A 72,089-nucleotide genomic window follows, 5' to 3' on the forward strand; every position below is an offset into this window, starting at 1 on the left:
CCTTAATGCTTGGCTTGCCACTCCTTAGCGCTGCCACAGAGGCGGGAAGAGGCTCCTGCCACCACCTCGCTGCACTTGCCAGCTGTGAGCCCAGCTTCTGGCTGAGCGGTACTCCAACTGTGGGAGCGCACTGATCATCAGGGGGCAGCTCCTGCGTTGAGCATCTGCCCCCTGGTGGTCAGTGCGCATCTTAGCAACCGGTCATGCTGGTCATTTCGCCATAACAGTTGCTGGGCTTTTATTATATAGATTAAGGTCATAAGCTGAGATTATGTTAGAGATAATAATTGAAATAAAAACTAAAAAGAGGGGGGAAAGTCTATTTGAGCTTTCCAGAATCTTTAATGACCATGAGACCGTGATTTAAAATAGAGTATTTATTTATATTTAACTCTTAGACCTGCTCAATTTATTTTTCCATATATCTTTCTAATTGAATATTAAAATAGCAATATAGCATTTCAGGGCCCCAGGAGAATCTCTCTCTGGTTCAACTCTATTATCGTTGATGAGAGAAAGCGGAGGCCCAAGAGGTGCAGTGGTTTACTCAAGGGGTCATTGTTGAAAAGAAATCATGTTGAAAGGTCCCAAAGTTTCATTGTTTTTTTCAAGAATCCTCTTCACAACCTCCCATAATACAGTGAGGAAGCAGGACCCTTTCATCAAAAGGGCCCAAGGCCTGGTTCCCTTCAACATCCAGCCAGATTGCCTACTTAGGCTTGCTGTGTTCTTCTGGAGAGATTTATTCCTGCCTCCTCCTGGGTATGTGGTATCCTGAAGCCTCAGGCATGAAGAATGAGACAAATAAAACCAATTTCCAGAGGCCATAATGTAGAAAATACTGCTCCTTTTTCTGGTACATTAAACAATTGAGCCCACTTTCCTGACAAATTCTCTCCCTTTGTTGTGGCATTGCAGCATCCATTTGACAAATACTTACTGGAGGCCTACCTTGTGTCAGGCAGAAATGCAGGCAGTGGCCGGCAGTGCTATCATCAGTGCTTTAGGATTAATTTTCAGAGCACGGAAGCTTGCTGCTATGGAGACAACCATGGCTAGGTTTTTCTGCCACATTTTAAAGACGTTATTAGAATGAATAAATAGCCTTTGGAAAATATGTTCTGATTCTTAAAAACACCTTAAGGAACAGAATAGAACATTTTAAGGAGGACATAATGGAGAAAATAAAATAAATAAATTAATTAGCTAATCAATGTAACTAAAGTCAGCCAGGTGCATTCTGTATCTATATAAGCATCACCACTGACTGATGGGAGAGGAGGACTAAGAGGATAGCAGCAAGAGCCGGGTCATCCAAAGAACAAGCAAAAATCTTGTTGGTACTTTGTTTATACAGTAACAATTGCCACAGCTCAAACTACATTTTATGTCAATGTAACCAAATGCTAGGGGTTGGGATAAAATAGTCAAAAAGGAAAGTAGGTGAAGAGTCAAGGCCCGTGATCAAGTCCCAGTGGCTCCAATAAAGATATCTGTGATCTTGACAAGTCACTAAATCAGCTTAAGCCCCAACATCTTAAAAACAGACAAAAAAAAAAAAAAGAGTGAGGAAAAAAGGCAAACCATGAAAAGGGAGAAAATAATTGCAAATCATGTATGTGATTATGGTTAATGCCCCTAAAGAACTTCTACAACTCAACAACAACAAAAACACACCTGATTTAAAAAATGATCAAAGGACTTCAATAGTAATGCAAATTGCCAACAAGCATAAGAAAAAATGTTCAGCATTACTAATCATTAGGGACATGCAAATCAAAACCACAATGAAATATCAAGGACATCAATTAGAGGTAAACAGTGCCAGTGGGAAGATGGTGAAATTGGAACCCTGGTGCACTCTTGGTGGGAATGTAAAATAGCATAGCCACTATAGAAAGTGGTAAGGCGGTTCCTTACAAAATTAAGATAGAATTACTATATGATTCCACTCTGGGTGTATACACAAAAGGATTGAAAGCAGGGATTCAAAAGGATTTCTTTAAACCCATGTCTATAGCAGCATTATTCACAGTAATCAAAAAATAGAAGTGACCCAAGCTTAAATCAACAAGTGGATGGATAAACAAAAGAAAATGTGGTAGACGCATACAATGGAATATTGTGCAGCTTTTAGAAGGAAGGACATTTTGACACATGTTATGAACCTTGAAGACACCATGCTAAGTAAAATAAGCCAGTCACAAAAGGGCAAATACTGTATGATTCCACTTGTATCGAGTACCTAGGGTAGTCAAATTCAGGGGCAAAAAATAGAATGGTGGTTGTCAGCAAATAAGTACATGGCAAGTGATTGTTTAATGGGCACTAAGTGTCGGTTTGGGAAGATAAAAAAAAGTTCTAAAAAACGAATGGTGGTGATGGTTACACAAAAGTGTGAGTGTCTTTAATGCCACTGAACTGCACATATGAAAATGGTTAAAATCAAATTGTGAGTCATGTATATCTTATCATAAAGAAAAAAAAAAGAGTCAGGAGAAAGATATCTCACAGACTTGTTATGCAATACAATTTGGGGCCTTGTGCAAATAAGTTACTAGTTCTAAGCACCCAGAATGAGTTCCCTATTTGACACTGTAGGGAACTCCAGACCAGAATTTCAAGCCACAGCAGTGCCTGTCATTTTTTTTTTAAAAAAAGAAGGTTTTTATTGATTTCAGAGAGGAAGGGAGAGGGAAAGAGAGACAGAAACATCAATGATGAGAGAGACTCATTGACAGACTCTCTCCTGCATGCCCCACCATGGGGATTAGGCCCGAAATCTGGGCGTGTGCCCTGACCAAGAATTGAACTGTGACCTCCTGGTTCATAGGTCGACGCTCAACCACTGAGTCATGCTGGCTGGGCATGCCTGCCATTTTGTACACTCAATTCATCACATAACTAGAGCAGACGGGACCAGTGCCCTGTCCCATTCCCTCCACAACTCTGACTGAATCTCAACTGCAGCTGCGGGGGCCAGTTCCCTGTGGCTCAGACTCACCTGGCACCTACAGTGTCTTCCTAGAGCAGTGGTTCTCAACTTCTGGCCCTTTAAATACAGTTCCTCATGTTATGACCCAACCATAAAATTATTTTCGTTGCTACTTCATAACTGTAATGTTGCTGCTGTTATGAATCATAATATAAATATTTGATATGCAGGATGGTCTTAGGCGACCCCTGTGAAAGGGTCGTTGGACCGCCATAGGGGTAGCGACCCACAGGTTGAGAACTGCTGTCCTAGAGTCATCCCACCTAATGACCCAGGGCCCTCTCCTGTGTGGCTGCAGACCCCTCTTCCCACTGGCAAACAGCCAAAAGTGTGAGGGAGCTAATGTCCTCAGGACAACCTTCAATCACTGGGGCAAGGATTCAGTGGATTAATGCTCCATCATCCTGACCTTCCAAGTAGATAATTGAATACATTAAACTTATTTTTATTTTTCAAAATGGCCTACAGCTAGCAACTGCCACAGGCAGCACATATAGACTCTACCCATCTTCCCTGCCTTACTTTTCCCACCTTTTCACTCTGGCTTCCCAGAGTCGAGTCCCAGATAAACTACATGAAACCAAACATGTATCTCAGGAATCCCAATTTAAAACATTCTGCTCTTTAATTTTATATTGATTTCTTTAATATTTTATAGCTAAAACTTTGTAGGTATAAGCAGTTCTTAGCTGTGTTCTTAAGTATGTTTACACATTTATAGATATCTTGAGACTTGAAATACATTTTCCTACTTGGGACGGAGATTGGGTTCCCTAGTCCACACAAAGTTCCTGCTCTGGGGTGAAATTGGGAAAGGGTGGGCAGGGAAGGATTTCCCAAAGAAAACTTTGACCTGAATCTTAAAGAACCAAGAGTAAAACAGGAGAAAGCAAATGAATGCCTGATAATACAAAGTTAACTAGTCTTCCATATTTGCCAGACAGATATTTATTCAAATGTATGAAATGATGTATGTGGGAAGCTATTTATTTCAGCTTTATTTGAAGTGGCAAAGCATGGTCTAATGTTACTGTCCATCAGTAGGGACAGGCTACTAGTAAATAAGTCCTGATATATTACATAATAAAATATTATGCTATTAAAAAGAGGCAGCACTTTGTCTATTAATATGAAATAATTGTGAAGATATACTGTTAAGTATAAAAAGCCAGGTGGAGACAGTGTCTGTGGTGCACCAGTGCCTGGTTAAATGGGGGGCACAAATGTTTAAGCATGTTTGTTGCATGTGCATAAAGTATTTCTGAATGGACACAAAGTAACTGGAACATTGATTGATTGGGTGGGGGGAACTGAGTACACAAGGGAAAGGATACCCTTTTTAAAATTTAAAATTTTGAACCAAGTGAATGTCTTACCTATTTTAATTAACTAATTAATTAAAATTAAAGTAATTAACTTTAAAAAATACATCTTCTACACATTATGCAATGCTAACCTATAGTCATTTAAAAATAAAATGAAACTGACACCCTGAAATAGTGTTTTAATTTTTCCTTTTTATTGTTTATTCTAGATCATGATTGTATAGTTAATCTCATTAACAATTAATAACCTTTTGAATTTTGGGTACTTTATGCATATATTAAATACCAAGTTTACTTTTATTTTTCAAAATGGATTACTTTTATAACAAGGAAACTATTAGAGTTAATACCATGTGCCTAAATCATTCCCTACCATCAGTGAAATGACTGTATTCAAAATCTAGACTGGCTTATTCTAGTTTTTTTAGTTTAATGGGCCTTTTGTGGGATCTACAAAAGGCCAAGTTGCTGTTTTGTGTTGTTTTTATTTTTATTTTTCATTTTCTATTGGAGTATAAGATACATACCCCCCAAAAACACATATGTTGTAAATGTATAGCTTGGTGAATGTTCATAAACTGAACACCCTCATGTACACAGCATTAAATCAAGAAATAGAACAGTGCCAGCACTTCAGAATCACCCCATTCCTTCCTTTCACGTCCCCTGCTCCTAGAGTAATCAGTGTGACTTCTAAGAGCGTAGTTTAGTTTTGTCTGTTTTTTGTGTGTTTTTTTCACTAAATAAACTAATCTTATAGTATTGTCTTTTGTGTCTGGCTTCTTTTACTCAATACTATCTGTAAGACTCATCCATATTGTTGCATGTAGTTATAAGTGAATCATTCACATAGCATTGCATTGTGTAAATATGGCACAATTCATTAATATATTCTATTATTGATGGATGTTTGGATAGCTTCCACTTTGGGCTATTTATGAGTGGGCTGCTATAAACATTTTTGTATATGTCTTTTGAGGAAAATTTACACAAGCTTCCACCCAGGTATTAAAACAGTTGTGTACAGACTGATAAGGAAACAATGAATGAGAAATTATCAAGTTTTTTATGAGAAAAGAAGGGGGAGGAGGAATCTTTGGTTCCAACCTAGTAGTGATTTTCCCATCTCTCTATATAAAAGCCTAAGCGACCAAACGGCCGAATGACCAGTTGACCGGTCGCTATGACGCACACTGGCCACCAGAGGGTAGATGCTCAATGCAGGAGCTGCCCCCTGGTGCTCAGTGCACTCCCACAGCAGGAGCGCCACTCAGCTGATGGGTACCAGAAGCCAGGCTCACAGCTAGCAAGTGCAGCTGTGGTGGTGTGAGCCTCTCCCGCCTCTGCAGCAGTGCTACGGAGCAGTGGCAGGTGCAACGGCGGCGGGCCTGGGCTCAGGCTCCTCCCTGGCAGCCTGCCGCTTCGCACACTACTCCATCCCTCGAAGATGTCGGACTGCCAGTTTTGGCCAGCCTGCAGGGACCGGGCCAAAACCGGCAGTCCAACATCCCCTGAGGGGTCCTGGATTGCGAGAGGGAGCAGGCCAGGCTGAGGGATCCCACTGGTGCCTCTAGTCAAATATAAGCTCCTCAGCGCAGTGCTCATTTCTAACCTTGCTCCGACTGGACACCACATCTCACCCCACCAGACCAGATTTTCCTCCATCTTTTCTTTATGCATCCACCTCTCCCTTTTTCCTTCTCACACCACACGCCCACCAACCTGGTGTGTTTTCCCCTGAAGGTTCTAGACCAGGGCATGGGGTGTAACTCCCCAGATCAGGAGCTACGTGCTGGAGCCAATAGACCACATAGACATCACGGGGCAGCCCCATGGGAAAGCGGGGGTCTATAGCTTCTACTCCATCTTTTTCCACTCAAAGAGGCAATAGATGCCTTAGTTTATCTCTCAGCAGCTCACAAAGATTAAGGAAACCAAGGATTGATTGCTTATCCCAGGAAATTATGGCTTTTCTTTTCTAATATCCATTTTAAACAATAACAAAGTTTCAGAATGACTGGACAACCAAGGGGTTACACACTGTCCCAAAGTCCTGGTGCATTTGTGAGTGATGGCCTTGACAGGGCAGACTATTTCCTTTTGGTAACTAATTGTATGACCCCAGTTGTTTTGTCTTGTTTTATAAAAGAAGCAAAATGACACATGACCACAGAAAACAGGCCAATTAGCTGTTAGAAAACATGAAAGGAAAGGAGGAAGAGACGAGAGACATTTCCAGAGCTAGAAGGAGAATGTGGGATGCAACTGCCATGCTGGGAGGACAGTTTAAGAACTTGGGGGTGACCAGAACTCACTGGAAAATTACTTAAGGACTCCCCTGTGGAACCCAGGAGACTGTACAAGCTGCCAGATCTGTCGGCTCTGAGAGAAGCACTTTTAAAAATATATATATTTTTATTGATTTCAGAGAGGAAAGGAGAGGGAGAGAGAGAGATAGAAACATCAATGATGAGAGAGAATCATTGATTGGCTGCCCCCTGCACGCCAGCAACTCGGGCATGTGTCCTTGACCGGAATTGAACCTGGGACCCTTCAGTCTGCAGGCCGACACTCTATCCACTGAGCCAAACCAGCCAGGGCTGAGAGAAGCACTTTTACCTACAGGGGAAGGAAGTCCTGAACAGTTCAGCAAACAAAACAAACTAAACAAACAGAAAAACTCTGTTCTTTCTCTAGGAACTAGGAATGAGCAGAAGTTGGAGGCACAAACTGAGGCACCCTGGGAGCCAGCCTAAGGAAGACTTGTTAACTGCCAGGGGAAAGCAAAGAGAGTGCCCGGGGAAAAGGCTATTTATCTTATGCTCTAGTCTATGTCAAGCCAACTTCATGTGAAGCCACTTACCAAAAAAATCTGGAAAGTCACTTAGCTTCAACTTGAATTTTACATATGAAGAAACCAAGGCCCTAAAAAGGGAGTAATTGTGTAAGGTGGTTGTATACACCTGATGTGCTGGGTGGGATAACTGGTGAGTGTGGCCATGGCAATGGACAGGGGGAATAAAGTACCATCAGAAAAGAAAAAGTGAGAAAAGGCTGTGCACCCAGGAAGAGGATTTTAGATGAAAAGCCCATGTTCACCACCTCTTTATTATGACCCTGGGCAATAGCAACCAGGGGTAGAGCAAGAGGAAAATATAAGGAAAGTAACACCTTCAATTTGGGGGCTATTTGGTAGAATTCCGACCAAAGGACATCTCACATGTATTTGATAACCCCAAATACATTTACAGCAGTTGAAAAATCAAAATGCCTTTAAGTTAAGGTGACTATGTGAACGAGAGTGTAGGACAACTGGGTCTGGTCAGACTGGCAAAGGGAAGGCTCCACATAAAAGAATTCACATGCAATTTTTAAAAATCACTGGCCTTGCCAAAGGAAACACAGAGGTGGGCCCATTTCCATGTCAACAGTTTGCAAACACTGTTTTACATGGTGTTAAAACATAAACCCTCTTCAGAGATTTTAAAGGCTAAAAGAAATATTTTTAATCTGAAGAGACCTATGAAAAGCCACTTTCAGTTTAAAAGATGATTCCAACTTTTAAATGAAAAACAAAAAGTCCTGATATTTTCCCCATCTGCATATTGAAACAGGGGGCATTTTATTTTATTTTATTTTATTAATCTTTAAATTCTTTATTAGTTAAGGAATTACCAATGTGACAAGGGACATTTTAACTTGTATGAGATGGTGTGTATCCCCCGCCCCCATCCCTTGGAAAAAAGGAGGAGATATCCTTTACCTCCAATAATACATGGTGTTTGAAACATTGTAGAAATGCTACTTAAATGTTTGTTGAGTGAATAAATGGGGTTATAAGTAAAGCAAAGCACTAGTGAAAGACCTTACTCTGGAGGTTATAAAACAGAGGGGGTTGATCCCCAGCTCTAGCCCTCCCCTTTCCATTCAGGATTTATCTCCCACCTCAAACATCTGTGTAGGAGGCCAAAGACTTCAGTGTTGTGACCTTCCTCATCTCATTGCTCTCAAAGAGCACAAAGAACATGGGCAGCCTCCCAAGAACAGTTATGACAGAACTCGCTCCCAGCGGGTATCCAAGCGGACTTGGTCCTTTGGGAATGAGGCAAAGGAACTTCGGAGCTCACACTGATAACTATTCCAACTCTCTGAGTTCATGGTTTGGAGTACAAAGAGGGGGTGCCCACCTCACAGATTTGTTAGGAGTAAGTAATACTGTGTATGTAAAAGGCTTAATGTAGTGCCAGACACATAGTAAGTGAAACTGTGAACTCAGTGAGCTGTAGATATTATTATTATTTATTATTGAAATAGTAGGTGAAATTTCTTTAAATGGCCCTCACTATGGTGGGTATGGGCAATTAGGATAAACTGATAGGCTGAGAAAAAACAAAAATATTTCAATAGCTGTCTATAAAATCATTTTGGAAAAGTTAGGGGTAAATAAGTGCTTAAATAACTAAAATTCCTTTCATTTACATATAAATCCTTATTTATGCATGTACACACTTATATATGCATAGAGTTCCCCTGGAGGAATAGTTCGTAGGCAAGAGTGGTTACCTTCAAGGAAGACTTGTACTGGGAACAGCAGCCAGGGAAAGACTTAAAAATTTTGCCATGTGTGTCTACATCAGGAGTCCTCAAACTACGGCCCGTGGGCCACATGCAAATACAAATATTGTATTTATTTTTTTACTTCAAAATAAGGTATGTGCAGTGTGCATAGGAATTTGTTCATGGTTTTTTTTTCAAACTATAGTCCAGCCCTCCAACAGTCTGAGGGACAGTGAACTGGCCCCCTGTTTAAAAAGTTTGAGGGCCCCTGGTCTACATTATCTATTAAAAATTCATAATTTATTTTTAAATTAAATGCTGTTCATCTAAAATCTCTTCTAAGTTTTGCCGAGTTTGGATGAATTGTGAAATCGAGAATTTCTGCTTTCAGCTTTCCTTGTCAGAGCCCCGATACCGCCCCCTAGCGCCTGATACCCACCACTGTAGCTGCTTCTTGCAGCCTGAGTTGGGCTCACCGTTCATCTCACCAATATTCACCAGGTTACTCCTATATGTAATTAATGCATTAACCAACTAAACTAGTACCTACTGGGATACTCCAATGCTTTAATGGTCAAAAATCTAGTTACTATGAAGGATGGCATTACCTCATTCCTCACTCTTGCTGGGCAGGTGAAATATTCGATTATTTATATTACATATACTTGTCCATCATCCTTCCTTTTTTTTCCATTTTAAACTTGACCATTATCAGAAACAAAAGGCCTTTTCTACTTTCTCAGTTATATATCAAGTACACATTATTTAAACAATTAAATGTGTATTGATTCATCATTTGCTACAGTAATGTTCTTCTTTGCATATGTTGAAAAGGAGACTATTGTCCCAGATACAAAATTTACTCCTGTGCTTTTATTTTGGGTAAGAGTGTGAACTTGGCTTCAGGCTTTTTAGTTGTTCTCTAGGCTATTTACTGTCCTGGAGTACATTTTAAAAAGTAATGTTCTAATTACTTTTAAAACAATGTGTTCTTATTATAAAGACATTTTGGAAAGTACAGTAAAACATAATGAATAAAATAAAAGCAAGCCTTAATTCCACATGAACAGATAACTACTGTTACCAGTCTATATGTTTTTATACATAGTATTTTCTCTGAATTTTGAAGTCTCTAAAGTACATATCCACTATCATGGGTAAATGTTAAAAGTCTGCCGTGTCTAAACATTGAAAAGATATTTTTATTAAAAACGCCTGTATTAGAAACTGCAAGGCATGTTTTGGATATAAGGGGAGAAGGAAGTTTTAAACATACCCACTAATTCAGGGTTGTATGGGTACTTTCGGCAAATGCTGTATCTGTGTTCCGTTATGTAACCTCTGGACGTATATCACACATGACACTCAGGCTGACTTCCAGGCCAAAGCCTCCTCACCCAGTAATCTTGTACCCTGGCCTTGGACAAATATTTGGGCATTAATGGAATTTGTAGGGTCCTTGACAGGTGGCTTACGTAAATAATGGTGCATGATCCCAGGCAAGGGAGAAGTGAATCAGAATCAGGGACCCACGAAGGGCAAAGAGGGACTGTGAGCAGGTCATTTGAAGCCTGAGTAGTGACCTCATTATTATTGTTTATTTTTTCTTATTTTATTTCTCATTGTTTCCACCCATTTGGGAGAACAATCTCGATCACCTCCTCCCGTCATCTTAGCAAAAGGCAGCTTTCCAAGCAAAAGGCAGGCCTCAATAAAAGGTTGGTGGGCGTGTTCCCCGCCCGAGGCCAGCAGTTGGACCGCGAGGAGGCTGGGGAAACCATCCCACACTGGAGCAGCGAGTATAAAGAGCCCGGCTGCAGCCTCGGGCAGCTCTGAGCTTCGCAGGGGGGCACACAGGCCTCGTAGGTCCACATCCGAGCCGAGTTTCAGTCCGGACACCACGAAGATGGCACCCATTGGGGGCAAAAAGGCCAAAAAGGTGAGTCTTGGGGAACCCAGGGCGCTCTCCGTCCCAGTCAAGAGTCCCGGTGGCGCTCCACCAAAGCCGAATCTCCCACCCTCGGGAGTGCAAGAGGCGTCCTCGAGCCGGGCTGTGAGAAGGTGTTCCCAGAACGTCTCCTGCAAGACCCAGGGAGCCTCTGAGCCCCCCATTCCTGCCCACGTCCACGTCACTCCCTAGATCTCTTTACTCCCCACTCGAGGGCGCCCCCAGAGCTCTGAGACTCCCAACATTTCCTGAGTTCTGCATGCACTCTCCCAGAAGGGCAGCTCCAGACTCAGAGGCGGAACTTCCCTCCCCGGGTTCCAATGTGTCTGCCCTCTCGCAGCCGCAGCCGCTGCCACCAACGCTGCACGTGCGCCCCTCTGCACCCTGGACCAGCCCCACAGGCTGGCGCGGGCTCGGGCTCTGACAGTTTCCAGCACGCGCCTCCCCACTGTGGGGTCTCCGGGTACCTCCCTCCTTCAGGGTCATATTTGTAGCTTGGTTGGACAATGGTACGTTTTCTCCTACAGTTTGGTTTCAGCGATGAAGACAAAGTGCACCAGGAGGGCCTCAAAAATGTGCACAGAGGTCGTAAGATACTGTGGAAGGGCTGTTATTAAGATTTTTAAAACAGCATCTCCAGCACCTGATTAATAACAAGCACATATCTTCCCTTGTTGGACCAGTGTTCTGGTTCAGGCTGTCCGCCATCCTCTAGTTTGGTGGAAGATGGATGGAGACTGACCTCAAGACTATGGCTGGGTGTATGGGAAGAAAAGGACACAGGGAGAGGGAATATATTTGACCTTTAGTTGTCAAAGCACTCGGCCAGAGGCTGGAGGGCGGGGAGGGGGCGGGGCAGAGGCCCCCAGGGGATTGTGAATAGGCAGACCCGGCCAGGCCAACTGTACCTGCTTAGCTGTGAGGACCATGAGGTCAGGTCCACCTCTCATCCTCTCATTGCCAGCCATCCCCCCAAATTAAAAAGACCTCCACAAAAGAAAAAGGCTAACTCGCTTAAAATTTTTAAATGCCATGCAGCATTAATAGATGCTGAAGAAGATGTTGAGAGGCAAATGATTAGAGGCTATCACCAGTTCAATTGGGTTGAGAATCTTTGCCAATCCATAAATCTACTAAATGAATAGTTGATGTATACTGGAAAGAATGATTCCTACAGAGATTTAAAAAATGTTTTTTTGGTTTGGCTCCATTCTCATAGCCATAGATTCTAACCAACTGCAAACTCAGAAAATGAAACATTTTAAAGGATTATATAAGCAAAAGATAGACATAAAATGGAAAAAAAGTTTCTTTGGTGACCTTATTTCCATGCATATGCCAGTGTTAAAACATAGACAATAATATGCCTATACTTTTGAGTTTAAAATTATAATGTAAGTTACAAAGCTAACATATGTTCATTGTAAACAGCTTGGAAAAGACTTATGAACACCATCTGCTACATTTTAGTGTATATTCTGCTAGCTTGTTGTCTAGGCAAATATGTACTTATATACAAAAATGGTCTGATATTGCAGATACTGTTTTTGCAGTATTGCAAAATATTGCAATATTGCAGATATTGCAGGTACTGTAAGACATTTTCACAAAACAATATCGTGAGAATTTTATAAATTTTTAAAATGTATCTTTATTGTTGAAAGTATTACAAATGTTCCCTTTGTTTTATTTCCCATTTGACCCCCCTCCTCCCTGCACCCACCCCTCCCAGGCCTTCACCACTCTTTTGTCTATATCCATGACTATGCATATAATTTCCCTGGTTAATCTCTCCTCCCCCACCCCTACCTTCCCTCTGAAGTTCCTCAGTCTGTTCTATGCTTCTATGTCTCTAGATCTATTTTGTTCTTCACTTTATTTTGTTCATTAGATTCCACATTCGAGTGAGATCATGTAACACTTATCTTCTCTGATGGGCTTATTTTGCTTAGCATAACACTCTCTAGGTCAGCCGTGGGCAAACTACGGCCCGCGGGCTGGATCCGGCCCATTTGAAATGAATAAAACTAAAAAAAAAAAAAAAAAAAAGACCATACCCTTTTATGTAATGATGTTTACTTTGAATTTATATTAGTTCACACAAACACTCCATCCATGCTTTTGTCCCGGCCCTCCGGTCCAGTTAAAGAACCCATTGTGGCCCTCGAGTCAAAAAGTTTGCCCACCCCTACTCTAGGTCCATCCATGCTGTTGCAAATGGTAAAAGTCATATATGACAAACCTACAGCCAACATCATATTCAATGGGCAAAAACTAAAAACATTTCCCCTAAGAATAAGAACAAGACAGAGATATCTGCTTTCACCACTCTTATTCAACATAGTACTGGAAGTCCTAGCCACAGCGGTCAGACAAGAAGAAGAAATAAAAGGTATCCAAATTGGAAAGGAGGAAATAAAACTGTTATATTTCACAAATGACATAATATTGTATATAGAAAACCCTAAATACTCCACCAAAAAAACTACTCGATTTAATAAATGAATTCGGCAATGTAGCAGTGTACAAAATTAACACCCAGAAATTGATCGCATTTTTATACACCAATAATGAACTCTCAGAAAGAGAAATGAAAAAAACAATCCCATTTACCATTGCAACAAAAAATTTAAGATACTTAGGAATAAACTTAACCAAAGAGGTAAAAGACCTGTACTTGAAAAACTCCAGGATGTTGAAAAAAGAGATAAAAGAAGATATAAACCATATAGAAGAATGTACCATGTTCATGGATTGGTAGAATCAATGTCATTAAAATGTCCATATCTTGAGAATTTTTTTCATAGCACATTCCACTTTTTTAAAAAAGCTGTTTAGCTTTGGAACAAAAATGTCTGAAGTTCAGGTAATTAACAAATGCATTAGAATCTAAGACATTGTTTTTCCAGATGTAATTGTTCAACCAATTTATGAACAATATGGTAATGGGATCACCACTAACCACTCCACCAGCAAATATTAAATTCTTAGCTATGCTTTGTATTTAAATGTTTGTGGTACTAGAGTTTGAACACACACACATGTTCAATGAAAGTTGCTAAGTGACTGAACAGAAATATCATGAATTATTTCAATCAAATGAAAGTTAGTAGCAAGTCATATCTCATTTATTTGATTTTTGTTTGTGTTTTTATATAATTGCACTGACTAACAATGTGTGTGTGTGTGTATTTCTTGTTAATTGGGTCATAAAGTTGTGTTAAGATGTGGCATTTAGGTACTCATGACTTACTTGGATTTCAAAATTACATTTGATCAATTCTGTATTGTTGTAGTGGTTTTGTTATCTCATGGATTTTTATGCTTGAAAATTTTTCTAGCTGGAAGGGATATTAGGGAACATATAGCATGACCCTTCTATTTTATTGCTTTAAAGTGAAAATGTTAGCTGTGTCTTCTCTCTGAGCACTAGCTGACCAGATGGCACTGGAAAGGGCAGTGGAGGGAAAGAGGATTAAAATGAGGGAGGCTCCAAGAAGGTGGATGCAAAATCTTATGAACGGCTACACCAAATTTATGTAACCCTTGTTATTACATCAGCATTTGTTTTACCCACTGTTATTGATAATAAATGGAACACAATAGGTAGGTACATTCCAAGTTATTCCTCTCATAGTCTTTTCAGGCTATCTCTCCTATTTAAAATCGAATCTAGATACCACCTATGAATAAGAATCAGGAGGCCCTATACTCCCCACCTGGCAGATTTTGTGTAAATTTTTAGATTCTGGGCCTTAATACTTCATTTATAAAGTCTGGGAAAATGACCAAATTGAATGCAGGTATTTTTTATTGTTAAAGTCTATGATTCCTTTAAATTAAAAAGAAATGGTTACACTAGAAAATTACTTTCTAATTTACAAAGCCCTTTAAAAATATTCAGGTCAGCCCAGCTGGTGTAGCTCAGTGGTTGAGTGTTGACCTATGAACCAAGAGGGCACAGTTCAATTTCGGTCAGAGCACATGCCCAGGTTGTGGGCTCAATCCTCACTAGAAGGTGTTCAGGAGGCAGCCGATAGATGATTCTCTCTCATCATTGATGTTTCTATCACTTTCTCCTTCTCCCTTTTCTGAAATCAATAAAAATATATTTTAAAAAATAAAGAAAAATATTCAGTTCAAAATATATCTATTAAATAATAATGTCTGGTGAATTATTGCACAGTACTGTAAATGATTGGAATAGTATGGAGATTGGGCTGGAAATCAGTTTACAAATACTTTATTTACTTGTCTTTCTCCTGTCCTTATCATGTCACACTTGTCGAGTTCAACACGCACACTCATAACCTCTTGGACAGCACAACATAGCTGCTGTTGCAGAAACTGAGTATTAACACCAAAGATAGAAGACTTTAAGGGATTTGACCACCTTTGAGGTTGTATCCTTTCCTTCTGTCTTTATCAAGCGTCTTCTGACTTTTCAGTCTTCAAAATGCCTTACTAGTATTATATGCCACTTCAACTTTGTCAATTTTAATCATCTCCTTAGTTTATCTATAGAAGAAGAAAGACTAGCCTTCATCATTTTAAGAATGTGTGCTTAAGTTTTCATTTGAGGATTTAGAACAAAACCTGTTCATTTAATCCTTCTTCAGGTATTTCTTCAAACATAACATCTTCCCACATTCTTCAAAACTCTTTAATGTGTCCTGAAAGACCACCCCCTCCCCGACACATACATACACAAATTTTCATTATATGAGCATGTTGGCTGTTTGCCTTATAGATAGTACCATGAATTTATAAACTATACATTGTACTTTCTTAGAATTCTATAGAAATAACATTTCTCAAGAATATGATAGCAAAAGTTAAAGATAAATTGTCTATAAGTTAAAGATAGAAAATTGTCTAAAAAACTCAAGTAGCTCCTTTCTCCCCCCTCATCTGTAATTTCAGGGCATCCTCGAACGTTTAAACTCTGGAGAGGTTGTGATTGGAGATGGAGGGTTTGTCTTTTCACTGGAGAAGAGGGGCTATGTGAAGGCAGGCCCCTGGACCCCGGAAGCTGCTGTGGAGCACCCAGAAGCAGGTTGGTGCCTTGCTCTATTTCAGGGGTGGGAACGTCCAGCCCGCGGGCCATATAAGGCCTGCAAAATCATTTGGTCTGGCCCTTCCAAGGCATTAGGGGTGAGTTAATTAAGTGTCTGACCAAATATAGCAGGCTAATTTTTAAGTTGATAATTTTGTATGCTATAAATATCCAAATGGCCCTTGTCAGAAAAAAGGTTCCCACCCTTGCTCTATTCGAACTTTTCATAAAAGAGCACCATATTGACTCAAGTCTAGGTGCATACCATCAAACAGATACATTCATGCCACATTTTCCAAATATTTATTAATGCCTGCTGGGCACTGTGCTACATATGTAAGTATGGATCCACGTGTTGGATAAGCACAACAGACCTCTTTGTTACTGTCACCTGTGTGTACCACTTGGTCCTGACCCTCACTGTAGGTCAGTCTAGTTCCTGGCTCTCTGCCTTCCTCTGCCCCTCTCTCCCTCACCTCTCTAGGTGACTTCAGTGCAGCACTCTTTCCGCTAGTGCCTTGGTCTCCTCCTCATCTCCAACTGAACTCTTCCTCCACCCACCCCCTCAGCAGCCCACTCCTAGACCTTGCCATCATCAATAGCTGTCTGTCCATCTCTGAAATCTCAATTACCAGCACTCACTCTTTGACCACCACCTCCTATCTTTTCTGCTCACTCTAACACTGCCACTCCCCAATCTCATCAAAACCCTCAGTCCTTCTTCCCTCCCACTCTAGTGCTTCTTCCCCATTCTCCTGCATATGTCCACCTTCTCTCCTTAACCACTTTAAGTTAAATGGTACATGGTACAATACCAGTCATGGCCTTGCAGATAGGCCCTCCTCCACTGTATAGATGCCAGCTAGTTAACTGCATTTTATACTAGCCCACCCTATTTAAATTTGACTATCTCTCTATCCTGCACCTGTACCCATACACCTATTCTCACTTACTTTTTTGACCACAATTCTTTTATGGCTAGGAGGGAGGTGGGATGGAACCTGAGGGAGTTTATATGTACATAGGTAATATCTCCCAGTTATATATGCATAGAGCATAGTTAGATATTACCCTTGTAAATTTACTTGAGGAATGCAAGTCTTTGGGATTCCACAGCAAACTCTAAAAGGTCAAATAAAATTTTGCAGTATTTCTTCAGTGGGATAATAAATTTGCAGCAAAATCATTTGGGGGCAAAATGTGACCTAATATTTATAACAGTATTCCCTTTAATGTGGTTACTCATATATTTTGGTGTAAAATAAGTATTAATGTGTTTGATGGGGGGGGGGAGCTAATGAGAGTGTTAGATAATATATAGCATATATACTGTAATCGCTTTCTAAAATTCCCCAAAATTCTGAATTCCAAGGTGTATTTAGTCCCAGAATGTCTTGGATAAGGGATTATAGACCTATAGCATAACTTCCCTTCCTTGCCGTTTCCAGCACTAAAAAGTGAAGCCCAGGTACCAGTCCTACAAAAATATTTCCGGTGTAGTCCAATTTTCTGGGAAGTTTTTCAGGGTCTACCTCAATTCTAGCTTTCACCCAGCTTAATTTAGAAAAGCACCTGCAGGTACACACATTCATTTACATAAAATAGCATGAAAACTGACCACCGCTCTCTTTCAGAGCATGAGTTCTTTAAACACCTTTAATTTCCCCAGAATGCTAAATACATCTGATGTCCTGTGAGGCGCATAGAAGACTACCTAGCAAATAGTGATGATGATTTGCCTTTATGGTTAAAAAGAATACAATTTAATTAAAGTGACTACAGAATTCATGTCTTTCTGTATTTTCTCAATTAACAGATAAATGTATCACAAGAAAGGTCTTTTCTAATGATTTAGACATTAAAAATGGACATTTGTCCTCAAGAAACCCCAGTCCTGTAGGGCACACAGACTCATGGAATTTTGAAACTCCCTTTGCCTTGTAGAGATGAAGAAATTACTGCCTTGATGGGGTAGGTAAAGAGCTTGCCCAACATCACACAGTTCACTGTAGCTGTGTCAGGAAGATTCCAGTTCACTGACCTCTTGTGCCTATGCTCTTTCCCCCTACACACAGTGCCACATTAAAAAATGGTGAGGATGTAAGAATTTGTAAGGATACCCACTCAGCAACTTAGTCAAGAGACTGGGTAACATTTAGCTTCTATGATGCTAAGGTAAAACTAATGTAACAAAGAGTTTAAAACCTTAGCATGAATATAATTAATTAGTACAGGTTGTGTCCTTGTCCTAGAGACCAGTCACACCCTATTATTTGTTAGAGAAGGAAGACTCAGGAGTCTTATGATGATAGAAAACAGAAAATAGAAAATAGAAATTGAAAGGATACCCCAAAATTACCAGACTAATTCTCCTATTGAAGTTCATGTCAGAAGTTGTAGTTCTTGTACCCAGTGGAATCAGCATTGAATTCAGCAAGCAATTGGGGTTTGCTGGGTCTGGAGGGGCTTGGGGCATCTCGATTCATAAAAATTGACCCCCAGTGAGTCTCTGTGTAGGTACGTTTTGAAAAGCACTTCAATTTTAAGAAACATGGTGGGACAATCAAATCAACTAAGAATAAGGAGCTGGGTCACTGCCCTCTGGAAAAATCTGATAAAAGTGTGTGGGCCCTCTGCACTGTGAATGCACAGCTACACAAACAATTTGCATACCATTCCAGGATTTTTTTGCAGAGCCTCTGGAATACATCCAAGGACAAGCTGGGTGGGCTTCCTGTTTATAAGCCGTGTGGCTCTAGTGTATAGGCACCTGGTCTACAGGCTCTGCACCCCTGCTCCAGCCGCAACAGCTCATCTGATTCATACATGGGGCCTTGGTTCTGTTGCTAATTAAAATAAGTGCAAACCCCTTAATTTAGGCATCCTTTTAAATTCCCACTGAGAACTAAAGTTTCCATGATTTAAAAACAAAGATTTGGCTTCAAGCTTAGAAACCCATTTTCTGAAATTCAAAAGCTTTTTTTGCCTCACTTATTTGTTCTTTTTTTTAAAAAAACAACAACACTGAGCTTCCTATGTTCTCTGGTCTAGTAGGCACCTGGAATGCAAAGATGCCAGACTCATCTCCGGTCTTAGCCCCTGAGGGCTAAGAACTCCAGTGTCCTACTAACTTCCTGGCTCCCAGGATAGTCGCTTCCAGACCTTCGGATTATATAGGCCTCTGGAATTTCAAAATAAATGTCAGGGGCTGGTACTGGATTGCTGATTTCTTACTTTGCCCAGTTAAGTCCCCTGACAATGCAAATACCAGCTAAGTCTACCATTTTATAAAATGAGCATTTTCCCCACTCTCTAGGAATGGTGGTTCTCAACAAGGCTAAAAATAAGAATTAGTTGGGAAACATTTAAAAAAAAAAAAAAAAGTCTGTGCCTGGTCCCAAACCAATTAAATCAGAGTATCTGTGGGATTACCCTCATATTCATAACTTTTTAAAAGCTTACAGTGTATCTAGTGGGCTACCAGGGGTTAGGATCACTATTTTAGAGCAAAGGATATATAATTCCTTAACTTGAATACACTCTGTTACATGGAAACAATTTCTATCATGTTTCCTCTAACCTGGGAAAGCTTTGCTTTTTGGCATTCATTATGGACATGTTTGAACCTTGCTCCAATTCTTATCCCACTCATTTTTCAGAAACGCTGAGCTAATCACATCACTCCATTGCTTACAAACTGTGGGCAACACTTGTGGTCTGGAGCCTAGACTCCTTGGGATGATGTGCTATGCCATTCATACTGTCTGCCAGTCTACCTTTCCAACTGCATCTACCGCCACTTCTCCAACACATCCTCAACTCCAGCGGCTCAGAATACCTGCTGTTCCCCCAAAGGCCACGCTTGTTTCCATATCCTTGTCTTTGCTCAGGCTGTACCCTCTGTAGAGAATGCCCTTCCGTACCTCCTCACCTGGCAAAAATGCTGAAATGATTCCCCCTCTCTGGGACCTCCCTCTTTTCTTCTCCCCATTCCATGGTAGAAATCTCTTCTTCCTGGCAAGAGACCCCAGATCCACCTCTCAGTTATCCCACGGGAGGCATGAATGCCAAGCAACCAGGAATTTTAGGGGATGTTTTCATATTTATCCTAGAACTTGGGTTAATAAACTGATAGCAATTGGTGCCTTTCTTATTGAATCTCCCAGTTCGCCAGCTTCACCGAGAATTCCTCAGAGCTGGATCCAATGTCATGCAGACCTTCACCTTTTATGCGAGTGAAGACAAGCTGGAGAACAGGGGGAACTATGTGGCAGAGAAAATATCCGTGAGTAAACCATACACGGCATTCTCAAAAGAGCGCAGAAGACACATCATCAGCAAAGTTCTGACAGAGAAAAACGTTGAGCCTCTGCAGAGTTTTGTCTTATTTTAAATAATACAATAATGAGATATGTGTGAATAATACTTGGGTTTGATCTGGAGTCTCCCAAAGTGGCAGAAAGATATTTAATGATTAATGATTCTTCCAGGCTCCTACGTGGGTATCCTTATAAATTCTTTCATTGTCGGTTTTTTTTAATGTGGTATAGTAGGTGAAAAGTCATAGGTACAAGAGGTCAGTGAACCTGGAATCTTCCTGACTCAGCTACAGTGAACTGTGTGATGCTGAGTAAGGCCTCTACCTACCCTATCAAGGGGGCAATTTCTTCATCTCTACAATGAAAAGACATTTTCAAAACTCCATGGGTCTCTGTGACCTACAGCACTGGGGTTTCTTGAGGATGTGTTCATTTTTAACGTCTAAGTAATTAGAAAAGACCTTACTTGTGTTACATTTATCTGTTAATTGAAAACATAAAAAAAGACATGAATTCTGTAGTCACTTTAATTGAATTTTAGTTTTATTTGTCTTAAAGACAAATGATCATCATTATCACCACTATTCTTCTAAGTGCAACTTTGGCACTGGAAGATACCAGATCTTTTTATGTAAAGACTTTTACCCTCATAGATTTTTGGTATAATATGATGTCCTAGATACCACCATTAGATTTATTTTGTTTTCAACACTATTTTTGATGTTACTGTCATTGCAAATTGCTCAGCTTGGTAATGCATTGAACCATTCCATCACTGTCATTCTCTGGAATCAAATCACTATTATAACATACAACTGAGATGAGGACATCTGAATAATAATTTTGTTTCAGTTTCACATAAAAATGTAGATGTATCATATACTCACCATTTTAGGGGCAGAAAGTCAATGAAGCAGCTTGTGACATCGCCCGGCAAGTGGCTGACGAGGGAGACGCTTTGGTGGCAGGAGGCGTGAGTCAGACACCTTCGTACCTCAGCTGCAAGAGTGAAACCGAAGTTAAAAAAGTATTTCAGCAGCAGTTAGAGGTCTTCATGAAGAAGAATGTGGACTTCCTGATTGCAGAGGTAAACAAAGGCATGATCAAAGATGGGGCAAGTGCACTTAGTCCATTTCCTCTGCCTTCTGCTTTCATGAGGACCATGTGAGATTAGGTGCTAGTCAGGACTAGTAATAGTAATATTTAGTTTTGAAATCTTTTTCCAATTTAGGGCTTTTACTAAATTTGATTCAGTTAATCTACTGCAGTGTTTTTCAAACCTTTTCCCTGCAATTCACAGTGAGAAATCACCATTCTATTCTGTTTTTAAAAATGCTAATAGTTCTCAATTTCAAATTCTCAGTATTCAAAACATTTCAAACTCAGAGTTTGAAAATCACTCATCTAATTTAATTATTGAGCAACAGAATGCATTTTCAAATTGTTCTGGAGAAACAAGATGAAAAGTACTTGTTGTGTTTCAGTATTTTGAACACGTTGAAGAGGCCGTGTGGGCGGTTGAAGCCTTGAAAGCCTCTGGAAAGCCAGTGGCAGCGACCATGTGCATCGGCCCCGAGGGAGACCTGCACGGCGTGACCCCCGGCGAGTGTGCAGTGCGCCTGGTCAAAGCAGGTGAGGATGGATTGTGATCAGTTTGCAATTAGTGAGACTTTTAAAATAACATACAATTTATTAACAGGAAAAACCATTAATTTCCCTTTTTTAGGACTACTGATATATTATTGAGTCTTAAAGAGAAAAATGTAAAGTTAAAAAAGATACACACACACACACACACACACACACACACACACACCAGTCTTTTGAAAGAAGGAGCAAGTAGGCCTATGCTGAAGGTTTAACAACTAGGAATGGGAAAGAATTTAGGCAACTCAAAAGGAGCATTCAGAAAATTTGTGTTTTATTTTAAACTTATCTCCAGTTGAGGTCTTTAAACATTAATAACTGTTAGAGCAGCTGCCCTCTTTGCCAGTTTTTCCACTCTTGTAAATTACTGGTATGCTTTGCTTTTTTTTTGTAACTGACATAATAAATTTTAAAAATCCTTTGATATGAAATATTGACCACCTCATTTATCTTATATAATTTTCATTCCTAATATCAGATTTCATTTCAATTTGGGAAAATACCGATTGTTTTTAAATCTGCCTCATTTTAAACCCAAGGAATAGCTCAGTGTCAGTGGAAGAGCCAACTCACTCTGCAAAAAGACTTTGGCTATTTCTTTAATTTCTGATTTTTATCCAGCTCCTGATATTTCATGGAAGTCACTTCATACTTGTCATTGACAGTAACAATTATTTAGGAATAAAGTTTTATAATACTAATTTTTGATCGGTATAAAAATGGGGGGGGGGGAATTAACTTATTTCAGAAAGATCAGAGGAGGCCTTAATCATCACCATTGTTAACTAGCAAGGATTCCTGGCTTGAGTCTCATCATTCTGTTCAGAGTAGGTGGTCACAGTGTTTGAAATCACTGTACCCTATTTATATTCTTTGTAGCACTTCCTACTTATCTCATTTGTTTATCGCTTTAATGTGTGACTCTCTCACTAGACTGCAAAATTTAAGAGGGCAGACACTCTCTTGTCTCAGCATTGTCTCTCTGCCTAGCATAGTGCCTATTACACAATAGGTCCTGAATAAATATCTGCCTAATAAATCTATCTGATATCCACCTAATAAGTCTATCTTCCAATGTTAGTTCAAATTCTACCTCCATGTACCCTAAAATAATCATCCCTACCCCAAGTATCACTCCATCTTCTTGGGAACTATAACACTTTCTATTTATACCCCTCCTTTGGAATATCCTCAGTCAACATTTTCTAATCTATGGGGTGTTACAGGGTCATGTAGTCAAATGCATTTAGAAAATGCTGTGTTAAACCAAGTTAAGCAGGTCTCTTTACTACAGAACTTCTCAGAGCCTTCTATATGTTCAGGCATATTGGCAATGTCCAAGAAGGGGATATAGTGAACAGCTACTATCTAACTTAATGGATCACAGAACTTATTTTCATGGAGCAAGCCTGAAAGCCCTGTGCTAAGTTATAAAATTCTTGGTGTCAGGGACTATGTCCTACGTTTATATTTCTCTAGAATCCCTTACAAGGGCCCTTTTACCTAATAGACATCCAATAAATAGCCAACATATGATTAATTAATGAGCATAATAAAGTCAGGCAAGGAAAGAAAAATTCTGGCAGCACATCATCCAAAAGGAAAAAAAAAGAGAGAGGAAGAGAGGTAGTCAAGATCCAAGTGAAGATATTAAGTAAGCTTTTGAATATACAAATCTAGAACCTGATGGAAAGGTCAGGTTAGAGAGAGAAATTTAGGGGAGTTCTAGATATAGATGGTATTGAAGGCCCTGGTGCTGAAAAGAAGGTGTAGGTGAAGAGCAGAAGATGGGATCCTGGGTCACTCAGGGTTGAACAGTCCAGCCTTGGGGAGGAGTGGGCATGTAACACCCCCAAAAAGCAGCCAGGGCAATAGGAGCAACACTTAGGGAGTGTGGGAAGTTCTCAGAAGGGGAGAACTATGATTGAACATTATGTTAAGAGAAGGGGAGTGTTGATGAAAGAGGCGGGGATCCAATAGACTGAATGCCGCTGAGAGGTAGAGTAAATGAGAACAGAGAAGTGATTACTGGATTTGGTAAGATTGAGGTCACAGGTGTCCCTTCAAAAGCTGATTCAAAGGAATGGCCATGAGGGCGGCCGATAGAATAAGAATAAAGAGCAAACTGCAGACCCAGGCCAGTGAGGACCTCTGAGGTACCTGCCACTGAACACTGGATACCACAGCTTGTGGCATCAGCTCTGCTGCTCCTGGACTCTGGATTAGTGATATCACTACATTGGCCTGATGAAAGGGAACATTGATTTATTCCTCAGATAGTGGTATGGTAACCACGGGTGCAATCTAGCAGCTGGGAGTGCTAAAAAAAATTATTGTGCTTGCAATATTAATGTCAAAAATTGAAAAATTGACTACTAAAATTTGAAGTTAAGAAAAACTCTAATAATGATTAAAAAAAAAAAAAAAAGATGGACAGCCAAGTGTGCATAAATGACACTTCAATTATACCAGACTCTTCAAAGCACTTTTCACAGAAAGTGCTTGCTGCCTGTTAGCAATCATTCTTGCACAAAGGTAAGATAGATTTGCAGAGAGCAGGGATCAAATGCTATACTTCCAAATTCACCTGATTAAGAGAGGAGAGTTGGGCCTCCTGGTATTCTGGTGAATCCCTAAAGCTAAAATGTTTTTCCCACTTGCAGGAGCTTCCATCGTTGGTGTGAACTGCCATTTTGACCCCACAATTAGTTTGCAAACAGTGAAGCTCATGAAAGAAGGCCTGCAGGCTGCCGGGTTGAAAGCCCACCTGATGAGTCAGCCCTTGGCCTACCACACTCCTGACTGTGGCAAACAGGGATTTATTGATCTTCCAGAATTCCCCTTTGGTAAGACAGACATTCTATACACTGTCTCTGATGTCTTTATGTTTAACACATTCCAAATAAATCTATAGCTCATAGAGCTGTATCATAGTAAAGAAATGTATGCCTATCTCCTCAACTCTAGCTCCCAGCTTTTCTTCCTGCAGCCACAAATCCCTTGATATTAGATAGTCATAAAAGGAAAAGAAGGTATCAGCAAACAAAGATGATAGGTGGGATCAGCAAAGATTTTCATTCTGGTTCCAGCTCTGTTGCTAAGTTGTGTAACCTTAGCAAAATTCCTTAGTTCCTCTAGATCAGCGGTTCTCAACCTGTGGGTTTGCGACCCCTTTGGCGGTCGAACGACCCTTTCACAGGGGTCGCCTAAGACCATCGGAAAACACATATATAATTACATGTTGTTTTGTGATTAATCACTATGCTTTAATTATGTTCAATTTGTAACAATGAAATGGGGGGTCACCACAACATGAGGAACTGGAAGGTTGAGAACCACTGCTCTAGATCTTAATTTTCTCATCAGAAAAATAAGACGGTTAGAACCAGGTAACCTCCAAGATCCTTTCCTCCTATTTTGAATGTTGCTCAGATATTCCTACTCCAGGGTTTGGGGATAGAGGAAAGATATCACTGGGTTACTCTATGAAAAATTTGAATGAAGAGACCAAGCAGTGAATTGAGGGTACTCTTGCAGTCTAGGCAGAAGGATAAAGTCTTTTAGTGTGTTTTGGGAGTGGGGGTGAGTCTACCTTGAAAATCAACCCCAGAGATATCAGCATGGCCTGAGCATGGCCAACCTCCTGTTCCATTCTAAGGTCTTTATACCATATTCTGTATCCTATAGGGACCCTCAGAGAAGTAAGATATTATAAAATAATCACTCTAGGACAACCATGGAAGAAGAATGGCAAGACATTTGTGTTACTTATTGCTGTATAACAAATTACTGTAAAACTTTGTATCTACAATCTCATAGTTCCTGTGCATTATGAATTCAGGAACAGCTTAGTTGGGTGGTTTTTGCTCAGAGTCTTTTAAGAGGTTGGGGTCCAGACATTGGCCAGAGCTATAGTCATCTAAAGGCCTGATGGGAGCTGGGGGATCTACTTCTAAGCACTCTAGTTGACTCTTAGGAGCCTGTGTCAGTTTCTTGCTGTCTTTACTGGAGGCCTGAGTTCCTCAGTGCCTGGGTCTTTCCACGGTGATGTTTGCGTGTTCTCACAACATGGCATCTGGCTTTCCCTAGTGTAAGGGTTCCAAGAGCACAAGGCAGAGACTATGCAAGGATGAAAGTATCAGAGGACAGGGTTCATCTTGAAAGCTGACTACCACAACATTTAAAACTGGATGGAGATATATATATATATATATATATATATATATATATATATATAGACACAAAGTAGCTAACAGTTTTGAAAAGTTAAGAATTAAATATTGACCACTTATTTAACTCATTTATTGAAGATTACATACTTATTATCGTTGTTCATTTAAACTATTTTTTAAGAAAGAATTTGGTCATAATGTCATTTATTGCAGGACTGGAGCCCAGAGTCGCAACCAGGTGGGACATTCAAAAATACGCCAGAGAGGCCTACAACCTGGGGGTCAGGTTCATCGGCGGGTGCTGTGGATTCGAGCCCTACCACATCAGGGCGATTGCAGAGGAGCTGGCCCCAGAAAGGGGCTTTTTGCCACCAGCTTCAGAAAAACATGGCAGCTGGGGAAGTGGTTTGGACATGCACACCAAACCCTGGATTAGAGCCAGGTAAGAACCTTTAAACTATATCTGCCAAACCAAACTCATGTAGATTAATTATGAATATGTCCAAGTGAGGTCATCATAAAGAGTATAACTAATTTGATGTGTGATGATAAAGAGTCAGTTATTCTCTGTAAATTATCTCACAGAGATGTCTATAAAACATCTTGATGGAGCAATTTCTAGAGAAGGCTTTAGGAATTATAGAATGTGAGTAATGTCAGTTGCAGTGAAGTATGGTTTCATGCTCTAGGAAAGCACCATCCATGTGGTGGGCCCTAACATGGATTCTTTAAAACTTAAGTATAACAAATACTTATTAAGTGCCTGCTCTATGCCAAGCACAATTCTCAGAGCTTGGAGTAGAGTGATGAATAAGGTAGAAAAAGTATTTGCCCTCAAAGCTTACAGTCCAGTGGAGAAGATGAATAATAAACAGATTTTATGTCAGGCAGTGTGCAGAGCACTAGGAGTAGAGAAATGAACAGCTGTGGTAGAAAGAAAAGGGAAGGGAAGGGAAGGGAAGGGAAGGGAAGGGAAGGGAAGGGAAGGGAAGGGAAGGGAAGGGAAGGGAAGGGAAGGGAAGGGAAGGGAAGGGAAGGGAAGGGAAGGGAAGGGAAGGGAAGGGGAAGGGGAAGGGAGAATGAAAGACTGTGGAATGGATAAGAAAACCAATGTATTATACTGTGGTAACCGCTTTAATAATAGAAGCATGGAAAAAAATAACAATGAAGAGAAGTACTATGTTTGCCTTAAAAGAAAGATATTTTAGCAGAAGGGATGAGCTAGAGAAGGGGGTGGAGGGTGAGCACCCCAAGCAGAGGGAGCAGGTCTGCTCTGTTCAGCTGACATTAATTGAGCACAGCTATGCACTAATGGCCCTTGGGGGCAAAAGGCAGAGAAGGGCTAATGAAGGATTTTTAAGAGAGCTGCTGCCCAAGCTAAATTTTGAAGGGTTAGGGCAGTGGTCGGCAAACTCATTAGTCAACAGAGCCAAATATCAACAGTACAACGACTGAAATTTCTTTTGAGAGCCAAATTTTTTAAACTTAAACTATATAGGTAGGTACATTGTTATTAACTTAATTAGGGTACTCCTAAGGCTTAGGAAGAGCCACACTCAAGGGGCCAAAGAGCCACATGTGGCTCACGAGCCGCAGTTTGCCGACCACTGGGTTAGGGAAACAGCCTACAGAAATGCACTCAGGTGGAAAAAGAATGGCATATTGAAAAACTATAAGTTTGAGAGTATCAGAGACAGAATTTGGTAGGAGATACAAGGCAGGAAGAGGGGGCAGCCTTTTACTCATGCTCAGAAGCTAAGTATGACCTCATCCCAATGGCAGTGAGGAGCCTGGAGGGTGGCAAGTGGTCCAGGACAAGATTTGCAAGTTAGCAAGTTTTAATAGCCTTAAAACGGAAACCTGTGAGGAAGCCTTTGCTAGAATACCAGACGTGATGAGGCCTGAGCTAGAGGAGACAATGGAGAAAGAAGAAGGAGGCAGGTCCACGGAGTGAGAGTGTAGAAGCGATGCCGGTGTGAGAAGAGCAGCAAATGGGGGCTCAGCTGGTCATGAGGAAATGATTGGGGAGGTAGGGTAAGTCGGAGAGAAAATGTCCCTATTTTGATTCTTAGCTTTTGATCCCTGTACATATGTTAAAAGAGGAAATTCAAAATAATTTTAGACATATAGATTCTGAGGGGAGAAAAGTTTGAGTGCAAATTAATACGTGTGTTTTAATGGATATAGAGTCTCAAGAGTGCAAAGAGGGTGCTGTGGAGGTATTCTACTTCAGGGAGGAGTCTAATATGTGTTTTGTTCACCCAGGGCCAGGAAGGAATACTGGGAGAACCTTCGGATAGCCTCAGGCAGGCCGTACAACCCTTCCATGTCAAAGCCGGATGCCTGGGGAGTAACCAAAGGAACCTCCATGCTGATGCAGCAGAAAGAAGCCACGACTGAGCAGCAGCTGAGAGAGCTCTTTGAAAAACAGAAATACAAATCTGCGTAGTCGCCTCAGTGGAACCCAATTTTGTGAATTCTTCTATGTTTGGGCCACAGTTCTTAGAAATAAGGAAAAGATGGTTAAAATACAATGCTCCTATTAACGCCAGCCTTTACATAAAATTGGTATGAGCTGAACAAAATAGAATTACAGACAGCACTTGACAATTTTAAAAGTATGTTTTAGAAGTTTCCTTAGAAGCAAAATAAGTACAAAGCAAATCTTAAGCAGGTTTACTAAGAGCCCACTGTGTAGAAGGCATTAAGGAAATCGCTGTGGCCAAGGAAGAGTAATTCTGACGTTAATCCCCACTTCAAGAAGCTTGCAGGCTAGTGAGGAGGATTAGACATGAACTGTCATAAATGGCTCCGTGACCAGATTGGGACAGATAAAGTGATATAGGGAAGTGACTTCCAAACTCCTTCGAACATGACCCTTAGCAAGAAATACAATTTCATATAATGACCCAGTAAGGCACATACCATTACAACCACTGAAATAAAATATGTGGTCTATTCTGGTATTTTGTGTCCTATTTCTTTCCATCTTATTTTATTAATAAAACATGCTGGTCAAGATCCTTCAAATTGATTTCATGACCCATTTACAGGTTTTGGCCCATAGTTTGAAAACCACTGCTATGGGACACTTCAGCTATGGGAACTTTGCTATTTAAGTTTACTCTTAGATCACTGGTCAATAAGTATCCAAAGCCCAGAGTCCTGCTCTCAGAGTTCCAGAGTTGTTTTCTTTTTGCTGATCCATTTGTACCGCTAAGAAACGTACCAGCCAATAGGGAGGGGGTGAGAAGGGATTGGTGTCTAGGCCCCCTCCATTCTACCCCAAACTGAATCCACCTAGATGCCTCCAATAGTCAAGCCTGAAGAGCAACAAGCATGTGTTACTTTGGTAGCTTAAAAAAAGGATAATTTAGAGAAAAACAAAAAAGAAATTCTCCAAACTCTATCCAGGTTTCCTAGATGGATAAATATGTGTTTACCTGATAATATCTATGCTCTTATGAGAGCCCAAGCTGGAAGATGCAAGACTATTAGAATAACCAGGGCTACCCTTCATGTATTAGGGAAGAGTCCATGCTGATTTATAAACATCCTTGGATTGGATAGCTGTTTAAAAATTGTAATTTCTTCAACTATCTACACTAATAAAAGAGAAAAATGGTAATTGGCGTACGACGATACCCTTTTCATTGGCTAATCAGGGCTATATGCAAATTAACTGCCAACTAAGATTGGCAGTTAACTGCCAACAAGATGGCGGTTAATTTGCATATGTAGGCACATTGCAGGGAGGCGAAAGGGAAAGCAGGAAGAAGCCCCCTGCCACTGACAGTGATGTGAAACCCAGGGGGGAGCTAAGAGCTGGGGGGAATAAGGAAAAGATGGTTAAAATACATGCCCCCCAGCCATGATCAGAGAATCAGGTGCCTTTTCCGCCCTGGCCAGTGATAGCAGGAAGTAGAGGTGGAGCCAGCGATGGGAGCTGGGCACGGTCAAAGCTGGCAGTCCCAGGAGCTAGGGGCCCCTTGCCTGGGCCTAAAGCGAAGCCCACGATTGCGGGGCCGCTGCAGCTGTGGGTCCACGCTGCCCAGGCCAGACGCCTCAGCCAGAGGCATCCTGCAGAGGCAGGGGCGGAGCCCACGCGATCGCAGTCCGCCCCCCCCCCCCCCCCCCCCCCCCCGCTGCCACTGCAGGACACCGCTGCCCGGGCCGGACGCCTAGGCCAGAGGCATCAGGCCTGGGCAAGGGGCCGATCCTGTGATTGGAGGGTGATGGGGGTCAACGCCTGAGGGCTCCCAGTATGTGAGAGGGGGCAGGCTGGGCTGAAGGACACTCCCCCCCCCCCACCCAGTGCACGAATTTCATGCACTGGGCCCCTAGTTAAAAATATAAGAGCAATGAGACTATCTTGGTGACATTAGGTTCTTATTTTCATTTTATAATTTGCTAAGTCCTATGTGAAATCTCTATACCTCAATTTATCCATCAATTTAAAAAGTAATAATACTGCCCTTCTTCACAAGTGTGCTGGAGTTTTAAAAGAGAAGGCAGCAGTATTAAAAAGAAAAAAGAAGTTTCTAGAATGTTCTTACAAAGATAATTAGCAATTCATCCCTCGCCCCCAAATGCACAGAAATGGAACCAAAGCAATATAACTCTCAGAGGCTGCATATGACTGAGGTAAAATTAGAGAATAAAATGCCACTTTTTTTGTTAATACTCACCAGAAAATATTTTTTTCATTGACTTTTAAAATATATATTATGATTAATTTCAGAGAAGGAGAGGGAGAGAGGTAGAAACACCAATGATGAGTGAGAATCATTGATCGGCTGCCTCCCATACACCCTCTACTTGGGACTGAGCCCACAACCCAGTTATGTGCCTTGACTGGGAATCAAATCATGACCTCCTGGTTCATAGGTCGATGTTCAACCACTGAGCCACACCAGCCAGGCTTTCCATTGGTTTTTAGAGACAATGGAAGGGTAGGGAAGAGACACAGAGAGAGAAACATAGATGTGAGAGAGACACATCAATTGGTTGCCTCCTGCACAGCCCTGACTGGAGCCAGGGGCTGAGCCTGCAATTGAGGTACATGCCCTTGACCAGAATCGAACCCAGGACTCTTCAGTCCACGGGCTGATGCTCTGCCCACTGAGCTAAACCAACTAGGGCAAAATGTCACTTTTTCTTTTTTTTTTTTACAAAGTTGCTATCTACCATTTCTTACTCTCAAATCAGGTTCAATATGTAATGCTTTAATTCATAGATGATAGAAACTTTGATTTATTGTGCTAGTACTGTGTAAGATGCTTGCCCCTTTGATATGCTTTTCAAAACTTTATTGCCACACAAAACATTGTAACCTCTAATCATTCTTTTTTTAAAAAAATATATATTTTATTGATTTTTTTACAGACAGGAAGGGAGAGGGATAGACAGTTAGAAACATCGATGAGAGAGAAACATCAATCAGCTGCCTCCTGCACACCTCCCACTGGGGATGTGCCCACAACCAAGGTACATGCCCTTGACCAGAATCGAACCCAGGACCCTTCAGTCCGCAGGCTGACGCTCCATCCACTGAGCCAAACCAGTTAGGGCTCTAATCATTCTTATTTCCTTGGATTTGAAAAACATTCCCTCAAAAGGAATTAATTCTATTGAAGAGGTGCTTGAATAAACTATATGTCAACACTGCCTCCTAGTGGCCTATTTCATATTTTGAAATTTCTTTGAAATTCAGCCTATCCACCAAGTGCATTCATTTTATTTCCAAAAATATTGTTCATTAAAAGGGAAGGCTCATCTAATAACTCATAGTTTACTTATGTTAAATAAACATTTCTCACTGGTAAATATATTTTTATGGAATCAGAGCCAAAGGTACCTTAGAGATCATGAGTCTAAACTCTCTCTTTTAAGGATAAGATTACTAAGTGAGGCAGGGTACCAAGTCAGGAAGAACTCCTAGTCCAAGGCTGCTTTAGCTTGGATTCTGGGTAGGAGTGGAACCAAGGACAGATGGATCAAAACACTGAGTTCATCCTCCAGCCAGGAAATAAAGATCCTTGCATTACTCAGAGTCAGTGCAAGCTCACTGAACAAACTGTTTGCAATTTATGACCTGACACTTCATTACATTGTAGCAAAGCGCCTTCTGGTAAGAGAACAATGCCAATGCAGACCTACAGTGAGACAGATCCACACAGGAAGGGATTAAAAGCTTCAGTTCCCAACTTCTCCAGAGGGGGGCAGCAAGTCACCAGCAGGGAATTCCTGTGGAGATTTATTTTGCTTTGAACCTAAGCTATTTCCTCAAAATGAACTGTAACATAAAATGGCAAAAATATCTGTAGTCCTACCTTTTTGTTCTGGTCAGTCTTTTTCCTACGACATGTGGACCTTTGAATCATATCCATGGCAATTCACCCCTCAAGAAAAACCTTATATGTCTCCAACCAGATTCCCATTTTCCCCAAGCTTGCTTCATTCTTCCCAGCTTTGACCACATTGGTTAGCTGTGAGCATTACACAGACTATTTTCCCCAATTGCTTCTCTGTTAGTCAATAACATAACTTTGGCCAGTCTGGAACCTTCCATGTGTTACCTAACAGGTAGACAACTCTGATTCTTACACAATAAAGGGTGGACAAATTAATTCAAAGAGAGAAAAACAGAGGAGCCCCATAAACTGCTTCAGGAGTAGAATGTCTGAAAGTGAGTGTGTTAAAGAACATGGGTAAGAGATAACAAGACCCAATATTTCTAAACATCTCCAGGAACAAATGAATGTTTAGTATTTGAACAGAAAACGAATGAAAGGCAGCCAAATACTGCAAAGACTTCTCACAGATGGTGGTAGGAAGGACAGGGTCATTTAGCGAAAATTGGTGGGAGTGTGGTGAGGGAAAAGGAAGAGCTAGAAAATGCTTCTAGTTCTCAAGCAGCTGGAGGCATTCTGTTAGCCTGGGATAGATGAAAACTGAAGGGATGAAAAGTGAGAGAGATGGATGTCAGCATTTGTGCTGCTTTGAGCATAGAAATTATGCCAAACAATTTGAGTACAGCAAAACAGGTTCATTTATATGCCACTAAACCAAATGCACAATAATTTTAACACATGGTTTGACTGACATATCTGTGAAAGTTCCCTATGTAAATTCCTACATAAAGTCAGTTTTCAAGGGGAACATTTAGCTTAATAAAATGTTTTGGCATGAATAAAAAGTGTATTTCCCCAAATACCTAAAATATTTTTGCGGTCATCACTTATATGCAAATCATTAATGTACAATTTATAAATTACTCCTGTTCGTTCCTTCAAGCAGGTTCAGCGAGACCTCTGCTTGGCCCCATGTTGTGGTTATTTGTTCCAATTTACTACATAGCCTTGAAAGGAAAAAGTTGAATATCTTAGAAAATATTTCAAACTACCCACCCCCCACCCTCCCAGTTCAGTCTGGCCATTCTTCCAATTATTTTGACTTAATGAGATCTTACTGTTCTTTGGGAAGGTTAATGTCTCACCATATGATTTGGCTTAGTGGAATTCAGCCACTTCCCCAAAACACTAGTGCAATGTAGTAGAAAAGGTAATGAATAAATTTATTATTTTTTGCAATGAACACCTTTAGAATCAGGAATTCGGGGTGTAAATTCTAGCTTTGCCCCTCTCTCACACTGCGACCTCTAACACCTTGCAGAAACCTCCAGTTTAAGTTTCTAATTTCAAGGTATAATAAGCAATAGCCTCATCATTGTCAACAAATATTTACTGAGTGCCACGTGGTGATATGTTTCCAGCAGACTTAATTGTTAATTAATTGTTCCCTTGGTTAAATAGATGGCACACTAAAACAAATAGCACTGTGCAGAGGGCAAGGGAAACGTTATTGGCCTCCACTCGGCCTGGCACCAGGAATGAAAATGTCATTCTCCCCACAGGGGCTGCTTTCTAAGGACGTTTGGGTCTGTGGTTTTTCATATTATGAACTGTTTCTATTTTCAGGACTCAGAGTTCTTTGTAGGTTTGCACAAGCTATGGAAGTTCTAGAAACATCACATGAGTAATTCTTATTTAGAGTTCTTCAGCGAGGAAGGGAGAGAACTGTCTTCTCCCATTTGATAATAAGGTGGTGGAGTTTTGGAAGCTAGAAATCTCAGAATTTTTTCCCTCTGTAAAGCCATTCTCAGAAGCTTGATGACTCCCAGATTTACATCTCCAGCCTAGACCCTTCCCAAAAATGTGCCCTTGATAGCACCTGACCTTTTTATTTATTTATTTTTTTTTTTGAGAATTTTTATGAGTTTATTTGAACCAACTGATGGCACTGCCGGGGAACATATGCTCCGAGAATGGCAGCTTTGCAGCTTATTTTATGCATTAGAATCAAAGGAGAAGACATAAGGAAGGAGGATGAAATCCAATGCTGGTAGGTTAAGGGGCTGCGAGAAAGCATAGCAGGAAAAACTCTAGCACTGGATAAGAGGCAAAATGGAGAAACACATACTTTTACCTGGTGGGTATGGAGTAGTTAATTAAATTTGCAGCACATAGAGATGGCCTATGGAGAACAAGATAGCAATAGGGTTCTATGGTCTTGTGCTCTGGTGCCTGCAGTTGTGCCTTCGAGGGGTAGGAAAAGAAAATTACTTTGTTATTTCAAAGCCATGTTGTCCTGGATGTGCCGGGGTCCAACCCCAGCAGGTCCAGGGGTCCCCAAAGGTGTGGACGGAGTCGGCGAAGAAGTAATGACAGCGTTCAGTTGATCAGCAGCCTAGCCAGGATCTCTAGCCAGGATTTCCAGCCAAGTTCTGGTCTGGATCTCCAGCCAAGTTCTGTTCAGGATCTCCAGCGAAGTTCTGGTTTGGATCTCCAGCCAGGTTCTGTGTCCATGTTCTCTTGCTAGGTTCTCCAGGTTCTCCAGCCAGGTTCTGTAGCCATGTTCCCTCGCTAGATTCTCCAGCCAGGTTCTGTCCAGGTTCTCCAGCCAGGTTCAGTCCAAGTTCTCCAGCCAGGTTCAGTAGCCATGTTCCCTCACTAGGTTCTCCAGCCAGGTTTGGTCGCCAGGTTCTGTAGCCGGGTTCTCTTTTGCCATGTTCTCTCCAGCGAAGTTCTTCTGTCTCTAGGTTCTGTGTAGGTTCCGTGTCTAGGTTCTGTGTGGGTTCTGTGTCTAGGTTCTGTGTCTAGGTTCTGTCTTCTAAGTTCTGTCCAGGATCTTTTGCCATGTTCTGTCTCTAGGTTCTGTGTCTAGGTTCTGTGTCTAGGTTCCGTGTCTAGGTTCTGTGTCTAGGTTCTGTCTTCTAAGTTCTGTCCAGGATCTTTTGCCATGTTCTGTCTCTAGGTTCTGTCTCTAGGTTCTGTGTCTAGGTTCTGTGGAGCTGTTGTCTTGTTACATCTGTATTTATACCAGTTGATTCTAATCCTATCAATCTCTATTCCAAAGGTTAGGGTGTTTCTTATCTCCATTCCAGGGAGTAAAGATTATGTAGCTTAAGCATGATTGTTCATAGTTAAAGTGATTAATTACCCACCTGGCACTTAGTTAAGCGGTTTTATTCCCTCCCTAACTTCAGGGGAAAATCCCTACCTGGGGAAACAACCTTTCTCAGAGAGGTGACCTTGGTTAAAACACATAGTGCCAAGAAGGTGAGCAAACACATTAAGAACAGTATGCCATATATGCCAGGTCCCTTGAAACAGCAAGGATGGACCGGCTCCCGGCAAATTCCCCCTTTTTTATTTTTTAAAAGCAGGCATTAAAAAGAAAAACCCCAAATGCTCTCTTGTATCCATTTTAAGAGTAGGATTGGCGCTTTCCGCTATTACCTGAGTCCTGATCTATCACCCCAGGGAGAGCTTGCCAATCCTGCACTTTCCTGGGGTGGAAAGGCTGCAGTGGGGTTAAGGATAAGGCTCCTTGGGCCTTATCATGCCTTTACATTTACCTTTCCTTCCTCAGAAAAGCATGGACGTACTTCTTGTATAAAATGTTCTGTCTGACTGGGAATAACCTTAATTCCTCTGCTAGCAAGCATATGTGTTAAAAGATCAATACAGAGTCTTCTTTCTTTGGACTCAGTATGGCACATCTTCTCAATCTAAGAATCAATACAGAGTCTTCTTTCTTTGGACTCAGTATGGCACATCTTCTCAATCTAAGTTCTGTACTATCTACCTTCTTACCCTACTTATCCTCTATAGGGGGGTCTGCAGTACCCTGGTGGAGTCCTATCCGTCCCGAGTGTGGGGTTCTCAATGGGGGTGGGGGGCTTACCTAGGGGAATCCTGTTCCAGGGGTTCCCAAAGGGATAGCACCTGACCTTTAGACCCAAAGCCGTCCCGGCCCAGGGCCCTGAGCCCCTTCCTGTAGTTCGCCAGGCAGAGTGCCCTTACTCTGGTCTTGGTCCTGCGTGGGCTCTGATCTAAAGGTTCTGGTCACCAGAACCCACGCAACATTTTCTGCCTCAACAAAGTAGCCTGCCTCAACATTTTCTAAGTCCCTCTCTAACGGCTAGGGCCCACCAGGGCCAGCTGCACCACCTGGGAGAGGTGTCCCTAGCCTGGACAGGTCAGTGTGGGGCCTGGTCCTGGTTTCTTCCCCTCTGGGTGCTCAGCGACCCTCCAGATCCCCTTACCATGTCCCCACTTCCACCTCGCTCCTGGTGTTGACCAAATGCCCCCCAAAGCCTTGGCATTCTTGTCAGCCCCAATTCCAGAAGGGCCACCTGGTGACAGGATGGCTCCCACTGGCAGGTGCATTGTTTCTGTCCCAGAATCGGGTGAGACTGGCTGCCCACGGTGGAGCTGACACTCTGCTTTTGTATGGCTCATGCCAGACACAAGACACCTTCAGGTCTCTGGGCCACTGAAGGCCCACTGCCAGCCCTTCCCTTGAGTGGCCAATAGGGGCCCTGCACTGGCTCTCACTTGTGGGGGCTCTCACCTCAGTGCTGCCCATGGTCCACAGCACTTGAGGACAGCAGGCAATGTTCTTTACCCTGTGGGTCCCTGTCCAGGCACCACCACTCCCTACCTCCCCCCCACCACCACCTCCTGATGGTCACCGCACCCCTCCCCAGGCTCTGCCACACAATCAGGCCTCCTCCAGGGGTGGCCGTGCCTGATCCGCTAAGGGTTTTCCAGACATTGCCCCACAATATCAGCAGGCTATTCCTGTCAATGTCCTCTGGCCTTTTATGGACCTGGTGCTATCTGGTCTCCCAGGTTGGTATCAAGTCATGCCAGACAAGGGATGGACATTCCTAGAGTGAATGGAATCTCCTGCCCAGCACTGCCTCCTGAGGGAGGTACGTGGAAGGCAGGAGCACAATCAACACTGAAAGAGACCACACTTAGGAAAGCACTGTTTATGGCCTACCAACATGGTTAGAAGACGTGCTCCTCCACATTTACACTGTAAAACTCCCAACAGTAACTTTATCAGAAATTTGTCATAGAGTGCTACAAAAATACATCATTGTCTTCTTCTCTCAGACATGTAAAGAAAATTTTAGGAGCTGAAAATTTTTGTGATTTGCTAGTTACCTTCATATTTGAGTCTAATACCCATGTTCCCAGATTCCCATCTTCTTCTTTTTTTTCTATATGTACACATTTATGCCTCAAATATTTATTGAGCATCTTCTATGGGCCAAGGGCTGGGAGGTATGAAGATAACAATGACAACCCGCAGCCTTTGGTCAGCCCCTGGACCATGAGGGAGACAAACAAGTCCTCACTAAAGGAGTTAAGTGCTACAACAGATGCTACAGATAGTGCTGTGAAGACACAGAGAAAAGCCTTGCTAGGGAGGGCAAAGGTGCCCTAATGATTCCCTGAGAAATATCCCATCCTGCTTACCTCTTTCTGCTCTTCACATAGCCCCTAAGCTCATTCCTACCTCAGGGTCTTTGCCCCCGCTATTCCCTCTGCCTGGAGTATGGTACCCTCTAGATTTTCACATGTGGTACCTTCTTGTCATTCGTGTCTCAGATCAAATGTCACCCTTTCAGGGAGGCCCTTCTGAATTCCTAAAGTGCCCCACCCACCCAATCTTCCCATCCCCTACACTTCGACCAGACACTGCCAAACAGCTTTGCTTTTGTGTTTCATAGCACTCCACGTGACCTGTTTATTTATCTATGTATTGTATCCTGTCTGACTCCTCCATCCTGTGCTGTAAGTCCTCTGAGGACAGGGGCCTTGTTTGTTTTGATCTCTGCTGTAACTCCCGTGCCTACAAGGGGGCCTGGCACACTTAAAGGGCTTAACAAACACGCATTGAATGATTATGAGGAAAAGTGTATAAAAAGATAATGCTTCTATAGAGACACAAAGAACAACTAGTAAGTCAGGGTCGGGGTGAGAGTGGAGTGTGCCACTCTAGGGAAAACACTTTTGGAAAGGAATGGATTGTGCTGTCTTTTTTATCTCCCCAAGGATACCAAGATCAGAAATCTTCAGATCTGGGTGATGTTATATGGGGATATAGACATTCATTATACCATTCTCCTTACTTTTGTATTCTGGAATTTTTCATAGTAAAAAAATTAAGGAAACAAGTCTTGAGACCAAGCAGGTAATATAAATGTATGAAGCATCATGGATGGACCTAGAGGGTATTATGCTAATTGAAATAAGTCAGACAGAAAAAGACAAATGCCATATGATTTCACTTATATGTGCATCTAAAGAACAAAATAAATGAACAAACAAAACAGAAACAGACTCATAGATATAAAGAACAAACTGATGGTTGCCAGATGAGAGGGGGAGGTGAGAACTGGGTGAAAGGGTGAAGGAATTAAGAAATACAAATTAGTAGTTACAAAATAGCCATGGAGATATAAAGTACAGCATAGAGAATATAGTAAAAAATATTGTAATAACTACATATGGTGTCATATGGGTCCTAGACTTATGAAGGGGCATCACTTCATAAATTATATAAATTTCTAACCACTATGATACACACCTGAAACTAATCTATACTAATAATCTATACCAGTGATGGTGAACCTTTTGAGCTCGGCGTGTCAGCATTTTGAAAAACTCTAACTTAACTCTGGTGCCGTGTCACATATAGAAATTTTTTGATATTTGCAACCATAGTAAAACAAAGATTTATATTTTTGATATTTATTTTATATATTTAAATGCCATTTAACAAAGAAAAATCAACCAAAAAAATGAGTTCATAGGTTCAAAGGTGTCCTAGGTTTGCCATCACTGATCTATATTAATAAAAGGGTAATATGATAATTAGACCGGGAGACCTTCCAGGGGCAACCATGCCGGGGTGGGGGGCAGTTGGGGATAACCAGGCCAGCATGGGGAGGAGGGCAGTTGGGGGTGAGTAGGCTGGCAGGGGGGGCAGTTGGAGGCAAGCAGGCTGGCAGGGGGGAGCAGGTGGGGCAATCAGGCCGGGGGGGGGGCAGTTGGGGGCAATCAGGCTGGCAGGGGGGGACGTTGGAGGCAAACTGGCTGGCGGCGGGGCTGTTGCGGACAATCAGGCCAGCAGGGGGGGCACTTGGGGGCAAGCAGGCTGGCTGGGGGGGAAGTTGGAGGAGAGCAGGCTGGCAGGGGAAGGGGGCAGTTGGGGACAAGAAGGCCAGTAGGAGGGGCAGTTAGGGGCGATCAGGCCGGCAGGTTGGGGCAGCAGGGGGCAAGCTGGCCGGCGAGGTGGGGGGGGCCGGCATTGGGGGCAAGCAGGCCGGCTGGGGGGGTAGTTGGGGGTGAACAGGCCAGCATGGGGGGGGGCAGTTGGGGGAGATCAGGCTGGCAGGGGGGGCAGTTGGGGGCTATCAGGCCGGCAGGGAGAGGCCATTGGGAGCAATCAGGCCGGTGGGTGGGGTGTAGTTGGGGGCGATCGGGCCAGCAGGCAGAGTGGTTAGGGGCGATCAGGCAGGCAGGCAGGTGAGCGGTTAGGAGCCAGCAGTCCCAGATTGCAAGAGGGATGTCTGACTGACAGTTTAGGCCCGATGCCATAGGGATCCGGCCTAAACCAGCAGTCGGACATCCCCCGAGGGGTCCCAGATTAGAGAGGGTGCAGGTCGGGCTGAGGGACACCCTCCCTCCCATGCACGAATTTCATACACCGGGCCACTAGTCTAAGCAACCAGCTGACCATTGGACCATTGGACTGTTCAACTGGTACTTACGATGCACACTGACCACCAGGGGGCTGACGCTCAATGCAAAAGCATTGAAACAGACATGGAACAGACTGATGAATCTCAGAGGGAAGAGGGGAATGGGGAGGGCAGGAAGAGATTAACCAAAAATCTTATATGCATACTAGAGGCCTGGTGCATGGATTCATGCACTGGGGTCCCTCTGCCTGGCCTGCGGGGATTGGGCCAAAACCGGCAGTCTGACATCCCCCAAAGGGTCCCAGATTGCGAGAGGGTGCAGGCCAGGCCAAGGGACCCCAATGGTGCACGAATTTGTTGAATGTCAACTTTAATTGAACATTTTAAAAATAAATAAATACTTTAAAAATGTATAAAGCATCTCTGTTTTAAGTCCAAAGGTGGGACCTAGGGTAAACTGGAGACAGCATGCTCTGCACAAAAACATTCAAATTCAACTCTTCCCCCCAAACTCTGGTGTCATATAAACAAAATCAGCCTGAGTTTAGCTAATTTGTGACCCTGCTCAGCATAGGCTAAGCCATGGATCCTAAACAAACTATTCACTCAATTCTGAAAAATTTTACTCAACCATCTGGAGACCAAGCCTCAATAATATTGAAGAGTCAAGCTCTTCTCTGGGCCCTAACTCTGCTACAGCTCCGTCTCACACAGATGGCTCATTTCCCTCCTGTGAGGTAACAGTTCCCGGCACAGAGCTCCTGAAACCCTTGTGAATGCCTAAGTGATAAGAGCACCAGGAGCATCTTTTGTTCTGTTGAGGCTATTCTAGGTGGGCTCCTGTACGGCTTTCAAATCCGGGCTCGTCACCAGAAAAACTAAGGCATGATTAGAAGCTTAGAATTTTCATTCCCATTTGTCATCCTCCAGAGAGGGGAGAGGGGCTAAAAATGAAGTTAATAACTATTTGTGCCTACATAAGGAAGCCTCCGTAAAATCCCATTAGTATGGGGTTCAGAGAACTTCCAGGTTAGGGAACACATCCACACTGGGAAGGTGATGCACCCCAACTCCATGGGCACAGAAGTACCTGTGCTGGGGACCCTCCCAGACTGTGACCTATGTATCTCTTCATCTGACTGTCTGTATCCTTTATCATATCCTTAAGTAAACTGGCAAATGTAAGTAGATGTTTCCCTCATTTCTGTGAGCCCCTTTAGCAAATTAATTGAACCAGAGGAGGGGTCATGGGAACCTACAGCCTTACCAAATGCATATCACTGGGAAAATTATAAATATATGAATAACTATTAATTGATTTAATGGCATAATAGCTAGGACTCTGATTGCAAGACATAGAGACCTCCTTGAACAAGATGTATAGCAGCCTGATGGTGTGAGCTCTGATTGAGAACTAGTCCTGCTCCTCATAGAAGAATAATGGAGAGATCACTGCAGGGTTAGTGCTGTATTGAGAAAAGTTATTAAAGTCTCTGAGCTGAAATGAAGAGGGACTAGTTGCTAATTGGAGACACCGGTATTCCCAGGGGCTAGAGAGATGAGCCTGCTTCACCACGTTCTACGATAAAAATGTCTAAGAAGAAGACAGTGGGGGAGAAAGACAATCTGGTCTCTGGATTGGCCTCCTCTCCAAAGCTGAAGAACAACTCAATGGAGCCACTGCAAGTTGGTGGGTGTCTGGGAGAAAGAAGCCTTATTATCTTAGCCCCTGGTTGCATGACTGGCAAGCACTGGTCTTGTCAATGTGCCTCAAGTGACCAGCGAGGGAATAAGCATTGAGGCCAAATGTGTGATGGTGTGCTCAGAACAGAGGGGCCAATGAACACACCCTCACATTCCCAGTTCCTCAGGGATAAAGAGCATGAGCCTGTTTACTTCCTCTTAGAAGCCAGGGTTGGGGCCACGGGATGTGTACCCATTTGGAGGCTGCAGGCTTGTCAAGGACCATAGGGGCCTGAAGTAAGAGGAATGTGATGGGAGGCTTCAGGCTTGGCGTCACCAGATCCCGCAGAGGCCTCCCCTTGGTATTGTTTGGGCGGCAGTCCTTTAAGAGCCTCCACTCATGTCTTTCAGACACAACGAGCTCCGTGAGAAGTGCAGACTACAACTTCACCCCAGAAGACATCCTTCCCCTCACCCTCCTCCCACCACCCATGCTAGAGGGATACACTGTGGAAGAAGGTAGGCGTTTATGAGAGAGAAGTGCATCCTCTTCATCACTCACATACACAAAACAAAATAACAACAAAAAAAGTCACTGGGCCATGAGCTTCCTATGCTGACAGGAGTCGGGGAGCCTTGGATCAAACTTGAAGTTTTAAAATGAATCAGGATGTGTGGAGAAAGAATTCAATTAGCAGTTTGGATTAGATGTTTTCTCTTGGGCCAATCAACCCTGGCTGGGGGTGAATCATCTAATATCATAATGGCTATCAGGTAACCACCCTGCGAGTGAGGGAGTCAGACTTAAAAAACAGGCATAGATACAGCAAATGTGTCAGAAACCCTAATGGTTGTCCTCCGTGGGTTGCTTTTCTCCCTGACTAGAAATTGGGAGACATAAAAGTATCAAGCTTCCAAGCAGGCAGGGGATGCTGCAGGCAGCAAGGAAAGAATGAAGAAGCAGCAGAGAACAAGAAGCCAAAAAACACATTCTACCTATTTTAATACAGCCAGCCCTATAGCCAACTATTCCTTTTTGGTTAAAATTCCGTTCCTGTAACTGTCACATTTTTCACTGCAGGTTTCATGGTTCATTATTTACGTTATTTATATGGCCCCACAGAAATCGTCTTTGACTAATATATTACAAGGACAACATATTATTGTATTACAAACTAGAAGAGGAAAAAACCATAGGGACAATAAAATACCTTCAGGAACATTGGGAAGGTGAGAAACACTAAATATGACTGCTATAACACAAAAAAAGAAATGAGGGGAAAGTACAAATATCTTAAGGAAATAGGACAAGAAACCAGAATTTTATCTGTCATACCTTATGTCTGGAAAATGAAGGTGATACATAGCACCATCATAAAACATGGGTATTATTATAGAAAAGTGTCTCTGGGTGACTGCCTGGAGGTATTCACCTGTCGGAAACATATGACTGTCGAGATGAATCAGAGCTGTGTACATTAACCAGTGGGTGCATTGTAGGCAGAAATATGTGTTTAGCGAGGAAGACTGTAGCCTTGGGTTTGTGGGCAAGAGTAGGCATGCAGAGAATGAAAAGCAGAGCTAGGAAAGAGAACAAAACAAATTCCTAATTATTCTCTTCAACTGCTTGTACCAGTCAGCAGCTGGGCTGAAGTTTTCAAATAGGACAGGAGATGGGAAATACCAACATCACCCAAAGTACTAACAAAAAATTTTTTGCATATGAAAGGAAGTATATTAGAAATAATGACATTTATTTTATTTTATTAAGGAAACTTTAAATTTTATTTCCTCAAGCACACTCAGGACTGGATTAATGGAACCAGGCAGAGTAATTAAGAAGCCTGTCTCCAGTTTCTAGGCTTTATTTACGTTTCCAAGTTTTAATAACCCAATACACTATTTAATGATTAAAAGCAAGGAGTAGGGTCCAGGTCAATGTAAAGAGTGTGTTAAAGGCTAAAGTAGCCCTGACCGGTTTGGCTCAGTGGATGGAGTGTCGGCCTGCGGACTGAAGGGTCCCGGGTTCGATTCTAGTCAGGGGCATGTGCCTTGGTTGCGGGCACATCCCCAGTGGGGGGTGTGCAGGAGGCGGCTGATCCATCGATGTTTCTATGTCTCTATCCCTCTCCCTTCCTCTCTGTAAAAAAATCAATAAAATATATTTAAAAATAAAAAAATTTTAAAAAAGCTGAAGTACTACATGTACACAGAATGTGGGGCTCTTACTCCCAACACTCCGACCAACACACTGTCAGCCTTGTGTCTGGAGGGAGCACTCAGAGCAGTGAAAGCAGAGGCAAGCAGAGGGAGCAAACAGACAGGGGTCCTAGGGACAGCCCTAAAGGCCTGGAACTTGGACGAGTCACCTCAAAAAGGGGAGGAGTAGCCCTTTAATACCACCATACCAGCCCCCAAATTGCCACCAGAAAATGTGCTGACAATACAATTATGCTCCACTTAATGACTCGGCTATATTCTGAGAAATGCGTCATGAGGTGATTTCATCTTTGTGCGAACATCATAGAGGGCACTTACACAAACCTGGACGGCATAGCCTGCTTCATTCCCAGCTATCTGATCTAACCTACCGCTCCTGGGCTACAAGCTTGTACAGCGTGTTACTGTACAAAACAATGTAAGATTAAATCAAGCACGAGAGAAAATGATGCAACCAGGAGACAGGAAACAGATGTTTGAGGCTGCCGCCAGCATAACACAACACATTTTTTACAGCAAGTTTTTTTAAAAGGAGAAAATGTACACTCTAAAATAATGATACAAAGTATAGTATAGCAAACACATCAACCAGTAACATAGCAGTTTATTATCATTAGTAAGTAGTACGTTCTGTATATAATTGTATGTGCTGTATTTTTATAGGACTGGCAGCACAGTACGTTTGTTTACACCAGCATCACCACAAACACATGAGTAATATTTGCAGCTATGACATCACTAGGGGATAGGAATTTTTCAGATCCATTATAATCTTATGGGACCACCAACATATATGCAGTCCATCATTAACTGAAAGAAATGTCATTATTGGTACATGACTATAATATATCCTCTAGGGGCCTGTAAACTCTCATCTCAGCAAGCACTATGCATTGGTTTTCCATTTCCACCTGGGAATTTTCAAGGCTGTGAAATGTTTTCCCATTAGATTCATGTATTTCTAGGACTTGTTTTGGTGGGAAATGTTTGAATACACAGAAACCTTTTTGAAAGTGAGATCTATGTCTTCACTGAATAGTATAAGGCAGAAAAAAAAACATTTTAAAGGTATTTAACATTAGAATGGACTAAATATTGTAAATAAAACCATACTTTTGTTTACAGATGGAATGGTGTATTAAAATATTTGTTATCTGGTGACTCGGTAGCATTTATTGAGAGTCTACCTCTATGTGCAAACACCACACAAGATGTTGGGGTGGAATGAGGAATAAAAATAGTGATAATAACAACTACCATTTCCTGAGTGTTTGTTATGTAACTATCTCTTTGAGTCTCACAGTAACACTAGGAGCTAGGTATTATTAGTTACATTTTCCAGGAGAGGAAATTGAGGCTTACCTAAACCCACCTAAACTAAAAGGATGGAGCAAGAGTTAAGCCAGGGGTGGCCCCAGCGTCTGCCGCTCTTACTCACCATGTGCACGCCTTCCTGCAGTACGCTAATTAGCTTAGAACTAATTTCAAAATCTCTAGCAGTCAGTAGCTTTTTGGCAGATAGTGGATGCTTAATAAATATTTGCTAAATGAACTGAAACTGAATCACCAAATTAGTATGTTAATTTCTGCTTGTTTTTAGAAAAGAGTGTGTTATGTTGGGTGGATGTGATTATAAATAATCATAATCTTACCAATTGATTTGACTATTGTATTGGTCACCCTTGATACTCTTACTATAGTTGTTAAGTATGAAGCTTCTAAATAAGTACTCTTACTATAGTTGTTAAGTATAAGCTTCTAAATAATTTACTCAAGAGTAAATTGCAGACTTTATCAGTGTATGTGGTGTAATTCCAGAAACTAACACTTCTTTTCCTCTACAGGGCAGCAGCAGCTCATCCAAGGTTAACGCCCTGAGCCTGTCCCCAATTCCTCCCCACTTTTCTCTGACTCCAGTGAGCTGAGAGCAGCCCCACCTAGACTCTCTCCCATTGTTCTTCTACCCTAACCCCTTCCTTGTCTCACTGTCCCCAGCTTTATATAAAATTTTTTTTAAAGAATAAAAAAAGAAAAGTACACCTCAACTTGATTCTGATGAATGGTCTTCCAACTGTGATGTGACTCCAAGACTTTCCTCTTTGGTACTCAGACAGAAGTTATTTAACAGTAATCAGTTTGATATTCTCAACTTGCATTTGAACTAATTATCTGAGAGATGCAAATCAAAACGACAATGCAGTACATCTCACACCTGTCAGAATGGCTATCATCAACAAATCAACAAACGACAAGTGTTGGAGAGGATGTGGAGAAAAAGGAACCCTCGTGCACTGCTGGTGGAAATGCAGACTGGTGCAGCCACTGTGGAGAACAGTACAGAGGTTCCTCAAAAAACTAAAAACGGAACTCCCATTTGACCCAGTGATTCCACTTCTAGGAATATATCCCAAGAAACCAGAAGCACCAATCAGAAAGGATATATGCACCCCTATGTTCATAGCAGCACAATTCACCATAGCTAAGATTTGGAAAGAGCCTAAGTATCCATCAGCAGATGAGTGGATTAAAAACCTGTGGTACATCTACACTATAGAATACTACGCTGCAGTAAAAAAGAAGGAATTCTTACCATTTGCAACAGCATGGATGGAACTGAAGAGCATTATGCTAAGTGAAATAAGCCAGTCAGAGAAAGATAAATATCACATGATCTCACTCATTTATGGAATATAATGAACAACATAAACTGATGAACAAAAACAAATCCAGGGACAGAGAAGCATCAATCAGACCGTCAAACCTCAGAGGGAAGGTAGGCGAGAGGAGAGGTAAGGGGGGGATCCATCAAAGGACTTGTATGCATGCATATAAGCCTAACCAATGGACACAGACACCAGGGGGGTGAGTGCATGAGTGGGGGGCGGGGGAGTTGGGGGAATAATGGGGGGATAAGGACACATATGTAATACCTTAATCAATAAAGAAATTTTTTTAAAAACTTGCATTTGAAAGGACTGTTTCCTGCAGTTGATATGCCTAACAATACACCTATGGTCCAGATGTTTATGGATTCTCTTTCCTATCTTTCCTTTTCTCCACCACCATAACAGAAATTTTAAATGCACACCTTTCATTTATCCCAAATATTTCTACACTGCATAGTAAAACCTAAAATGTAAAAACCTCTGAGGCACCAAACACAGGGAGACTCCTACATGCCAATGTTGAGAAAGGGAATCACTTCAATGATTGATTAATCTTTTTGCAAGCCAGATAGTTCCTAATTCTTTTCTATCAATACAATTGAAGCAGGACATGTTAGCTGACAGTGCATTAATAATGATTCCTGATGATATATTATTATATAATTACTGATGTAAAACTTGGAAGGAGTTCATAGAATTGAGTGATAGTGCTATAACAGAATATTCTTCTTTCCATCTGCTTATTCATGTGAATAAGGTTTCTCAGAACATATCTATAAAACAAGGGACATGGCATTGATGATAAACTTTCATTCTAGCAATAAACAATATTCAAATATGGATATATAAACTAATTGAAAAAAATAGTTCCACTCATCTAATTAAGAAATGTATTTCTAATAAAATTTTACTATTCATACTTACATATCAAAATTTGTCATATATTTATATATTCTCTGTTAATAATAATTATAACTCAATGCAGAAGAAACCTTTAATACTTTGAGACTATCACAAAAAGCTTTAAAATTTTAAATTTGAATATATACACATATTTTTGTTGTGGAAAAATTTGCTGGGTCTATCCATAGAAGACTTTCAGGCATATACATATAGAACATTGAGAGGGAGAGAAGGAATGGAATGAGAATACTAATTTAAGAGAGAAAAATTAATACTATAATATTTTCTACTGTTAAAGAAGAGCTCATTAATCTATTCTTTAAAAGGGATAAAAACAGGCAGAAATCAAATTAACTTGGTATTTTGCTTCCAATTAATACAGTTAGCTTTTTAAAGTGTCAACTTACATTGAATTAGAAATTACATCCTTTGCAAATATTTACACTTATGATTTTAAAAAAATTAATAACTTGAAAATGTGTGACAGTATCAATTGTTTTATTATTATTATTATTATTATTATTATTATTATTATCTTGGAAGCCAATTCAGCAAGAAAATTTGAAAGCTGCTGTATCAAAGATCTGAGGTCCATGCAAACTCTCCAGAATCTGTGGCTTTACTGTTTCAAAACTTCTAGTCAAAGAAATGAACACATTGTGATATCTATCAGGTAAACGCTGCCATTTCAGAAAATTATCCTATTAGCACAATTAATGCTCAGAACACTTTAAATGCAATCAAGTTTAATTAAAATGGCTCTTATGAAAAATCAACAGTCATACATTCCAAGAACAAATTCTAGAGATTGATACTAAATCCAATTTAACATTTGTTCAACAAATTATTGAGCCCCTCTGCCAGCCAAGCCTGGGAGAGCCTCTGGGGGCACAGTCTGTGTGCCCTGCTGGCTTACACCGCAGGGAGTGAAGATAGAGGGGCACTGAGTCTGAAGGTAATGAAGCTTAAGTTTCAGAGCTCTTCATCTGCAGGCCCCTTCTGAGTCCTTTCTGAGTTGCTGACATTGGAGCAGAGACCTGAGTGAAGACAGCATTCCAGGAAGAAATAACAGGTGGCAAGGCTTTGAAGGGAAATGATGTTGGCTTGAGAAGGCCAAGGCTGGAGCAGAAAGATGGCAGCAGCCAGCTCATTCAGGGCCTTAGAGGCTGGGGAAGAACCTTGATCTCAATCTAAGTACAAACAAATAAGCATCAAATTCATATTTAGTTTCTCTTTTAATCATATATTTTTATTTTATTAAATTTATTGGGGTGACATTGGTTAATCAAATTATATAGGTTTCGGGTATACGATTCTATAATACATCATCTATAGATTGCATTGTGTATTCACCACCCAAAGTCAAATCTTCCATCACCATATATTTGAGCCCCTTTTACTCTTTTCTATTCTCCCCAACCCCCTTTCCCTCTGGTAACCACCATTCTGTTGCTGTCCATGAGTTTTTGTTTGCTTGGCTTTTTTGTTCATTTGTTGCTTTCAGTTTTATATCCCACATATGAGTAAAATCATATGGTTTTTTACTTTTTCTATCTGACTTACTTTGCTCAGCATGATATTCTAAAGATCTATTCATGTTGTCACAAATGACAATAGTTCATCTTTTCGTATGACTGAGTAGTGTTCCATTGTATATATGTACCATGCGTTCTTCATCCAATCTTCTACTGAAGGTCACTTTAGTTGTTTCCATGTCGTGGCCGCCATGCATAATGCTGTGAGGAGCATAGGGGTACAGATATCTTTATAAATAAATATTTTCAAATTGTTCAGGCAAAGACCCAGAAGCGGGATTGATGGGTCATATAGGAACTCTATTCTTAATACTTTTAGGAACCTCCATACTACTTTCCATAGTAGCTGTACCAATTTACATTCCCGCCAGGAGTGTATGAGGGTTCCTTTTTCTCCGACACTTGTTATTACTTGTCTTTTTTATAACAGCCATTCTAACAGGTGTGAGGTGGTATCCCACTGTGGTTTTGACTTGCATTTCCCCAATAGCTAGTGAAGTTGAGCATCTTTTCATATAACTGTTGGCCACTTGTATGTCTTCTTGAGAGAAGTGCCTGTTTAGGTTCTCTGCCCATTTTTAAATAGGATTTTTGGGGGGGGGTTTTGTTGTTGAGTTGTGTGAGTTCTTTATTAATTTTGGATATTAACCTCTTGGTAGAAGTGTTGTTTGCAAATATCTTTTCCCATTCAGTTGGTTGCCTTTTTTGTTGGCGGTTTCTTTTACTGTGCAGAGCTTTTTAGTTTGATATAGTTCCATTCATTTATTTTTGCTTTTACTTCCCATGCTCTTAAGGTCAAATAAAATCTTCTCTAACACCAAGGTCCCTAGGTTACTACCTGTGTTTTCTTCTATGTATTTTATTGTTTCAGGGTTTATATTTAGGTCTTTGACATCGGTTGATATTTAAAAATAGCAGCATCAATGTAAAAAATATATGGAATATTTAAAATAGCCTAAACTCATAACACATATATATTGAAACACCTTCTCCACTCATAAAAGATGGAAATCATTGCTTTCTGTGTAAAAAGTTACTGCCTCTCAGTGGTAAGAGAAGAGATATTCAGAACCACATGATTTTTAGGCTAAAGTAGAACAAAAATCCATCAGTGATGATAAACCCTTTTTTACTAAATAAAATACCCAAATAAACCAATATACCCAATTTTTATGAAGTAGAAATTCTAAGGCCACGCAGTTAACGATATAATTTTCAAATAAATCTGAGACTAGTAAGCCCACAAACTAATTACTAATGAAGAACACACTTAGGGATAGCTTTTTACAATGGTTTTAGTGCTATTGTTTTCCCTCCCTTCCTTCCTTCCTTCCTTCCTTCCTTCCTTCCTTCCTTCCTTCCTTCCTTCCTTCCTTCCTTCCTTCCCTTTCCTCCCTCCCACCCTTCCTACCTCCCTCCTTCCCTCCCTTCCTTCCTTCCTCCCTCCGTCCTTCCTCCCTTCCCTTCCCTTTCCTCCCTCCCTCCCTCCCTCCCTCCCTCCCTTCATCCCTCCCTCCCTTCCTTCCTTCCCTCCCTCCCTTCTTCCTTACTGGCTACCTTCTCTTTTTCTCCCTTCCTCCCATCTTCATTACTATAATCCTTCTAGTCTTCCTTCCACAAGTGGTTAGGAGTGCCTGCTTTGTGCTAGGTAGCCAAGACAGACATCAGCTTACAGCTTAGTAAGGAAAACAGACATCAAGCAAATAATTTATTAATTGCAATTGTAGTGTTAGCTACTGAAAGAGATGTTTGGAGTGCTATGGGAGCACCTATGAGGGGACTACACTAGTCTGGGAGGTAACAAAGGTTACCTTGCTGAAATAGCCTCAACATTGATGTCTCAAAGACCACTAGGAAAATTAGACAGGCGAGGATGGAGGGGATGAGTGTTCCAGGCAGAGGAACAGCATCTGCAAAGGCCATGAGAGGGGAAAGAGAACTGAAAGCAGACCAAACAAAGAGGGAGAGGGCTGCGATGAGGCAGGGGAGATAGATCAGAGTCCTGCCGTGAAGCATTTTGTGGGCTATAAGAATTTTGTACTTAATCCTAAGAGCAATGGGAAAATGGTAAAGGGTTAAACATGTAGGTTAAATAGAACATTCGTGTTGTGAGTGACAGATCATAGCTCCCTGTTACCCTTCCACCCAGTTCCTAGAACTAGAAGCAGCCAATATTACTAGAGTTTTCTGAATCCATTCTTCGATAGCTATGATATACATGCAAATGTGTCTATCTTCTCATTACTTAAATAATACATGGGAGCATATTACATACTGTCTTAAATCTCTTTTTTTAACTCAGTGATATATCTTAGTAATCACCCCATAGCAATATATGCAAAGCTGCCTCATTATTCTTTTCCTCTGGATTAGGTTGTCTATTGCATGCATGTACCATTATTTATTTAACTAGTCCCCTCTTGGTGTACATTTAAGTCATTTCCAGGCTTTCACTACTATAAACAATGCCACAGTGAATTTCTTACATATATCATCTGTGAGAGAATATCTGTCAACCAAATTCCTAGAAGTGGAATTACTGGGTCAAAGGGCATATTCGTTTGGAATTTTGATAGATATTACCAAAATGCCTTTCTAGAAGTAATATTAGTGTACAAACTAACAAAGTATCGATACTGTGTGTACAATATATGCAAGAATATGACTGATGAAAAGGTAGTAGTTTTCATTTGTATTGCTTTTACTAGAAGTGGGCTTGGACATCTTTTGATCCGATTAAGAGCTAGTGCTAATTATGAATTAAAAATTATATAATTATATAATTAGGTTGAGAGTCAAACAAAGGCCTAGAACTTAAAATGTTTCATTCATTCAAGAAGTAGTTATTGAAAAACAACTCTACACTAGGCACTCTCATAACACAGGCACTGAGGAACGTAAGAGGGATAATACTTGGTCCTGGTCCAGATGAGCTCAGGTCTAATGAGGGAGATGGATGTAGAAACATGCAATTAAATGCAATATTGTATTTTAAAAAGAGAGAGAGAGAGAGAAAGAGACGAACATAGAAGTATGGCAGCACAGAGAAGAGCAACTAATGCTTAAATGCCAGCCACTCACATATAATATTTTCTTAGAATACTTAATTTTTAAAAGGCAGGGAGTTGGGGGAAGCAGGTAATTCATTCTTTTTAATTTTTTAAGGTCTACTTTAGTTTCTTTTAAAACTTGGCTCTGTGCAGTAGCAAAAATATTCATAATTGTTTTAATAGAACTGGGATTTTTTAAAAGTGTTTCAACTAAATTATGTCTGAAATTATGATTAAGACCACCTTCATGGAAGGGCAGCGTGGGTGACACAAAGGGAGAAAGCTCCTCAGCACACTATGAATTCATTTTAAATTCTGAGACCACAATCAATTTTACATAGAGGCTCCCAGTTCAACCCAATGTCCTCACCCACAGCCCCCAGGATCAATCAAGATGTGTTTTAATTGACTGCTTTTGTCTTTAAGAAATTCTTGGATGAAAACCAACATTCTGTCATTAGTTTTATCCTTATAAAAAGCACTTGGGTGCTTAAATACTTTAAAATGTTTTTAAAGTTTCTAAGTCTGTTTTAAATGTATTAAAAGTTAAAAAGTCTGTCTCTCCTTTCTGGTTTTTGCTTAATATAAATTATGTACTTAGTGCTACTCAATGTAAAATATGGCTGGAGAAAAAATAGCCTCTCAGTATACAAAGGACCTGAGAAGAGCAAAGGATAAAGATGTTGGTAGAAAGAGTGGATCATACATTTTCACCTTGCCCTTTTCTTCTCTAAGTGACAGCAGCAGGAGCTGAAGAGTTAAAGGAGTGATTTTTTTCAACCGTTTTCATCTCATGGCACACATGAACTAATTACTAAAATTCTGTGACACCAAAAAATATATTTTTTGCCAATCTAACAAAAAAAAAAGTAGGTGTAATTTTGATTCATTCACACAGGACAGCTATTGTGTTGGCTGTTGTCATTTTTTCTTTGACAATCTAAAGCAGTTCTCAACCTGTGGGTCGCGACCCCTTTGGCAGTCGAACGACCCTTTCACAGGGGTCGCCTAAGACCATCCTGCATATCAGATATTTACATTATGATTCGTAACAGTAGCAACATTACAGTTATGAAGTAGCAACGAAAATAATTTTATGGTTGGGTCACAACATGAGGAACTGTATCTAAAGGGCCAGAAGGTTGAGAACCACTGGAAAAAAGTCAGTGACCCGGACTAAATAGTCAGGTACTGCAGGTTTTTGTTTGTTTTTAATCCTCACTCGAGAATATTTTTCCATTGTTTTTTAGAGAGAGTGGAAGAGAGGGAAAGACAGAGAGAAAGATCTATTTGAGAGAAATACATGGATTGGTTGCCTCCTGCACGTGCCCCAACCAAGGCCGGAGCCAGGGAGAAGCCTGCAACGAAAGTATGTGCCCTTGACCGGAATCAAACCTGGGAGCCTTCGGTCCGCAGGCTGATGCTCTATCCACTGAGCCAAACCAGCTAGGACTGGTATTGCATGTTTTAAAAATTCTTGTGGCACACCATTTGAAAATCGCTGAGTTAAAGGCACAAAAGCAAGAGGGGACCTGTCAGGACCCAATACTCCATTGCTCGGATAACAATCAGTCCTTCATGGTGTTGGATTAGGGACTTGAGTTCACGTTGTACATGACTCTGCCCACCTTGGACCAGCACCTAAGTCTAGCTGTAGGGTGAGGGCCTCCCTAAGTGTGTACTTCTCTTACCTATGGTCTTTGTAGATTTATCCCTAGAAAATTTAAAGAAGGCCTTCATCCTAGGATTAACCAAACCTTTAAAAGGGCAAGCATGTGCTCCTAATGATGTTTTCTTCAAAGTGTATCTTAACCTTACTTCTACAAAGATACCTTCTTCCCAAATCATTCTGAAAATTCTAGAAATTTTAAGGTTTCTTGTAGACAGTATTGAGTAAAACTGACATTCACATCAGAATGTATCTTGTCAATGGAAGAAACCCTTTCCCCATAATATAAGAATGATGGGTTTTATTTGTATTATATTTTCCTAAAAGTTTTCATTTCATTACCTCAATCTTTCCCACAAATGGTGTGAGGTTGGTACCATCCTCCCCATTTTACAGATATATTACCATTTCTCTTTCCCAGTGATTCATAGTTTATGGAAACAAATAGAAATGTGAAGTTGGAAAATCTCCTGTACCTGCCACTTCATTCATTTGTTCAAGTATTTACTAAACGCAACTGTGTGTTAGGTACTGTTCTAGATGCTGAAGTTATCGAAGTGAAAACTCGTGAGTCTTACCTCTCCTTAAGAGGTTACTACCAAGGAAAAGGAGACAAATATTAAATAAAGGCAATAAAATGTAGTCTTGCTGATGGAACCCAAAAGGAGGAGAAGTGAGTTACATATGTGGAATAGGGAGGAGAAAGCTTCCTACAGGAAAGGATTCCACCTGTTTCGAAAGATGAATAGTGACGATGGGATGGGAGAGGACATTTCGGGAAGAGAAAGCACAAAAGTCAAATAATAAAAATAAATAATAAAGTAATAAAAATAAAATATACAAAGCACCTCTGATATACAATAAAAGTAAAACAAGTATTCATTTATTAATCGACAAATACTTATGTCATCCTTAATATATGCCAGAGCCCATACGAGGTGCTGAGAATGGAAAAGTGAACAAGGCAAATTTTTCTGCCCTCAAGCTTTAAAGAAGTAAGATATAAAGGATATAATTTCACAGGGTGATACATGTGATGAAGAACACAAACCAGAATAAGGAGGTAAGTGGTGGTGGTGTCTCTGAAGACGTGGCATGAAAACAGAGACCTGTGTGAAGACAACACGTTCAGAGAGCTGAGAAAAGAGCATTCCCAGCAGGAGTGTCAAGTGCAAAGGCCCTGAGGCAGAAATTAATTTGGTGAAATTAATTTTAACTTTTTAATTTGAAAAAAATTCGTCTGTCTAGCTTTGTGAAGGATATACTAGAGCAGTGGTTCTCAACCTTCTGGCCCTTTAAGTACAGTTCCTCATGTTGGGACCCCCAACCATAAAATTATTTTCATTGCTACTTCATAACTGTAATGTTGCTACTGTTATGAATCGTAACGTAAATATCTGATATGCAGGATGGTCTTAGGCGACCCCTGTGAAAAGGTCATTCGACCGCCAAAGGGGTCGCGACCCACAGGTTGAGAACCGCTGTACTAGAGGGAGCAGGAGTTAAGGCTGATTATTTTTAATCAGTCAGGATCTGGTCTGAAAAAAATGGAACCTATGCTAGGTAGTTCAGTTGAAGGAATTTAACCTGGGGAATGGGTTACAAACATGTCAGAAAAGCTAAAAGAGAAAACAGAGGAAGGTGAGGCAACCCAGAGATTAGGAATGGCAGAAGGCCACTATTATCGCTAGGGCTGAAACAACACAGAAGAGGTGGTGTGATGATGCCAAAGAGCCAAAGTCACCAAGTAGAAGTTGGAACCTTGGACCACAGCAGGAGCTAGATATACAAAGGCGACTCAGCCACTGCTGCTAATGCCAGAGGATCGGGGAGAGAGGGAGAAATCACTTGGGTTCTCTTCTGCCAACTCCCATTTGGCTGTGCTTACCCAGAAGCCAGAAGGCAAGGGAGCTGGGAACTGTAGTTTGTGGGAAGGGGGTGGGGTGGTCAGTTCCCTGAGATACAAAGCAAGAAAGGGCAAGGAAAGGGTCGGGGAGCAAATCTAAAATCTAAGTACCAAATAACTGGCACACAACCAACCAGTTAATCATCCCAGAATTCCAGAAACAATCATTCTGTTATTATGGCCAGTTAATTCATCCTCCGAAAGTCTCTTTTCTATCCCAAAGCCACTTCCTCAGTTCAAGCTTCACTTGGGCAGCAGAAATGGTTTTATAACTTGTCTCCTTGCCTCCACTCTCTCCCACTCTAAAATGCCCTCCGCATGGTGTAGACCTCCAGAATTTATTCTTAAATAGAGGAGATTGTGTCCCAATCTTTGCCTACAGCTAAAATCCAGCTCCCAGTGGTTAGCCACAGGACCGTTCACATCTGGCTCCAGCATAGCTTTCCCCCACATCTTCCTTTAAACACACTGTGTTTTAGCCACAAAAGAATTCAAGATTTTCCAAACCTGACATGTTCTTTCATGCTCACAGCTTTAGCTCACACTAGTTGAAATTCTCTTTTTGAAATACTTTCTTCCTCCTGAAATCCTTTAAATCCTTGTTCAGCAGCCCCCAGTAAAATGTATTATTCCCTATGCTGTATTCCAACAGCAAGTTGTTCATACTGCAAATAGAGTTTACTTACCACATTTATACTGCTAATGTACTCTTTACATCAGTGATGGTGAAACTATGACACACGTGTCAGAGGTGACACGTGAACTCATTTTTTTGGTTGATTTTTCTTTGTTAAATGGCATTTAAATATATAAAATAAATATCAAAAATATAAATCTTGCCCTAGCCAGTTTGGCTCAGTGGATAGAGCATCGGCCTGTGGACTGAAGGGCCCCAGGTTTGATTCTGGTCAAGGGCATGTACATTGGTTGTGGGCACATCCCCAGTAGGAGGTGTGCAGGAGGCAGCTGATCGATGTTTCTCTCTCATCAATGTTTCTAACTCTCTATCCCTCTCCCTCCCTCTCTGTAAAAAATCAATAAAATATACTTTAAAATATATATATATATAAATCTTTGTTTTACTATGGTTGCAAATATCAAAAAATTTCTATATGTGACACGGCACCAGAGTTAAGTTAGGGTTTTTCAAAATGCTGGCACGCTGAGCTCAAAAGGTTCGCCATCACTGCTTTACATTATAGTCTTTTTTGAAAAAAAAAAGTCTATCTATATCTATCTATATATACCTATATATATCTATCTATCTATATATATATATATATATCTACATATATCTATATCTATCTATCTATCTATATGATTTCAGAGAGGAAGGGAGAGGGGATGAGAGATAGAAACATCAATGATGAGAGAGAACCATTGATTGGCTGCTTCCTGCATGCCCCCACTAGTGATTCAGCCCAAAACTCAGGCATGTGCCCTAACTGGAGATCAAACCATGACCTCCTGGTTCAAAGGTCGTGGCTCAACCACTAAGCCATATGGGTTGGGCAACATTATATTCTAATTTGTTTTAGAGTACAAGTGATCTCCTTGACAGGGGTCTACCACCTGTGTTTGTGAAAAAGTTTTGTTGGCACACAGCCATGTCCATTTGTTTACTTATTGTCTATGGCTGTCTTTGCACTTTAAAGGCAGAGTTGAGTAGTGGGACAGAGATTGTATAGTCCCCATAACCCAAGACATTTGCTCTCTGGTCCTTTCCAGAAAAAAAAGCGTGCCAACTCCTATCCTTGATAGTTCCTTAAAAAAATTCCTAGAACTTAGTCTAATATTTTGTATATAGGAGCTGCTCTGTAAATGTTAACTGAATTGTTCAGAAAGATACAAATATGCAAGTTCAAAAATAATAGAAAAACAAAAGACCCTGAATAACCACAGAAATCTCGAGAAAGAACAAAGTGGGAGGAACCACACTGTCTGATATCAAACCTACTGTAAGGTCATAGTCATCAAAACAGTCTGGTACAGGCATAGAAACAACATATAGATCAATGAAACAGAATTAGGAGCCCAGAAATAAACCCATGCCTTTATGGTCAATTAATATTTGACTAAGGAGTCAAGAATGTAAAATGGGGTAAAGATAGTCTATTCAAAAACTGGTGTTGGAGCCCAAGCTGGTTTGGCTGAGTGATCTGAGCATCAGCCTGGGGACTGACGAGTCCCAGGTTTGATTTCAATCAAGAGCACAAGCCTGGGTTGTGGGCTCAATCCCCAATAGGGGGCATGCAGGGGGCAATCAATGATTCTCTCTCATCATTGATGTTTCTATCTCTCTCCCTTCCTTTCTGAAATCAATAAAAATATATTTTTTAAAAATGGTGTTGGAAAAACTGGACAGATACATGCAAAAAAAATGAAACCAGATCACCTTTTTACACCATACACAAAAATAAACTCCAAATGGATTAAAGACTTAAATGTCAGGCTCAAAACCATAAAACTCCTAGAAGTAAAATCTCTGACATCTCTCAGAGCAATATTTTTTCTGATATATCTCCTCAGGCAAGCAAAACAAAAGGAAAAATAAACAAACAGGACAATATCAAACTAAAAAGTTTTTGTACAGCAAAGGAAACCATCAACAAAATGAAAAGACAACCCATGAATGAAAGAACATATTCACCAAAGATACTAGTACATCTGATAAGGAGCTAATATCCAAAACTTATAAAGAACTTATAAAACTCAACACCAAAAAAAAAAAAAATCCAATTAAAAAATGGGCAAAGGACCTGAATAGACGGTTCTCCAAGGGGAACATACAGATGGCCAATAGACATATGAAAATAAGTTCGACATCACTAATCATCAGAGAAATGCAAATAAAGCCACAATGAGATATCACCTCATATCCATCAACGTGGCTAACATCAATAAATCAACAAACAACAAGTGTTGGCAAGGATGTGGGGAAAAGGGAATCCTTGTGCACTGTTGGTGGGAATGCAACTTGGTGCAGCTACTGTGGAAAGCAGTATGGAGTTTCCTTAAAAAAAAAATGGAACTGCCTTATGACCCAGCAATTCTATTTCTGGGAATATATGGAAGAAACCCAAAACACTAATTTGAAAGAATATATGCACTCCTATGTTCATTGCAGCGTTATTTACAATAGCCAAGATTTGGAAGCAGCCCAAGTGCCCATCAGTAGATCAGTGGATATAAAAGCTGTGGTACATTTACACAATAGAATACTATTCAACCGTAAAAAAGAAGTAAATTTTACCTTGTGTGACTGTATGGATGAACGTGGAGAATATTATGCTAAGTGAAATATGCCAGTCACAGAATATGATTTCACTTACATGTGGAATCTAATGAATAAAATAAACGAACAAACAAAATAGAAACACACTCATAGATACACAAAACAAGAAGAGATAGAGAGCTGTCAGAGGGGAAGGGGGCTGGGGGTTGAGTGAAAAAGATGAAGGCTTAAGAAAAAAACTCATGAACACAGACAACAGTATGGTAATTACCAGAGGGAAAAGGAGGTGGTGGGAGGTAGAAGAGGGTATGGGGGATAACTGATAATGGAAGGAGACTTGGCTTGGGTAGGTGAATACACAATACAATATACAGATTATGTATTATAGAACTATACTCCTGAAACCTATATAATTTTATTAACCAAAATTCAATTTTAAAAATCTCATGCAAAAAAAAATAGAAAAATCCAGAAATAAAAGAAAGTCATATTTAAGAATGACACAAAAGTCAGGGGAAAAGGGAATATGTCTTTATGTATGTAAAAGATTTACATTTTTTCCAGCTTTATTAACATACAATTAACACATAACATTGTGTAAATTTAAGGTGTACAATGTGATTTGATACACAGACTGGGTGGGACAAAAGCAGGTCTACAGATGTGAGTACACAAAACAGTTTATTCTTATATTACTAATTAATTACTAGAGGCCCAGCACATGAAATTCATGCATGGGTAGGATCCCTGGCCTGGCTGGTGATCAGGGCCAATCAGGGCCTTCCTTCCAGCTGCCGGCTGGGGCCTCCCTTCCCCAGCTGCCAACTGCCAGCCAGGGCCTTCCTTCATTCCACGCTGCCCCTGGTGGTCAGCGAATGTCATAGCGAGCTATCGGTCTTCTGGTCGAACTCCTGCAGGGACAATTTGCATACTAGGCTTTTATATATATAGATAGATTGTATTATTTTCCATATGAGCAACTGTAAACCTCCTTTTGCCCCACCCTATATATTTTTCAAAATGTTTACCACAATAAGGTTAGTTAACATATCCTTCACCTCACATAATTACTTATTTTGTTGTTTATGTAATGGTGAGAACATTTAAGATCTACTCTCTTAGCAACTTTCAAGAGAAATGTTCATGGTTGCTTTTGAAACAAACAAAAAAAAAACAGAAACAAATGATTTTCCAACTGCAGGTGAAGACGTTTGGGTTAGCCTGAGGAAGAATGTATTGAAAAATAAAAAACTTGTGAACCTTTCTGCTCCAGTAGAATAGAATACCTGGAATTTTAGATTAGGGCAAGCATCCTATGTTGGATGTGACTTAAATTGGGTCAGGCTTATGACTGAACTAAAAAGCACCTTGAGAGTCCCTCTAGCTCATGAACCTATGATTAAATGAATCTGTTTCTGTGATACAGTCCTGGGAGCTCTCTGGTACAGGTGCAAGGACAAGTGAATCCTTCATTGCATGAACCTAAAAATAATTCAATTCAAAGAAAAAAAAATTGTGCATGTAGGCAACATTAACTTCAATGTGTAAAACTGGAGTTACACACTAAAGTTAATGTTGCCTACATGCACAGTTGATTGGTGAAAGATTTTACTGTGGTGTAACAAATAAAGCAAAGTGTTGACTTATGTTCTGTGTGATGTTATTGAGTGCAACATATGGATTTATTAAGGCTTAGGAAAGAATTATTAATTATTATTACAATCAAGAATTCAAAACATCCAACATAAAAAAACACATAGAATTCTGGAGGAATTAATCTACAGCCAAATCCTTCACAGTGAAGTAAAACACTATCCACTGAAAAAAGTATTAAAATACGATCAGTAAGCTGCGGGGAAGAAAGCTCTGTGCATAAATGGTTCTTCTTCACAGATAAATAGCTTCTGCAAAGATTTTTTTTCTTGTTATTGCTGTTAATATGTTGTTTAAATGTGCTATAAGCAACAATCATCATTCATGGCTTGTGGGAATGCAAAATGGTACAGCCACTTTGGAAGACAGTTCAGCAGTTTCTTATAAATCTAAGCATTCTCTTAACCATATGATTCAGCAATCATACTCCTTGGTATTTAGCCAAATTAGTTGAAACTTATGCCCATACAAAAACTTACATACAAATGCTTACAGCGGGTTTATTTATATTTCCAAACTTGAAAACAAACAAGATATTCTTCAATAGATAAATAAATAAACCATGGTATATCCATACAATTGAATATTATTCAACTATAAAAATAAGTTCTCAAGCCACGAAAAAATATGGAGGAACCTTAAATGCATACTGCTCAGTCAAAGAAGCCAGTCTGAAAAGAGAAAACTCTGGAGACAATAAAGAAATCAGCAGTTATCAGAGGTTATGGCGGAAGGAGGAATAAATAGATAAACCCAGAGAATTTTTAAGGGCAGTGAAACTATTCTGTATGATACTGTAATGGTGCATATATGTCCTACATTTGTCAAAACCCACAGTCTGTACAACATAAAGAGTGAACCCACTATAGATTTTAGTTAATAATAATGTAGCAATACTGGTTCAACAATTAAAACAAATGTACCATATTAATGCAAGATGTTAATAATAGGGGAAATTGAGAGGAGAATGGATAAAAGAGATGTGGGGAATCTCTGTACTTTTTGTTCAATTTTTCTGTAAATGTAAAACTGTTCTAAAAATTAAGTCTATTAATTTTTAAGTAGTATAAAAATAAATGTTAAGAATTAAATTATTCAAATAAAAATATGTGCAGCTGATAAACAAAAAATCTTGAATGTCATTAGTTATACAAATACAAATGAAAATGAAGTACTATTTCTCCTATTAACTTTAAAAGAAATTTTAACTACACTGAGACCTGTACTTTTGTACACAGTTGATAGAAAGGAAAAACCATGACAGTCTTCCTGGAAAGCAATTTGGCAAGAATCTCAAACACATTTATTTCCCTTGTCTCAACAGTTCTAGGAATCTATATTTTAAAAGTGTGTGTGCGGCCCTAACCGGTTTGGCTCAGTGGATAGAGCATCAGCCTGTGGACTCAAAGGTCACAGGTTAGATTCTGGTCAAGGGCATGTACCTTGGTTGCGGGCACATCCCCAGTAGGGAGTGTGCAGGAGGCAGCTGATCGATGTTTCTCTCTCATCAATGTTTCTAACTCTCTATCCTTCTCCCTTCCTCTCTGTAAAAAATCAATGAAATATATTTTTTTAAAAATAAATAAATAAAAGTGTGTGTGTGAAAAAGATTTTATAATAATGTAAAACTTGGAACAACAAAGAAATGATTAAATAAATTGTTGCATGCTCATATGATAACATATTACATAACCAATAGAAGTTATGCTTAAAGAATCTATCTATCTATCTATCTATATATATCCTATCTAACAATAGAGAAACATGGTAATTAACCATAACTTCGCTACCCTTCCCATTGGCTAATCAGGGAGATATGCAAATTAACTGCCAACCAAGATGGCAGCTGGCAGCCAGACAGCTGAAGCGAACAGGAGGCTTGCTTGCTCCAGTGACGGAGGAAGCCAAGGTTCCCCGCCTGCCGCTGCCGGCCTCTGAGCTGCAGTCTAAGAAACAATGTTGCAATTATAGAAGGTAAATAAACCCCAGAAACCTGCTTTCAGCCGTCAGAGCTGGAGCTAGCAGGACCGCAACAGTGTTACAATTATAGAACCCAAACAAACCCAGATACCTGCTTCCAGCAGCCGAGGTCTCAGAGCTAGAGCCGAGCCTCAGAGCTAAAGCCAGCTCTCAGTTCTAGTGACAGCCATAGAAGGTAAATAAATCCCAGAATAAAAAAGAAAAAAAGGAGAGATTGGGAGCTTCAGTCACCCGCCAGCCTGAAAACGGCACTCAGCCCCTCACCCAGACTGGCCAGGCACCCCAGTGGGGACCCCCACCCTGAAGGGGGTGTGACCAGCTGCAAACAGCCATCATCCCCTCATCCAGGCTGGCCAGGCACCCAAGCAGGACCCCCACCCTGATCCGGGACACCCTTCAGGGCAAACCAGCTGGCCCCCACCCGTGCACCAGGCCTCTATCCTATATAGTAAAAGGGTAATATGCGAACTTACCCTAACAGCAGAAGGACTGGGAATGACTGGTCACTATGACACACACTGACCACCAGTGGACAGATGCTCAATGTAGGAGCTGCCCCTGGTGGTCAGGGTGCTCTCACATGGGAGGATCTCTGTTCAGCCACAAGCCAGGCTGATGGCTGCCAGTATAGCGGTGGTGGTGGGAGCCTCTCCTGCCTCCTCAGCAGCACTAAGGATGTCCGACTGCAGCTTAGGTCTGCTCCCTGCTGGCAAGTGGGCATCCCCCAAAGGCTCCCAGGCTGCCAGAGGGATATCTGATTGCCATCTTAGGCCCAATCCCCCAGGGAGCGGGCCTAAGCCAGCAGGTGGTCATTCCCTGAGGGGTCCAAGACTGGGAGAGGGCACAGACTGGGCTGAGGGACCCTCCCCCCCCCCTCCCGCGAGTGCACAAATTTTTGTGAACCGGGCCTCTAGTATATATATAAAAGCCAAGCGAACAGAACGATGGAATGACCTCAACAACCAAAATAACCAGTTGCTATGACACACACTGCTGCCCCAACTGCCTGCAGCCCCTCCCCCTGGCTGGCCCCACCCCTGATCGGATGTCCCACCCCAATCGGGGGCAGAGCAGGCTGGCCAACCTCCCAATTCCCCTACCCCCCACCTGCCTGGCCCGATTGGTCCCCATCAGGGCAGCTGGCTGGACCCCACCCGTGCACAAATCTGTGCACTGGGCCTCTAGTACTTAATAATGGAAATTATTAGTCACATAATTATTAGTCACATAGTTTTTAAATGGGAATACCCTTATTGATATTTCAGTTATGTCATTTAAAAATTAAAATAATGCCAATAAGTGAATTATTACTGTTCTGTAACATGCTTTTTTCACCTAGTAATATACTATGAAATTTCTTGTATAAATGTATATATGAATATATATTTATGAAGTATGAAGTGCTTCCACACAATAAAATACTAAGAAACTGTTTTAGAGAGAGACCAAGATGGCGGCATAGGTAAACACCGGGAATTGCTGCCTCGCACAACTACTTCAAAAATACAACTAAATGACAAAACGGACATCATCCAGAACCACAGGAAGGCTGGCTGAGTGGAAATTCTACAACTAGAAGGAAAGAGAAGAGTACACTGAGACTCAGAGGAGGTGCAGTGAGGAAGTAAAGTGCAGAGGTATGGAGGTGCACATGGAAAGGGCTGGGAGCTGAGGACACAGTTGACTTTTTCAATCGGGAGGGAGTCTGAAGCTCCTGGCTGCTCTGAACTCCAGTTCCGGGCAAGTCCCTGGGGACCCAGACTCATACGGGGAGAAACTGGACTGTCTGGCATTGGTCGGAACTCGAGGGCGGCTTTCTCTCAGAGGTGCTTGCAGCGATTACTGGGACATTGAGACTCGGGGCCTTTTAGGGTAGGACTGAGGAGCAGCCATAGCTGTTTGCTCCACCCTGTTAATCCCCTGACACCCCGCCCCACCCAACCTGTGCACAGAGGCTTTTGCATATGAAAGGCCTGGCCCTTTGCAATCTGAAAATTACTTAACAACTGCAGCTGGGTCAGAGAGAACCAGAGCTTCCAAAAGAAGGTCCAAGGCCCCACAGTAGCTTGCATTGCTTCACAGCTGGGCCTCATCTGGGCACCTCCAAACCCCAAAAAAGAAGAGGAATCTGCAGATCTCTCCATAGATCCTGCTGGGTAGCCTCAGGCAGAGGCTAAATTAGCACCTCCTTAGAGATCCAAGAGCCAGTGTACCCAGTGGTCAGAGTGGGACCATCCAGATTACAAGTCCTCAGATCCATAAGGGACACACTCAGGGGGCAGACTCAGTGAGCACCAAAGCCCTGCTGAAGTAAGTCTTGCCCCAGAAGGGTATCTCCAGCACAGAAGTTCTCCTGCTGTAGACACAGCTGATTCTCACAGCGAATTGCCCTGGACGTCAATTCCTCCCAGTGATACCTACAACAATCAAGGCCTAACTACAACAAGACTGTGCAAAAAGCCCACAAAGGGGTGCACCAAGAGTGTCCACCTCAGGTAATTGGGGAGGCTGAGCCACTGGGCCCTATAGGACACCTAGCACAGAAAGCCACTCTATCAACACAGGGATGCAGCCAAAATGCGGAGACAAAGAAACAGGTCACAAATGACAGAAATGGAGGAAAGCAAACTGCTGTATATAGAGTTCAAAACCACACTTATAAGGTTTTACAAGAATTTTCTAGAAACCGCCAATAAATTTAGTAAGACCCTCAATAAGTCTAGTGAGACCGCCGATAAATTTAGTAAGACGCTCATGAAATCTAGTGAGACCCTCGAGGATATGAAAAAGGACCAACTAGAAATTAAGCATACACTGACTGAAATAAAGAATATAATACAGAGTTCCAACAACAGACTAGAGGATCGCAAGAATCAAGTCAAAGATTTGAAATACGAAGAAGCAAAAAACACCCAACCGGAAAAACAAAAAGAAAAAAGAACCCAAAAATATGAAGATAGTGTAAGGAGCCTCTGGACAACCTCAAACGAACCAACATCCGAATTATAGGGGTGCCAGAAGAAGAGAGAGAGCAAGATATTGAAAACTTAATTTGAAGAAATAATGACAGAAAACTTCCCCCACCTGGTGAAAGAAATAGACTTACAAGTCCAGGAAGTGCAGAGAACCCCAAACAAAAGGAATCTAAAGAGGACCACACCAAGACACATCATAATTAAAATGCCAAGAGCAAAAGACAAAAAGAGAATCTTAAAAGTAGCAAGAGAAAAAAAGTCAGTTACCATACAAATGTCAGCTGATTTCTCAACAGAAACTATACAGGCCAGAAGGGAGTGGCAAGAAATATTCAAAGTGATGAATACCAAGAACCTACAACCAAGATTACTTTACCCAGCAAAGCTATCATTCAGAATTGAAGGTCAGATAAAGAGTTTCACAGATAAGAAAAAGCTAAAGGAGTTCATCACCACCAAACCAGTATTATATGAAATGCTGAAAGGTATCAATTAAGAAGAGGAAGAAGAAGAAAAAGGTAAAGATACAAATTATGAACAACAAATACACATCTATCAACAAGTGAATCTAAAAATCAAGTGAATAAATAATCTGATGAACAGAATAAACTGGTGAATATAATAGAATCAGGGGCATAGAAAGGGAGTGGACTGACTATTCTCGGGGGGGGGGGGGAAGAGGTGTGGGGGGTGCAGGAAGAGACTGAACAAAAATCATACACCTATGGATGAGGACATTGTGGGGGAGGGGTTAGGGCAGAGGGTGGGGTGGGAACCGGGTGGAGGGGAGCTATGGGGGGAAAAAAGAGGAACAACTGTAATAATCTGAACAATAAAGATTTAATTAAAAAAATTAATAGGGAGCATTTGAGATAAAAAAAAGAAACTGTTTTAAAAAGATGAAAGACAGATGTATAAATCTACATCTATCTTTCATCTTTTAAAAACAATACATCTTTTTAAAACAGTTTCTTAGTGTTTCATTGTGTGGAAGCATTTCATAGTTCATAAATGCATCAATATTTTTATTTACAGTATTTCATTGGATGACTGTAACAATACACTATCATAGAAAATCCTGTTTTCTGGGACCTGTTGGTTGATTTTGTGTGTCAGTTTGTCCATCTGTATGAATACAAGATTTTCCAGAAGCCTATATACCAAAATATCAATAATAGTAGTGGGATTAGGGGTAATTTGTCTTTTCTTATAACCAGGTGTATTTTATATGTTATATAAAATGTTATATTACTTTTATATTAAAAGAAAAACTTTAATGAGTTCTCTCTACCTGGTTGATTTAAAAGTTCTAGGCATTAAGCATCAGCTGTAGCATCAAGATCATTAAGGAAGGTGCTCTGTTGGGGTAGCTCCAGCTGGCAGTCAGGCTCGACTCTTTCTTGTGCTTTACCAAGCCTGGCATCCTCTCAGACTGTTCTTCCTCTCGGATGTCCCTTCCCACACCAGTTCTGCTTCTCCAAACCTCCTCCCTCCTTCAAAGCCCAAATCAACTCCTACCTCCTCCAGGGAGCCTCTTAGGATTATTCTAACCTGAATAGCACTTACATTAATCATTAAATACTAATTATTTTCTGGTTTCTTGTCTCTTCATTCCAACCAGACTATAAGCACCCTGAGGATAAACTCTTGATTCTACCTATTTGGACTCTTCACAGTGCCTCGTAATATAGTGGACACCTAAAAATACCTATTTGTTCTTAAATAAGAGAATAAAGATGAAAACATCCAGCACAATGCCCACCACATAGTAGATAATCAATAAATATCTGTTTTTTCTGGAAGGATAATTTCTCAACTCCAAATTAACAAGACAGGGAAGGAATATTCAACCACTCCGTGGCAGAGAGGGCAAGAGCAAGGACACTAAGGAAGAGCCACAGCTCTCCTACCTGTGATGGCTATTACAGGTCACATCATGAAGGAAGTGAACACACAGGCCAGGGCACATATCCAGTACGGGGATCGATGTTTCCCTTCCTCTCTAAAATCAACTATAAAATTTATTTTTAAAAATTAAAAAGAAAAGATGTTTGAGGTTAAGTCAATCTTCACACAAAACAAATCTTCAGTCTACTTTACATTAAAAAGGACATCTTTGATCATTTTAATCAGGTGGTTTTATTTTGCCAACACAGTATTTGATTTACTGTGTACACCTCTGCATTTTACCTGTTCTTTCCATATGCACTATCTGCCTTCCAAGCAGATAGCTAAAACTTGATTTTTAAAAAAGATTTTAAAAATATTGCTCATGTCTTTTGGATTGACTTATCAACAATTCTAGCAGATTCCATCTATTTGGCATAATGTTAAGGACATTCCTGCCCAATTCATATGTGTTTCCAACTGCTAAAAGACCTGGAGCAGGAATCAAAGCTATTTATTCTGTACCTAGACAAGGCTTAAAAGGCGCATCCCAGAGGAAAGCAAGGCATTTATTCAAATTCACTCTAAAATATTCTCTCCCCAGGTGCTCTCATCTCTATTCAATTTCTTCATTACTACCCATACAGAAATGACTCACAAATTTCTATCTCCAGTCCAAGTGTCTGTCTTCTCAGACTTCAAACTTAACTATACAACTGGCAACTTACCTTATCCTCTTGAGATTCTCAAAAGTGCCCAACCTTAATGAACTCATGCTTTTACCACTACCCATACTCACCGATACTCCTAACCTGGTTTCCTTCCATAGTGGCTCACCTCAGTGAACTAGTATCCCATTGAACAAGCCTGAAAACCAGAAGTCATCCATGACACCCCCTCTCCCTCACCTTCATGGCCAAACCATTCCCCAGCTCTGTCAAAATTGTTTGTTTCCCTCTATCTTCTCCACCATTTTAGCCAAGCTTTGTCTATTTTAGTAACTCCTACTCAGTCTACTTGTATCCTTTAAAACCCAGTGAAACCTATTCACCATATTACAGAAAAAAACAAAAATTTTAATACATATTATAGTCCTTCACCCTCCACTATCACAGGGCTTTTGCATGTACTGTTTTCTTGACTTGAATCACTCTTCCCTCCTTTATAACTTCAATTCCTTCACATTTCAACTCAAACATCGCTTTACAGGGAAGCTTCCTTTGGCTTTTATGAGCAGGTCAACCCCCCCGTCTCCTAGCACTTTGTACATCTCCTTCACAGAGTTCCTTAAGTTTTTATCTCACTAATCAAGCCATAAAGGCATGAATTTTTCTAATTGCTTTCTCCCTACTGTATCCACGCACCTAGCATACTGTCTGACACATAATCATTGCTCAAGAGGTATTTATGGGGTAAATACAAATCTAAAATATAAATAATCAACATAAAATCCTTTCCCAAGAGTAAGTTTTTAAGACAACTACAAACCAGGAGGAGAATAAAGCATTTCCTTGAATAAAAGAACACATGAAAAAAAATGTCTAGCACACAAAAGGTAAATAATGTTGTAAAAAGTCACCCGTTTTAAAACTTTCATAGGACCAATATCTGCATTCTGTTTCTCTGTGTATTTATGGAAAGCAGGAACAAAGCAATGCATTCTGCTTCCAGGATGCTAATAATGAAATGTTTTTGTCTGTCTGTTTCTGCTCCTTGAACTTTCTTTGCTTTATATAAATTTACACAAAATATAACAGGCCAAATGAAAAAAAAGAGTTGCAAGGATTTCTACTTTGCAAGTTGGGCAGGGTGCCTAGATGGGACAAAATTTAGGTCTTCCTATTAAATGGATACACAGCTGTCTAGTCTTAAGCCTCGGATAAAAAGTATCTACTACAAAGAAAATCATCTCTAAATATGGAGCAGAGAATTCAGGATTTCAAGTTTAGCTTCCTCCGTGTGAAAGACATTCAAAGGGGTCAAAGGTGAAGTGTTTAATCTTGAGTTCAGTTAAGGACACATTCCAGTAAGGAAAGCTGTGGGACTTACAATTGTTTTATAAAACAGTGTGAAGAGAACTGTTTGGCTCTCATTTGCACATGACAGACTCACGATTCATTTCTTTAAAATATGAAGCCAGAAATCACCCCATCTAAAATTATGTTTCCTGCCAACATCACTTAGTAACTACACATTGGAATGAGCACTGGCCTGGAGGCTACACCCACAGATCTGAGATGACGACATGCTCTTCCATTTACAAGAACTCTGCTAGGGACACTTGGGTTCTTGTCCCATTTCTCTGGCACTAATTAGCTCTGTGGATCTCACACAGTCTCAGATCTTCACGTGTACAATGAAAAGTTGGATTGGTTAAGTTTTTAAAGCCCCTTGCAGTTCTAAATCCTTTGATTCATGCCTAAATCATTGCCAGGAGACTGGATCAAGTCGCTGACTTGGTCTGTGGAGTCCCGAGTGCATTGGGTGCAGGGGTTCCTGCTCTTTGTAAAGGTTGGTTCCTAAGAGGAATTTATAGCACCATCGAAAAGTGAGCAGAGGAGAAACCTTTCTTTTCCTCAGCAGAGGGGTATAAGCAGCCGCCAGGCTGGGCTGACTGGAGGGGTGGGGTGGGAAAAAGGAGTAGGAAGGGCAAGGCCACCAGATGATGAGGCAGTTTTGCCCCCCAAATGGCACTGGCCAGACTTCCCTTCACTACTGCTGGGATCTCAGCAGGCAGGCCACTGACCTCACCTTCTGCGACAGTGATTCACAGGACTCAACCCAATAACATGAACTCTTCCATACCAACCTTGTCATGGAGCAGCCCTCCCTGCAGTTTTTAAATTGTTCGTTCATTTTATTTTATTTTTCAATGACGGTTTACAAGCAGTATTACTAGTATTTTGTATTAGTTTCAGGTGTACAACATACACTTGGTTGGACAATCACATACTTTACAAAGTGTCCTTCCCTGGCACCATACATGGTTATTACAGTTGTACCGCCTATATTCCCTACGCTGTACTTGACATCCCTAGGACGATTTTGTAACTACCACTTTGTACACCTTAATCCCTTCAGTATTTTCACCCAGCCTCCCAACCTCCCTCCCCTCTGGTCTGAGACTATTTTGTTTATTTTGTTCTTTAGGATTTAAAGAACAAAATGGTATTTGTCTTTCTCTGACTAATTTATTTCACTTAGCATAATATGCTCAGGTCCCTCCATGCTGTTGCAAATGCTAAGATTTCGTTCTTTTTTATGGCCCAGTGGTGTTCCATCATATATATGTAGCACTACGTTTTTATCCGCCTGTGTATTGATGAGCACTTGGGTTGCTTCCATGTCTTGGCTATTGCAAATAATGCTGCAATGAATACAGGGGTGGATATATGCTTTTGAATTAGTGCTTTGGGTTTCTTCAGATATATACCCAGAAGTGAAATCGCTGGGTTTCTGATTTTAAGGAAAATGCTTTTAGTTGTTCCCCTGTTGAGTATTATGTTAGCTGTAGGTTTGTCATATATGGCCTTTATTATGTTGAGGTACGTTCCCTTTATTCCCACTTTGCTGAGAGCTTTTATCATAAATGGGTACTGGATTTTGTCAAATGCTTTTCTGCATCTATTGATAAGATCATATTATTTGTATTCTTTACTTTATGTATAATGTTAATTGATTTGCAGATATTGTACCAACCTTGCACCCCAGGAATAAAACCCACTTGGTCAATGTATTGCTGAATTCAGTTTGCTAATATTTTGTTGATGATTTCTGCATATATGTTCATCAGAGATACTGACCTATAATTTTTTTCTCTGTAGTTTCTTTATCTGGTTTTGGAAATAGTATAATCCTGGCCTCCTAAAACAGGTTTGGGAATCTTCACTCCTCTTGAATTATTTGAAGTAGTTTGAGAAGGATGGGTTTTAGTTCTTCTTTGAATGTTAGATAAAATTCACCTGTGAAGTCATCTAGCCCAGGGTTTTTGTTTCTTGAAATTTTTTTGATTACTGCTTCAATTTCATTAATTGTAATTAGTCTGTTCAGATTTTCTTCTTGATTCAGATTTGGAAGACTGTATGTTTCTAGGAATTTAACTATTTCTTCCAGATTGTCTAATTTGTTGGCACATCATTGTTTATAAGCTATCCCTTCATTTTTTTAAAAAATGTATTTTGTCAAGTAACCATCTGGCTGGGTTATTCCACAACAGAAGGTGTTAAAAGCAAAGAGAAATATCTGCGCAAGAAGGACTTTTCAAATAGGAGGCATAAACTCAAGATGCCTCAATCACTTTGTGCTTCCTTCCCCAGCAGAGAAGAGAAACACTTTTTTTTTTTAACATCTCAAAATCGGGTGCCTTGTCCCTACTCAGGGCTTTACCATGGGCAAAAGGCCAGTGTCAACTTCTCAGTCTATAGGAGAGTATTGTTTGTTCAACTAATCTACCAGGAGAAGATTCTAAATTAAATTTTCTTGCCTTGTTTTATAATGATATACTGCTATGCTCAGCATACTTTTTTCCAAATGTTACATGAAATGGAATATATCAAAGAAAGTTTCAAATTTCATACTTATAACTATACAATCTCTAACATGTAGCAAGATGTTATCAAAGTATAATCTGCTTAAGAGTAATG

At 40.8% G+C, this 72,089-nt stretch overlaps 1 protein-coding gene across 1 annotated transcript; it reads left to right on the forward strand.

The window, feature by feature from the left end:
• The first annotated feature begins 10,672 nt into the window (after nucleotides 1–10,672).
• Nucleotides 10,673–28,984, forward strand: BHMT (betaine--homocysteine S-methyltransferase). The gene is made up of 8 exons (XM_081090111.1): nucleotides 10,673–10,816; nucleotides 15,749–15,881; nucleotides 20,048–20,166; nucleotides 21,096–21,287; nucleotides 21,685–21,832; nucleotides 24,511–24,693; nucleotides 26,233–26,461; nucleotides 28,285–28,984. Exons 1-8 carry the CDS (start codon nucleotides 10,784–10,786, stop codon nucleotides 28,466–28,468), a joined length of 1,221 nt encoding a protein of 406 aa, XP_080946237.1. The 5' UTR covers nucleotides 10,673–10,783; the 3' UTR covers nucleotides 28,469–28,984.
• Nucleotides 28,985–72,089: the final 43,105 nt, after the last annotated feature.

This window comes from Myotis nattereri, assembly GCF_964212035.1.
Source record: "Myotis nattereri genome assembly, chromosome: 4".
NCBI classification, from domain to species: domain Eukaryota; kingdom Metazoa; phylum Chordata; class Mammalia; order Chiroptera; family Vespertilionidae; genus Myotis; species Myotis nattereri.

Bases quoted from the DNA above. Each gene is read 5' to 3' on its own strand.
- BHMT (XM_081090111.1), top strand. From the start codon at position 10,784: ATGGCACCCATTGGGGGCAAAAAGGCCAAAAAG. The intron at 20,167-21,095 runs GTGAGTAAACCA...TCACCATTTTAG, and splicing joins ATGTGGCAGAGAAAATATCC to GGGCAGAAAGTCAATGAAGC. The intron at 24,694-26,232 runs GTAAGACAGACA...CATTTATTGCAG, and splicing joins TCTTCCAGAATTCCCCTTTG to GACTGGAGCCCAGAGTCGCA.